The sequence below is a fragment of the Numida meleagris genome, chromosome 4 (genome assembly GCF_002078875.1).
Source record: "Numida meleagris isolate 19003 breed g44 Domestic line chromosome 4, NumMel1.0, whole genome shotgun sequence".
Lineage (NCBI taxonomy): Eukaryota > Metazoa > Chordata > Aves > Galliformes > Numididae > Numida > Numida meleagris.
In genome coordinates, this window is record NC_034412.1 from 46436003 (window position 1) to 46508091 (window position 72089).

The 72089-nt window shown below is 35.1% G+C and overlaps 1 long non-coding RNA gene across 1 annotated transcript; it reads right to left on the bottom strand.

The window, feature by feature from the left end:
* Positions 5404–50201, bottom strand: LOC110398461. Its single transcript, XR_002438389.1, has 3 exons — positions 50068–50201; positions 10804–10906; positions 5404–6255 (listed from the first exon to the last, which is right to left on the bottom strand). It is a non-coding gene; the product is annotated as an uncharacterized LOC110398461 (long non-coding RNA).

Consider the following 72089-nt stretch of genomic DNA (forward strand, 5'->3'; position numbering starts at 1 on the left):
ATTGGCTGTACTTCCACGTTATATAGATTTCAAATTAACATATTTCATTTTTAAAAAAATGTTATATACTTATTTATACGGTTTTATTAATGCAGGGAACAATTTAATCAATTTTAAGTAGGAAAGAGTAAGAGCACTAAATAGTGGAACTTTTTCTCTTGAAACAGTTTAGGATTCAACTTAACATGGATATTGATGAATGAGTCAAAGAGAAAATATCTAATCCTTTTCCCTTGTGACTCTACCCATACAAATTGCTGTTTTCTTGAAAGAAACTGGAAAGCTTGAAATATAATTTCATTTTTGCTAGTGCGTTCAGCAAAAACTCAAAGGAGGAACATATACATTTATTAGAGTGACTTGGGAAAAAACACGGCAGAGACTCCATAAAAAAATTTCCCTTTTGAGGTCTTATAAAACAAAGTGAATAAAATATGGAATTATCTGGAAGCTATATACTGCTAAATAAATAATACTTGGCTCTTGTTTCATATTTTGTTTCATATTTTGCCTTACTTAGTGTGTCATGTATTTGTTCTCTATTTTAATGCTAGACTCATCTATTTGAATTCTAGATAATTCTAAAAACAAAGCAGGAAAACCGTACCAAGCAAGTAATTTTAGAAAATGCGAAGAAAATATTTATTAACAAATATTTCAACATTCCCTATAAAGATTAGCATCTGTGAGGATGGATTTACACACTCTGGTAGAATGTGATTTTTACGTAGTTTATTGCAATGAGTTTAATTTGAGGTTTAAATGATAGCTGTCTTTGAGTTCAGTTGAAATAGAGTATTGTGTCCAGATATGGAGTCCTCAGTAGAGATGCGGACCTGCTGGAGCACACCCAGAAGAGGGCCACAAAAATGACCTAGAGGATAGAACACCTTCTACGAGGACAGGCTGAGAGAGCTGGAGCTGTGCAGCCTGGAGAAGAGGCGGCTCCAGGAAGACCTGAGAGCAGTCTTTAGTACTTAAAGGGAGGCTATAGGAAAGAAGGGGACAGACTCTTCAGGAGTCTGTGATTGGACAGGGGAAATGGTTTCACACTAGAAGACGGAAGATTTAAACTGCATATAAGGAAGTAGTTTCTAACAGTAAGGGTGGGAAAGCACACATTGCCCAGAGAGAGGGTGGTTGCCCTGTCCTTGGAGACTTTCAAGGTCAGGCTAGACCAGGCTCTGAGTACCTAATGGAGCTCTAAGTGCCCCTGATCATTGCAGAGGAGTTGGACCACATGGCATTTAAAGGTCCCTTCTAACTCAAAGTTCTATGAAAAATGGAGCACAAGAACAGGCAATAAGATAAAGAACACAAGAGCTGCTAAAGTCTTTGACAAAGCTCAGACTCTCTGATACAGTAACACAAATATGAATATGCTCAAAAAAGACTTTTGGTGCTAAAAATAATTTAAATAGAATATGGATATGTTTTACTTAATATTGCTGGGTCATCTAATTCCACTCATATTTGAGTGGTCTACATGAGAAGCAAAGTAGACAAGATAAAATAATTTTTTCATTCTAAAAAAAGAATGTTCATCTTGAAAGGTGCCATGTTACTACTTTCAAATGAAAAGGCTAGAGAAAAGACTGGCATGCACACTCAAGGAACTGTTATTATCCTGACTACCCAGACACAACTCCTGCTGAGAATATTAAGTGGTTGATGTATAAGAATTTACCTTTTGCTGGCTGTATTAGTGAGGATTACACTAAAACTTTGTTTTTATGTTGGTTTTTTTTCCCCAAGAAAGTTTAATTTTATTCTAATGTTTTTGTGGAATACATATCAAAATTATTTAATCAGTGCTAAAAAAATATGAATATCAAATATAGATCCCTATTTGAAAACATCAACTTACAGGACGAGACATTTAAATATGTTAGTGTTTCTTGTTAAGAAAACAAGTTTAGAAACAGACCATCTGAACACATCTCCAGTGTTAATCCTACCACCATTAGAAATCTACTGAACACCATGGAAAAATAAAACCAAAACAGTGCTACATGGATGAAGTTTCTGACAGAGCTAGGAATAGCATAAAATTACAGTTTAAAAGTTTTGGAATCAAAGTTAACAGTAGCTTATGACACTCCACGTCACTCTAAGGGAAACCAGGTTAATCACTCAAGACAAGGGAGGTTTTCCATTAACTTTCTTCACAGAATATTGCCTTATCACACAGTAAATACTGTGTTATCATTGCTTGTGACAGATCAAAGGCTTTGTATTAAGGGAACAACTCAAGCTTCAACAATTTCAAACTTGTTTTGGCCTTGATAAAGATTTTAGTTTGTTTACCTGTTGCAGCAATTATTTACAACCATTCTGCGTTGAATGAATGATCTATGATGATAGAAAAAAATGCAGCACAGAAGAGTACAGGCACAAGATGGCTCCATACCAGAGGCCCCAAGACTACAAGCAGCTCTTCAATGATCACTTACTCGCGAGGAGTACTACTTCGGGAGCCAGGTTAAGGTCAACAAAAAAAACCCAAAAAGCAAATATCCAGCTTGGATAAAGCATATAACACATGATGAATCTGCAAATAACCAGCAAGAACAGATGTGTATGGAAAGAATAAGTATGGAATTGGTGTTAGAAAGCATATCAAAAAGACCCCAAGCATACCCAAGAGTGAAAAGGGAGAAGACATGAACTTTATCAACAACAATCACAATAGAAGATATAGGATGCCTTCCCTCTCCACCTTCACAGGCCACTGACCTTGGGATTTAGAGGAGTGTCGAAAGGCCAAGCACAACAAAGAGCAAGGAGCAGATGCTAGAAACTTATTAGCTTTAACTATTATTCAGTATTATCAGGAATAAGCTCTAAAAAAAAAAAAAAGAGTAATTCGTACTGTGTTAACATCACTGTAACTAGATTAATAATACACTGATTAGACTGCTAAGATTGTAATTAGGCAAAATGTCTTAGATATAAAGGTTCAATTATTTGACCCACGTAAACTGCAAATTGTACTGCAACAGCAGCCAGGAGGTAATCTAGGTGCCAAAAGAAGAAAGGTAACTTTTGCAAGAGAAAACTGTTCAAGCTCAAATGGGAATCAAAGCTGTTTTCTGCTTTATTAATGAGAAATAATCCGGTGAAAATGGAACATAACTTCTGACTAAGGCTTACGCTGTATATACAAACACAAGCCTAGAAGATCTCAAAGAACATCTAACTCATACCAAACAGGAGAAATACCTACAAACATTTCAAGACCAAGCTGTAGTTTAAAATAATTCATAGGTCCCAGTTAGGATAGGGTTCCATTTACCCACTGTACATCGCACAGGCAGATACAACTGCACTTAACACAAATTCAGAAAAGAATGTGGTTACAGCTGGGGTTAAACAACAGACAACTTGAAAAGTGAGGCAATACTTTTCCAGAAACACTGCGTTCTCTCTTCAGTTTCACAGCTTAAAGGATTAAGTAGGCTTCCCTTGCTTAGAATTCAAATATTGCATTTTATTTGCATTTTATTTTCCATATTATGTATTGTTTCATCTAGGCAAATTATCACCTTAACTCAGTCCAGAAATAATTAAACCAGTATTACAGGAAATTTGTTATGTTTCTGTGTCATATTCAAAGTTTAAAAACATGATACTAGCACACACAACAAAGTGAGCTAGCAATACATATGGACGTGCATACACATTCAAGACACCTATGCTCACCTCTTAGAAATTAAGGGGTAAAATAAAACTATTTTCAGTTAACGGAGCTACATCAAGTCTACTTAATCCTTTTCACTGAATGGTATTAAAAATGGCAAACAACTTCATATCACTGATTTTAAGTTGCAGAGATACGTACACTAATTCTCAAATCTCCTTCTATACCACAGCACTGTATGAATTTAGAATTTTATTGCTTCTCCAGTTAAATTGCAACCACTTTTCACTTTCACATCCATATGCAGATTTGTACGTATACATGAGCTAGTATCAACATTAAGAAATTTGCTTTCCCATAACAACTCACAGTAAAAGCAAGAAACTAAGAATTCTATATAAATAATACATTTCTCTGAAACAGAAACAGTTTGACAGACTAGATAACCTGCAACTATGTTATTTGCTGAGCAAATACCAAAAAGACATCAGGATACAAGATGTTCTTGAAGGTATTTATTTATTAATAAATATATGACAATTTCAAAAAACAGACAGTAATACTTTATCCTATACCTAAGCAGCTTGCAAACCACTGGCTTTATTCTGAGATGTATTGTGGCCTGCAGCTGCTTATTTGTGCATGTCTGCAGGCTACAGCAGGCATTGTAGCCTATTATATACTACCTTGAAAAGTAATCTATATGCAACTTTTGTCTTCAGTGAGAGTAATTGGAATTTCTGGCTAACATTGAAGATAGGGTGGCTTTTGAGAAAAACAGCATATACAGCCTTACATTCCAGGCAGAAGGTACAATGCAGGAGATACAGATGGTGAGGAGAGAAACTGGGGCAGGGGATTGAGCAGCATGTACCCTTTGAATAAACCCTAAGTGTATACATACTTCGGAAATAAATACGCTCTGATAAGCGTGAAGGGGAAAAACCAAACAAGTTTCTCTCAGACACCTCAATCTCTCTTATTTAGAAAAAAAAATGTTAAGCAGAAATTACAGAACTTATAGAAGTTCAGCCAAAACTAAATCCAGGCATCTGACACAAAGACAGCTAACTCATCCTCAGTGAAGGAAAGCTTAATTCTATGCACTAATGATGAAGGGATGCCTTTGAACTCCTAAAAGCCTCAACTTAAACCAAGAAATGGTACTCTTTTTTCCCCCCACAATATGACTTACTGTCTTACGTCTTATCTTCTCCCCTACTTCTAGTAACTTTACAATGTTTGTAGCTACCATAGTTACATTACATTTCTAATTAGAAAATTACTAATTAAGTGCTAAATTCCTAAAAGAGCTATCAGTGCAGTCACTGGTGGCAGAGATCCTCTCTGGTTCTTAGGAATCTATGAGCTAGGCCATATACATAACTCAGCTATAATCAACTCAGTTATGTGAGTAACACTGAGACAAGACTCTCTGAAATGAACATTTCAGTGAAGGAAAAAGCCTTAAAATAAATCAAAAGTAAACCTACATTTTCCCAACCCCAATTTAGAATAAACACTAAGTTGTTAAGTTAAAGGTGAATTACAATGATCGAATATTTTACAGCTCATTGACACAGCAAGATTTACTGCTACATTCAGTCTTTAAGAAAATAAGATTAGTAGAATGATGAATGATATTTTGATCACAGAGATAAATATGCTGAGAAACTGGTATTATACATAGTAAAAAATATTATTGGAATACTTTCACTTCTAGTAATTTCTTTTTAAAAAAGTAGCCTTAAATTCTGGGAAAATTACTTCTAAGTGAAGAAGTGATACAGTTTGAATAGGCAAGTAATTCTTCATAATTATGTAATCAGTAGATGAGATCTTCATGGTTGGCTCTACTTAGGTACAGTTAAGATCAAAAATACCAGTCTAGTTAATGCATGCAAGCTAGTATACTTAGTTTTCTTCGGTAGTTGAGCAAAACTGCCTACTGCTTTTACTGATGATCAAATCAATATTTCATTTATGTTTATTTTTATAATTATATTTAGTTTACCATAGACATTTCTGAAAAACAGTCAATTATGTATAAAATTTACAGCAATTGGAATAAGGGTAATTTGATGTTCTTATCTTCCCACATAAATCACTAGATTGACTGCTCTTGCAAAGGCTATTCACTTAACAGTGTAGTATCATTAATCTAGTTGATGCTGGATTGTGTTTATCAATAGATAATACCATTCCAGACTAGACAGTTTTGTCTATCTCCAGACTTGTTGATGCCAATTCCTCTTCCTGAAAACTGACTGACAAATTTTGTGGAGACCATAAGCGCCACACATCACATCCCACTAACAGACTCAGTGGACAACAGCATCCAGGTTGACAGCTTACAAGTCATCAGTAGAATATAAAAGGAAAAATATACTCAAGGAAGCAGGGATGAAGCATGATACTTCTGGTTTGCACTTAAAGTTGTCAAAGAAAACACACACTTCCTATAGGAATGACATAATGAGCGGTAACAGATCATTTCAATCTGATGACATTCTATTATACACATATATCTTCAAGTTTATGTGTTATATGGAGTCACCATTCTACATTTCAAGACTGTTTACAACTGCTTACAACTTTGCTGGCTTTCAGTTTTCCTAAAAGAAATTATAAAACACTTGTATTATTCACAAAATTTAGTTCATACATGGTAAAATAATATTGCTCTCTAATGTCCAGAAACAAAAAAAAATAATCTGAGAAGGCCTAGTGCTATGGTGCATCTGTTGCATTGATACAGTTTACAAATGTTCCATATTTGCATAGCTGTAATTTGTTTAGCATCTTTACACATCTACATTCTTCAATGATTTTGTCTACACAGTCCAACTGTGGATGAAATACACATTCTTTCTAGATGAAAAAGATAAGCATGTCAATTCCCACATGTACAGTGGATGAACTAGCTTTTTCTGACACTTCTTGTGACTTTTAAAATACCATTAAAACCTCAAATTCTGTATGTTCTGGTACTTAAGCAGCGTATCACTGAATGGATAAGGCAAGGCAAAAAATCCCAGAGCAGTGGTATGACAAAGTTTTACCGGAATCATAGGATTTGAAGGATCAATCTCTGACAGGTTTGTCAGAGTACAAACAACAAAGAGCAGAAATAGATGGACTGAACCGGCACTGAGGAAGAAGAGTGGAATCTATAGAGATGCATTTAAAATATTTTTGGATTGTGAATTGTTTATGTTTTTTGACTATTCACAACTACAATCAAAACAGTGCTTTGTATAAGTAGTTCTATAAAAATAGAAGTAACTCTGAAAAGTAATGTTCTAAGTCTCTAGAGAGCTTCCAAATTTAATGAATACTTGCTAATTTTCACTGCAATGCCTATAACATTCGCATGTAATTTGGAAATAATATTACCATTGTAAAATTAATTAATAGAATCTGAGTCATTCATTTAATAGAGGCATCTTTAAATGGTCTATTTGAAAATTACTTTTTTTTATTAAAGATTTCTTAAAGTGTGTCTTACAGAAAGCCTGAAACCTTGCATTGCCTGAGGATCTAAAAGATGTTTTGAAAACTGAAGTGAATATCAACATTTATTTCTGTCCCTCACTCTTACTTCACATCTCCATAGTTTCACCTGGGATGATCTCAAATTGTTATGGGTGGCAGCTCTCACAGAGTTTCTATGACATATATGTCACCTTTACCCCATCATCCTCAATCTTCACTGAGTAGAGAATTTCCTATAATAAAAGATGCATCCTAGCAGATAAACACCAAAAGAAGCTGAAAATACAGTTGCTAAAACATCTCCAGCTTTAGTACTTTCTGATTTTGGAGTGCTTGACTTGAGGGTTTGATGTTCTTTTAACACTTCTAATGGATGTAATAACCTGTTTATGCTGCATTTCACAAAGACTAATACCCAAACATCTCTCTGATACTAATTATCCGCCAGAGTTTTGTAATGCTTTGCATTATGTTATACAGCAAATGACAAATAGGGCATTAGAGATGCCTTACATGATTAATGTAAGACATGTCTTGTTATGCCCCACTGTATCTAGTCAAGAAACCATTAACACAAAAGTGAATGTAAGCACGCAGGTTACATTCGCATATTATACATACGCATTTGCTGAGTTATTTAAAATGACACGAGACAAGTCAGACCACTTGTAATAGTTTTTGGGTTTTTTTTTTTACATATTTCAATCATCAAAACATTATTTTTACTGAAAGAAAAATTTTATTGATCACAAATTAGCCTTATTGCACAACATCTGAAATAAGCTTCATCTTCTGAAGTGTGAATTCAATCAATAATTTGATAAAAGACCTACAGCTTGTTGACTACTTACAGGAATGAGGCATTTAATGTTCCCAAATCATGGATTTTAAAAGTCACACAGATCTTTGTGCTATTTGCCTAATACAGTAGCATGAAATTTTATCCTCTTAGCTGCATTGTTAAAACCTGTGGTTTGGTCGCTCCCCTGTAGCTTACTTCATGCAATCCGTATCTGGATTGAAGTAGAATTACTACAAACGTCATAGTCACACATCAAGAATATGATTCTTTTCACTGTATCATCCACACTTTACAGTAACTAGCATTAATCTACACTTACAGTGCAATTCAGCTGTCAAGGAATTTGCATATCTCCCTAAATATTGTAAAATTTAAGCACCATTAGAATGGTTTCATCTCGTCTGACTTTCCTCTATAGCACTATGAATGCTTTAGCGTCAGATAGAGCAGATCACATAACTACTCTAGGCAAGTAAGAAAAAATACCGAGCTGGAATAAAGCACATATTAAGCACCACTCAGGGATTCCTTCATGCTATGACCCTCTGATATTTTACAGGGCATTATAAAAGTTGCATCAATAAAGGAAGAAAAATTAAGACATCCTAGTAGTTCTCTAATGATTAAAAACACAACAAAAGCCCAACACAATATCCTACAATATCCTTACCAAAACATACATACAGCATGTGAATTCTTGGTTTTGATTATACATGGGTTTTTCTTTGTTCATTTTGTGGTTTTTGTTTTTAATTTTGTATTTCAAGGAGAACAAACACTCTATTCTATCCGCTTGTGGTAGATCATTGTGTATCAAAGCATTCTACTGGCATTTTACAGATACTATTTTATATACCTTTGTTAAAACAAATTTGAGAAAATTCATTAGCATACTTATGCTTAAAGGGATACATGGACAGTCACATATATGGGAATATAAAAACCAGCAAACATATTTTTAATGCAATGCTTAAAAGGGAACATTTCATTTCTAAGCTAAGACAGAACATATAGTTCAATATTTTTAATTCAATACATGATCTCAGTTCAAAATTTAACCTACAGATTAGGTTCATGCTTAATATAAGCTGAAGTCTAGCGATCCCTTTCTGATGTACACTGCTGCATGGGTATAGGAAGAAATAATATTTAAGAATTCTCACTCTAAAGAATGTATAGGACATTCTAAGAATTCTGTTTCCAGGACAGTTTATGACAAGAACAGCAAGATTAAACCTGAGCTGCCTGGATTATCCCAAGACTTTTCAACAAATTTCTTGTTTCCAGGAGAATGCAGAAATACCATTGCACACTGTTTCAAGATGCACAATTCATAATTGTCGGTCATACTCAATTTTGAAAGAGTCCTCAGGTGCAAGTATTGAACTTTTAGAACTATGACTTATTATCTGCTTGTGACATCAGAACAATTAATAGTAGTTCAAGCCCTGTGCCAAATGGACAAATATGGCATCGATTAGAATAAGATAGAAATAGCTTTTAATCCTTTCAATGCATTAGCTACCAGAAAAATGAATGTTCAGTTCACGTTATGACTCCTATCAATAGAGGTCCATGACTGGAAAATAATTAGCAACAAAGTCTACAGTCATCTATCTTATCATGGGCACAGTTTGTACTTGGGAAGATTTAGTATCTTTTTTTTTTTATTATTACTCCCTGCCTTCAGGGCACAGCACATACAGTACCCTTCATACTTGGGATTTTGAGTTTTGAGAAACTGCAATGCAAGAGGAAGGCAAATGTAGTCAACAGAAGCTTCACTATGAACAAGTATAACCGTATACAGTGTTAGGCAATGTAAAAAAAAAAGCAAAATCCATAAAGTTCAAAATAATTAATTGACTTTAGAGAATGGTTCTGCATTTTATCTCCCTTTTCTCCACTCATTTATAGAATAGAACATTCTTTTAAGATGATGTGTTTATTAGTGTTTACTGCAGAGAAAGTAATGTTCATGAAGTATTCCAGCCCTTACATGATAACTGCCATGCTTACCCTATTAGGGATTAACTATTTTGTATTCAGACCAGTCTTTATATAATGTACAATAAATATGAAATGTTGCCATGGAATAAGCAGTAAGAGAAAGCAAAATCTGAATACAGAATGCTTTTTCCTGAAGTGACAATTGCAATTTTAGATATAAATCAATTTTTATACTATTTTAAAATGAACCAAAAGAACAAAAAAAAAACAAGAATGTATTTAAAAACTGTCCTATGTGCACAAGGGAGCTGAAATCAGATTGTATTTGTAATTATTTCTAAGTTTAATTCTAGTAATTTATCAGTCCAGCTATGTTACTTTAATGAAACTGTACAGAGGATAGTAATATTTCTGAAAGCAACTTCAATAGTGGAGCAATACATTTTAACTATCGTAATAAGCATCAGTAAGTCTTGGCAAAAACTTTTCTGGATTAAGTAACTACACTAACAAAGCTTTCTGCCGTGTTACTCTGCATAATATTGCCTAAGTAAAGAAAGAACATCTTTGTGCAAAATATATAATCATGGCTGTCATTTAGTAGCTCCAGTAATTTCAAGAAAGCATCTAATGTACCACTTAATGGCAATAATTAATAATTACTGATTCCCTTAACAATGATCATTAAGAAGAGCAGCGCGAGTCTTACTAAAAACATCGACGTTATTGTATGAAATAAACTTATAATAAATAAACCAACTTATAGAGGGAGTTGTTGATTGCAAAGCATAATGGAAGATCTTTACAAATTTAGTAATGGATACAGCTCTCTTCCATAGCTGTCATAGTCTCCAGAGATAAACAGTCTGGAAATATCAAATTCTTAAGAGGAAATAAAAAAAACAAGTTTTCTTACCTTGGCTTATCAATTGTTAAGTTGCTCGTTAATTGCTTCCTCTTCTGCATTTTGTTGTCAGAGGTGGTCTTTCCATATGCTCATTTTAAAGCTTGAAGCATTACTGTCAAAACAGTATTTGTCGAAAAAAAAATTACGAATGGAGAAAAGACTGCCCTTGAATAAGTTAAGCATTTTAGTTTTCCAGATGCCTAAGCATAGTTCAAGGAACCGAACCACCCTTTATCTAAAAGAAAGATAAGATACTGAGTATCTTCTAAAGCTCACAACTCTATCCTAAGGTCTACCTACTCAATTTATTTCAGAGTCACAGTTCCTGAGACTCTTCATCCTGTGCAGGAGTTCCTGCGGGACTGACTTATTAGGGCTATGACTGCATTGGTATTACAGTTCCATCCAATTGCTAATGAGCTGAGTGAGTTCTGTAAGTGTCTAAGTTTAAAACTTACGTGAGATTAAAAAACAGGTACTTACCCAAAAGTAACAAATAATTTAGTTCTATTTTTGGAAAACATTAAATATCTATCTATTCCTCCTTGTTTGACTATGCAATTTTCTCCTGAAGAAAAATAAAAGATTTGGCATTTCTTCTCAGAAGGACTTCTAATACTTTTGACTTCAAAGAACTGCCTGTGTATTTCCCTCACAATGAGACTTAGGATAGGGTCTTATGTCAAAACATTACTTCTAGAATATATGAATTAAATATATACCATTAACAAATGACGAGAAGATTAAATACATATGAAGTTACAGAGCAAAATTAAGCTTGTAGTTGACCATGTTCCAGTGAATGAAATAATACCAAATATAAATCTACATTTTCTTTTCATTATTATTAAAAATTTCCTCGCTTTTCTCTTAAGAATGATTGCACTAAGACCTTACACAGAAGTAGTTACATTGGCAAGGAGCTTTACATTAAGTGAGTGCTACAAGTCACTTATGATTTCTTTAGTTAAGCCCTCCTTAATAGGACAGCACACAAGCCATGATTCTCAAAATCAGTCAGTGAACTCTGAATAAACTTCCTTGAGTCATTATCTTCTAAGCTGAGTGCAAGAACATTATCAGCTAATATTAAGAACAAATTATGTTTAAAAGATACAGAATAATACAAATTCATTCAGTATAAAATGACTTTAATCACTTCAACAGAAAGATAATTTCATCCTTGTCTCGTATCATTGTCATCCATGCCTCTTTAGACTTCTCTTACAGATACATTATTTCAATTTTATTTTATGCTTTTTAAAATATTTGTGTTACTAAATTCTGTATATATTGTTTCATATGCACTGCTTTTAGATTAACTTACATTCCTTCAGTAGTTCTAATGTTTATCACATTTTTCAAATATTATGAGAACCATTTTAAGTCTTTATGCCATCACTTAATACTGTGTAGCGGATCATAAAGATCTTCTTATTTAAATCTTTAGTCTTCATTTGCTTCTGACTGTGAACTATTTTGACTTATACAATGCAACCTAATGGAATTAAAAATGAAACAGTTCCATCTCAGTAGAAAAAATATTTTAATACTTCATAATAAGATAAGTAACTGAAAAGACGCAATGCACTAACACTTTGACAAAACGTTTTTACTTGTGAGAAAATAAAACTGAGATGAGAATAATTTAAAAATTTTCTTCTGGAAATCTACTCTAATAAAACAGTTATATCTCTTGCTTTTATGATGTATTCCATATACATAAAAACCTTGCAGTGACGTACAGAAATATACAGCACATGGTCTAATTCATAGGAGAAAAGGACAGGTATTCAAAGATAGCTGAGGGAGGTCAGGGATGGAGGGGGGTTATGGAACAGTAATATGCAATACATTTATGTATGTGTAAGTTAGGAATAAAAAGGTATCAGTTTTTAACCATCAGCATGGACTTCAGAAAGCTGGTACTTCTCCATAGCACTTAAGTATATACTTAAAGTCAAACTCACGTTTATGTAGTTTACTTAAAGAAGGTAAAGGAAAGTTGAAAGCAATTTTCGAGAAGTTAAAACTGATAGCCAATTGAAATTCTATTATAAAATTGACTGCATTCTGTTAAATTCGTGTTTCATGATCATCGTGGAAATTGATTGATACCCCATGAATCTGTATCACTTGTGCCACCGTCATAGGGATTCTCAGGTGTTTCAGGGTGCCTAACATGACACCAGATTTCTAAATACAGAATTCTGAGATCACCTCATTTCTTTGTTTCATGGATATCTGTAAAAAAAAAAAAAATCAACTATGCCTGCAGAATCATGCCTTCCTGATGGGATAAGTTAACAGTACATATCTCACCAGTTGACAACAGATTTTTACAGCTGTAGCTATAAACCACTGAAGCACAAGTAAGCACAACTCACAGCAAGGCTACTTCAGTGGAGGCAAGCTTCTCTACCCTGAGGCCAGGTTGAGCCATGATAGGAATTAAAGGCAGGAGGCCCACAATGATATAGTGAAACTGTGCCACGCATGTCCCTCTGTGGATACGCGATCAGCTTATCTTCAGTCTTTGCTCACTGTCAGGTGATGCCTGCCCATACCTGTGATGCAGCTTGCCAGAATCAGGATGGCTTATGAAAGCCAGAAAGATGCTATGTGCTTTCTATGAATAGCCCCTGGGGGCTTATCCACTGCAGAGAGCAACATGCTAGCTGGTAGCAAAAAGGGAAAAGATAGCAGCAAGACACGTCAGCGACCACATCCACAATGCACACGCTCTATAACCAGGAGTACCCCCTTAGCCTCTACTTGTAATGAATTTTAAACTTCTTCCAACTCTCAAAGCCACCTTTTCCCAACAGGAATTTCTCTCACATTTATAAAATCTTCTTGTAGACATTTGATACTGGTACTTGAAGCATGCCACTGAAGCAGAATTGTATGAATCAGCTTTCAGAAATAAATTTATAAACTGATAAGTTGTTTATCCACTCAAGAAACTTTACCATGATACACAGTTCAGATCCTGTGAGAGCATTCAAATAAAGTGCTATCCTCACAGACATATGAAAATAAGCTTTCATTCCTGCAACTGTGACAGCATTATAGCTAAACAATGGTATTTGTTCTAAGGCTAAACCCTTAGGGATACAGCACTATAAAAATTAGCTTTCATTACAAATACTTCCCTCCATGGCATCAGTGTGCCTATTCTCAAAAGCAGGGTGCAAATTAAAATTAACATAACCTCAAGATACTCTGTCTCTTACACAGACACAAATACATACATAGAGAAAACATCTATATATTACAATAAATTTGAAGATTAAAATAAATTTAGGGTGGACTGGTGACTTTTCAGTGCCTCATAATAGCAACACTGCATTATTTTTCACATTATTTACAGCTAGTTTTGATTATTTCTTCAGGAGTTACAATTATTTCAGGTGCCGCCCTTCTCTCAAAAGAGCTTTCTAAAAGGAAATCCACTGAGAGTATCAGTAATTTCTTTTCATCACCGCTTTTCAATATTTATGAAATTACAGAAGGTAAGTGTTACTGCAGGGAACATGCCTATAATATGAAGGCCAGGAAGGTATCTTCAGAAGATGACTATATATAAGGCATTTTTTTGAGCACAGAATAGCAGAGCTATAAGTAATTCTTGAACAGAGAGATAGCTACAAATCAAAACAGTGTTAGAAATACAAAATTGAGGACATAGGGAAAAGAGTACAAAATAGCAATAGTACTATCAGATCCAAGTTTTAGATCTTTATAATAAATACGAGTACTAAAAGATTAAGAAAATATGTATATATATATATATATCACTTTTTAAAGAACCTTAACTGGAAAACTTGTTTTAAATAGTTTAGGGAAACAAATTTACTCAACAGCTGCTTAGACAGTTGTGGTAAAATAGTTCATAACATTTGGATGAGTGTATTGAAATTGCTCTGGAGATGGACAGTAGGTATAGATCACTTATTTCAAGTTATCTTGACAACCGTGTATCTTTCTTGTGAGGAAGAATGCTGCTCTAGTAAATTTTCTTCTCTGTTTTTCAATAAAATATTTTCTGCCATCAATCAAATATTATTCAATGGTATCAGTATAGGTTTGTGAATCTTTTGTGACAATTATTATCTGCTTTTCTTCCTTGAAGGGGAAAAGGCAATTTTTGAGTTGGTGGAATAAATGGAACAATTTAAAAATGAGTATGACTTCTAGAGTTTCCAGATTACAAGTGACTGATGCAAGTAGTAAAGATTGCAAGAGAAAATAACAGCAAAAAGCTCATGAAATTGGCACATATATAACTCAAAAGGCAGCGTGCTCACAAAATATGATCCAAGTAAGTTCATCCATGATGTTTCTATGCCCCTGTGCAATGTTCAAAATGGATATGAATGCAAAGTAATGCCATACTGGTTTTCTTTCTGTATGCTATTTCCTCACCAACTGACAGAAACAGTTTTGGACAGAGAAAGCTTTTAATCTGTAATCCTCTCACATGCAGCAAATTATAATTCATCAAAACAAAGCAATTCAGGATGTAGTTCATCCCTGTTTTTGGACTTTCACACAGAACAGATTTTTTAATGGTTCTGCTCAGATAAAACAAAATCCTACCCTTGCCAAGGCTTTTCAATCTTAGAATGTGATCTGAAAAAAAAAACAATTTTAACATACGAATTTTGAGTCTTTCATGAAAATCCAAGTGCATTTGGAGGAAGACTTTAAGACATGGTTTTAAGGAGGTACAGTAATTTATCTTTGAAATAAACCAGTTAAGAGGAGAGCAATGCCAACTTTTTTACGTCCTCTAGCAGAAGTAATTGCTATAAATGAAGCTACAATAATGGAAAGAGAATACATTGAGTCCCACTGCAATGACCCAGAAAGAAAGTAGCATAGTGCTTTTGAGCTATCAAGGTAATAAAATACAAGAATTTTTTTTTTGAATAAGAATTAAACTACGTAAAGAAGAAAGAATAAAATTTATAATCCTCTGAACATCAAACCATGACGTTAGATGTAGCATAGAGCCCTACCATTTATGAAACAGCAGAAAAAGATATTCAAAATGTGTCTTAGTTTATATATAAAACTATCTACTGTTGATATTCTAAAGCATTTCTAAATATCCATAGTATTAGTTCATGTCATCATGATCTTGTTTGTGCAATGTTCTCCAATGTTTAGGATAACTATAATTGCCCAAAGTGCTTGATTCTCATTCACCTAATCAGGTATTAATCATAGTGGCACTTTAATTTATGATAACAAATCTCTAAATCTGTAAAGAACAGACGAAAATCACACGAACAGAGAATAAATGAGAAATGCTGGCACAACAATCCAGGCAGGCAAACATTCACTACAATCACACTGAACGTTAATGAATATCAAGTTCAGCATCCCGGTTCTCTGATTTCCTAAACATTAAGCAAACAGCGCAATAGCACAACTGAGATTCTTGCTCCATTTCCTATATAACCCGAAGAGTTCTTTAGTCAAGTAAAATCAAGTAATTTGGAACTAAAGTCAGAAGTTTTTAGGTTTTTAAGTATCTGTCCTGGTCATTTTTTTTTTTTTTATTTAACATCACTGTGTCAGCAGAGTTACTCTGTGGGGGACTAAGTCTCATTTTTAAATAGGGAGCCATCGTTAACATAAGCAATGTAAACTAATTTGAATGAAACTACATTAATAAGTTTATTCCTTCAAGGTTTAAGTCATTTCACACTGCACAAATTCATTAATACTACTGATCAAAACTAACCTACTCAATATTTGAGTGATTACAAAAAAAAAAAAGAATGACAAAATAGTAATATACTCTATGTTAAATGCAATACTTATACATTAAATAACTATAAAATAACAAAACAATCATAGGTATAGAAATGCTTTTACTGAATAGAAGGTTTGTAAATAACCAGTGAGCTGTGACTCCAAAAAGTTTTGTATCCCTTCGCAAAGCTGGCAAAAATAGGTACTCACTGAAATCCCAATTTCAAGAGAACACCATTTTCTACCCCTAGAAAAAATTCCTCTGGACAAGGAAAAAAATGGGAGGAGAGACAAATGGATAGATTTACATACTGATGTTACAGATGTCTGAGGTCTGTGCAGGAATGCAAACAAACAAACAAGAAAAGACAAGCCAATGCAAAGAGATAATAACAACAAGAAACTAACGTGGAAAATAATGACTTTTTTGGAAGAAAGTTTAGCTTCAGTAACAGTTTGACAAATTCTGACTATTAAGTAACGTCCAGATTTTTCGTAGTGGCATCAGATAAATAAAGCAGTAGTATTTTCTAAAAGATAAATGTTGATGTACTTTTTCAATATTAAATTAAAATGATTTTATTCTGCCTCCAAACTTTCTTGTTTATCACCAGTATGCTACAAAACTAATTGACTTGTTTTTGAGTAATGTCAAAATCGCCTTAGATATATTCCAGTATGTATGTAAGAGAAAGAGGCAGTGTCTGTGCCAAAGAACATATTAGGGAAAGAGATGTGCAGCAGAGCAGTACCTCTGACAGGAAAAGCAAGAACACTGGTCTGGATAGAGGTCTCCTCAAATAATGGTATTTATTATCAAGGACTAAATATTAGAAAGAAGCTGTTCAAGTTGCAGTTTAAAAGAAATCTGTTACTTGAACAGGGGGACAACGACTTCCTTATTAACAACTAAATTTAAAAGGCCATTCAAATAGTTGGAGTATGCATGTCTATACATATCACTGAAGAGAATAAAAATGCAGAACAATAAATTTGATTGCCTGATATGTATTTTTTTCTTAAATTTGTGTAATTGATTAGTCATATCCATTGCAGCCATTACATTAAGAATATAATTGGCCTCCATAATTCTTGACTATTGCAGAGTAGGAAACTTGGGTCAACTGCCTAACTACAATAAATAATACCTTTTGTCTCTTGTAAGTAGACATTTTGTTCAGGCAAGTTCCTCTTGACTAAATGATAATGATGACAATAAAAAAAGTAACTAGGCAAATTGTTTAGATGCTGAAATTATCACAGAAAACTGTTTACTTAGACCTACTCCAGACAAAACTCACTACTCTACTGCATTGAAACAAGTGAAATCAAGATGGTCAAAACTACACAACAGTAGTCACTGTAATTCTAAAATACGGCTTTGAAGGATCAATATGTTAAGAATAAATGGGAGAAATTCCTTTTAAAAGGAATTTAAAAGCTTGATATTAAGAATGGAATTTTTCAGCTTTATACTGAAAATGAAGTGAATGTTCACCTGTTTCCAGGAAGCTCACTGGAGTGGATAGACAATGAAATTTCCTTGAAATTACAGAAATAACATAGCAGATGACATCGTGTGCAAATATAGTTAAAGTGAACTCTGTGTAAGTTACTTTGACAACAGCTTTACTTTTAAAGTGCAATAGTGGGCAAACAACACAGGAAAATAACCTAATGTTTTTCTACAGAAAAAAACAACAGGCTCAGAATCATCCATTCTCCCAAATTTCGATACCTTAAACTACACAAGGAACTGCAATCTAGAGGACAAGTCTGCAATTCAAGAAAGTTCAGAAGCCCTTACAAAAATTGCTGAGGTATCTGTTAAATATGTAACGAGTTTAACTAAACCTTGACAAGCTTCACATAAAATTGATGCTAACTGACATATCAAGGATGTTTTTCTGCTCTGCTTTGACAAATAAGATTGAAGAAACATCAGAAAGCAGCTGGAAGCTGGTAGCTGATAACAGGAGAGAACAGATGAGAGCGCAGGTTTTAAACATAAGAAGTGTTTTAAACTTTCATTTGAAGCTAAAGGAGTAAAAAGTAAAACAAAATGAATTACTGAAGACTGCATAGATCTAATTTAATTCATTAGGAAACTGAAGAAAGCAAGCCAGAAAGACCAAAAAGAAATAGTTTTGGGTGGAAAAAGTAAAGATCAACGGTCGCATTCAGGAAGCTACACTGCAAGGCTTCAGAGATAAAGGCAGAAAACAGCTGCAGAGGTGTTTTGGGTTTTTTTTTAAGGGTTTTTTTTTTTAACATTTTTTTAAAATTTGTAGATGGCTGAAGACTGTAATGCTGGAAGGACAAAGTAGTTTTGAAAGTAATTGTTTTAATAATAGATTTTCTTTAACTGCCTTCTATGATGTTTCTGTAAACTTGAACTTTATTTGTGGATTACATCAAAAACTCAGCAGTTTCATACAATGATTACCTGTCCTTACCATTTTCTCACCCCATATTGTCATACACTAGATTGAAAGTATTGAGCATTTTTTCTAGAAGTTTTTTTTTAAAGGAAGAAACTTTTTTCTTTTTGCAATTATTATTGTGCAAGTTGTAGCTAGAGTCTCCTACAGACTTAGTTTAGTAAGTAGAATAATTAAATTAGGTTAAATTACGTACGATTAAGTTCACAGAATCAGAGAATTGTAGGGGTTGGAAGGGACCTCAAGAGTTCATTGAGTTCAACCCTCCTGCTAAAGCAAGTTCCCTACAGTAGGTTGCAAGTTTGTTCTTGCATCCAAACCACAGCACTACAGCCAGAATGGGTGGAAAACCAGGTCATTACAATACTAGTATACGGCATTTTGCTTGTGTTACTGCAGGCCCTGCGCTGCCTAACATCTCCATTAATGACCTGGAGGAGCAGCAGAGTGCCCTCCTTGAAGGCTTGCACCCCAACCAGCCTAGCTTGAGGGCACAGCAGCCCTGCAGTGGAATCTACACAGACTACAGCAAAGGGCCAACTGCAACATTACAGATTACAGAACTTTCCTGCAGAATATTCTGAACCATGCAATTTTTTTTTTTTTTTGCCACAATCTGATTTCATGACCCTCCAGACTTCTCTGGTGCACAAAGGACAACATTTTTCCTTAAGACTCACGTACACAGAACTTTGCCTTTCTAACATGATTCTTTGTATAGAACATACAGATCTTTGGAGTCAATAAGCATGGATGCATGAGAGAAAAAACACCCTAATTTATACTATAACATCAATGTGATGGCTTTTCAAATCATGTTGGACTGCACTGTATGATGTAATACACAATAGATAGTTACTTTTTTCCCCAATTGATTAAATTTCACCTGATAGTCTACATGAATCTGTATCAATGTTCAAACTACATGGAGAAATACAGTTAGCATTTAATTTCCTTGAAAGCAAGAAGTTCTATTTGTTCCTCTTTGTTCTTGCTGTCAGCACACAATAATGAGGATTCCAACAGCAGTTAGTCTGCTGTACTTCGAGTGAAACCTGTCAAAATACAGAAATATTTCAGAGCTATTTAACATAAGCTACGAACACAAAGAACTTTTTTTCCAACAATATTCCTTTGCTATATGCGTTACAGGAATAATATAATGCATTTTAGTAATGAGGGAACACAGGCAACCAGTGTAGGAAACTATACAAAGAAGGATGAGGAAACATGATAAAGACGGACTTGAGTAGAACTACATACGAGGTAGATTTCCTACACACCTCTGCTTCATCATTCTCCTTTTGGCTGTACACTCTGGCATATTCTGCACCTTTAATAGTTCCCCATGACCTCTGGCAGTTTTGAATTGCTCGAGTTGCAAACATACCGAAACAAATTTGTTTTCCTTACATTTCCAAAGCTCCTATGCTTGTATGCTAATTAGAAATAAAATGCTTGACCCATAAAGGAATCGGCAGGAAACCTGAAATGAAGGCATTATCCAACATTTCATGCTCCTTAGTGATGCCATTTTAAATATTTTAGACAGTCTATAAATAATTAAAACCTCACCACAGCAAATTATGTCCTATTATGCAAATAAATAGCCTCCTCCCTGGTTTCATTAAAGATTCTAAATGACAAGCTGAGCAGCTTAAACATGGCACGGTATTGCAATGAGGTGAGAAATCTTCCAGTAATTTTTTTTAATTGTTAGTGCCAAGTTTCATGTGGATTTTTACTCTAACACTTTAATTTGCATGAACAAATAAACCTTTAATAAACCTTTTGTAAGTGGTGGAAATGCATCATTTAATTAAATTTGATTTGTTGTGAAACTACTGTGCTTCATGAATATTTAAGTTATGCAAACTGTATAACAGAAAAGAAGCAAGTCTATTCTTTATAGAAAGCTGTATTTATGTACTGTCATTCCTGTAAAATCTTTGTTCCTATAAACTACATATATTAATTATAGATCAAGTTTTCGTAATTAAACACTGTCTGTTAAACATCTGGTCTGGTTTTCACAGCAGAATTCAGATTTTTATTTCAGCAGAAACATAATCTTGTTGTGATCTACAGTACAGACCACAAGTCTGTGCCCATACATCCTCAAATAAGACAGAAAAGATACCAAAACATAGAATTTCAACTCACAAAATAAAGCTACGTTAAATTATTTCTGCAGAAGCACTTCATATGTACAGTAACAAACTTTTAAAGGTTCTCAAAACAATGAGTTTTGGAAAACATCAAAATAAACTCAGATTAAAAAACTGCGATGCTTTGAGTATTTTTTCATACAACTCATGAAAACATCTAAATAGTACAACTTACTTACTTCTGTTCATATTTCTGCCTGTTCTCTCGGATACATCCTGACTTTGGCCACACACTCCTTCTACTACTATGTTCCAACATAAAACCTGCTTTTCATTGCAGTTTATTGCCATCCAGCTGCTCTTAGTCCACCCATACGCATCACCTGCAACCTACAATGTTGTCTTTTGTTGTCACCTTTTCTGAGTAGTGAAATATATGGGAGTCAAAAATAAATGGAAATATAGATGCATAGCAGCAGTAAGACAACTGGCCATCAGTACATCAACGAGTATCTTAGAGGAGAAGATACCTCCTTCCAGTTATGAAAAAATTATCGAATTTGTCATCAATGTAACACTCTACAAGAAGCAAGGCAGCTGCATGAAGACCTAACTTTCTCACTATTATAATTTAAGAAGTTTAGCGGAACTATGATAAAATGCCCACTAGTGTTCCTAATGCCAAAGAAGGAAAAAGTGAATGCTACACTGTAACAATGATTCAGGGAACTAGCTGACCTAGCCCAGACCTCCTTTCAGAGGCTGCTCTACTCTAAAGCTATTTTTCTTTTCCAGCTCCTAGGAGAAAAGGTTAGGTTAGAGAAAAAGAACAGACAGAGCCAGTTGCTCAAGGGAAAAAAAAAAAAAAAAAAAAAGCTGTTCTCTGTCCTCATCTAAAAAGAGGGTCTCTACAGTCACAGTCATTTTGTTACAGATTTTTGCATTACATTAAACTAGGTAATTTGCTCTCTGGTTTTCTAATAGAGATACCAGGAGTAAGTTAAGCACACAAACTTGCTTTCTGTTAATGCATTTCAGTATGTGTATTGAGCCACATTACTGAGAATCAAGTTTGTTTTAGAAGTCCGCAAAGATCTGAACCTGTTTAACTGACTGTGTTTTATGCAGAACTTTGTTCACATGAACAACTGAAATCAACTGCAAAGCAGGATTTCTCAAGCAGAATAAATGAACTATGAAGTGTTGTTTCTGTTTAAACACATACAAGGAATACAACATCAATAGACTCTGGAATAAGAAGAACATCAGATTAGATTAAACTGGATGATGTAAATGATCTACAACTTGCAAACAAGCTTGCTTTTCTGAAGAATACTGGAAATAACCTTCTTGAGAAAGAAAACAGTTATATAAAAAAGGGAAAATTTTTTGAGATGAGACTTTTTTCAAAAAGTTCTGGTGAGAGAAAACCAAGACCTAACTACTGACAAGTGGAGAATATAAACTGTGCATAACCAACTATGAGTAACTCACAGATGAAGGTGCATTCTGAAGAAATCACTCTTAAGATACCAAATTCAATGAAAAAAATTATAGATAATCAAACATTAGAAAAAAATAGGCTATCCAGAGCACACTGTATGCCTGAAGAGCCAAGAGAAGTTTCCAGCATATTTTGTGCAAAAAAATACAAGCAACAAAAAAGTGAACATGCACGACCACCAAATGCATTGAAATGCATCAGAGTGAAAAAAGTGACTTACGCGATACACAAGTATTCAAGAGAATACAGCCTATCTGCATGTATTAAGGGCATAAAGAGACAGTGAAAATAAGTAGAAAATACTATTTGTGCTGCATAAAGTGGTGGCAGTACTGTTAATTAAAATCAGTTAAACATAGGAAAAGATCTTTATGAAGTGCAATAAAAAAACAACTTTATGTAATCAAGTTAAATAGAAGATTATAGAAATTAAGATGCAATTAACTATACAAGTGGAGATAATCTTCAAGGAGAAAAATTCAGAACAGCAGTATTTTTGGCTACAGTAAAGAATAACTCTTACTTTATTTGCATTAAGGTTTAGGATAAGGAGAGCATCCACTCCATAAAGTGGAGAAAAACATCACTACAAACAATAAGTGTCAGTATTAACATTCCTATGAAGTGCACACGGTACCATACACAGAAGTTAAAATAAACATTCTATGTTATTAAATTTAATAAGAAAAAGTACTTGCAGCCATACAACAGCATCTCACAGTATGACAGTTTAGGAAAGACCTTCTGGAGCATCTGAAAGCAAAGACTTAGGACACAGTCAAATCAGCTTGACCTGTAAGTGTAGTTTCAGTAAGCCATGCATTATAACTAACGCTTATTATTCTCCCGAGTGGATTAAAGTGCGTATTTTAAAAAATTGGTAGGAAAACCAAGTAAGTTTTGTTTACCACTTGTCACCTTGATATCTATTCCTAAAGCAAGACAATACGTGCCAAATTTTGAAAGCCTGCTTTGGCATTTGTGAGTCACTTCAGTGCGAGCATAGTTTTAGCATCATTAGGACATGTTGGAAAAGACTTGGCGCACCTTTATGGTTGTTCACTTTGTACTGCAGCTCATGAACAGTTCCTATCTATGTCAAATGTTTCAAACAGATGCATAAGATACATCAGTGGTGAACAAGCATGTCGCCATTCTAGCATTCTAGTGGTAGGTACTTCTCACAAAGTCTACAATGAAACATGGTAAACTCAGTGAGATTAATTTAGCATAGAAGTTTCAATCTGACACTTAAATTTGGTTTGGTAATGGGCAAACTACAGTTCTCCACTGAAGTGACCCAACCTGCCAACCCACGATCCAATTAGAATCTGCTCCACCAGCCAGAACAGAGCTGGTATACATCTTATGTACATTCACACACAGGGAAACCTCAGGTATCTACTCTCACTGGTGATGTTCCTGTAATGAAAATCTCATCCCTTACAAAGATTAAGCTGAGCCACTGGTACACAAAATTAGCTTCCTGGAATTTTTACTGAAATGAAAAGGACTCTCAAAAATTATTATTCAGTGACTTAAACTGTATATCTATAATAACTGTGTAGGACAGGTTTAAAGACATTTTTTTTTCCCTTAGTTTTAAAGCAAGTCTGAACCTACAGTTTCTCTGAAGATACTCTGTATAAGAGGTGCAACTTTCAAGAATTTCTTCAAAAATTTTTACATCAATATTGTCAAATCTAGTATCGCCAAATTACATTAAATTACTTGCCAAGTCTACTATTACCTTCCTTATTTGTGTTCAGGTAAAAAGGTGAATAGTTTAAATAAGCTATAAAGCAATATAGGCTATTTTGGTTTATGAACAAAACCAGAAAGTCTTTCTTTAAACAATAATACGATTTTTGAAAAAGAGCATAATAAACATAGCAATTAAAAGAATTCTATGAATCAAAATTGTCATGTTTAAAGAATACATGAATTAATATTAAAATGAATTAACAAGTATATTATTATGGTTAAAACTGGAACAATACCTTTCTATGTAAAAAAAAGTTTGTGCTTTTTTCTAAGTTCGACCTGTGTGAATGCTCAAAAAAAAAAAAACGTTCTTGTTAAGAGCTTCAAGCTCAACATCAAAATGCAAATGTTGTTTCTGTTCAAAAATTCAAATATCACTTATAGTACAGTAGTTGGTGCCTTCAGTTATTCCATTTCCTCATCGTTCACTCACTAATCTTTTTTAAGCCTGCATTTCTCCATTCCATATACAATAAAAGGATTATATACACCATACCTCTTACCCGTCTCTGGAGGATAACAGATTTAATTACTGTTCTTCCTTCCATGCCAGCTTTAAAGTCAGCAAATTCTGAATAACTCCATAGTGTAATTTTCAATACAGAAGTCTTATGTATCTGCATTCAGGTGATACAAAAGCACGTCCTTCAATGTAAAATGTAAAGCAGTTTGCTATTTGCCTCATAAATTTGTTTTTAAAAATGTGTCCCACCTAACAGTTTTCAAAATCTATTTAAAATACAAGTTCTGTCTTATCTTAGATTAAAAAAAAATCATTGAATGTTCTATTTCAATACTTCTTAAGATGAAAGTATTCTGTACATAAAACTGCATAGACTGAGCAGCTGTCCTGAGACAGAATGCTAGTCCTACTCATGTCCTACTCTCTGTAGCACAAAAATCCTCTATACTTTCAGATCTACTCCACAAAGAGCAAAAAGATTTCATTTCTTTCACAGGAATTCTGCTACATCCAGAAGTTTATGAAATTGGTTTGTTTCTTCAAGAAAAAAGACTGCAATAATGTAGATGTTCATGACGAACTTAGGCTACAAAGATGAAGTAGTATTTTCCATCTTTATAACTTCCCCTAACATATTGATATATACCAGCAACAGTAACTGCACTTTAGGCAAAAAAGTAAAGATTTTAAGCTAGAATTCTTTCAGGAAGAAAAATATTGATTGTACAATATTTTCCCTCTTTAGTTTTTCTGGAATTTGAAATAAGGAATTGGAAGTAATAAAAAGTAATGAAAAACTGTAGTTTTCTCCCTATATTTAGTATCAGATAATATACACATACAAGAGAATAGCAAATAAAAAGGAATCAATGAGAAGTACGTAAACAAAAAACTTGAGATATGCAGCGTCCTGAAATTTGATCACTAACAGAGACAGGGAATTGAGTTTTTGACTTTATAAAAGCATATTTCCATGCAACCACCATCATACTAGACTTTACACATCCTCTGCATTTGCATATGGGATGGGGGAATAGAGAGCCTTCCTACAATAAGGTGTGGAATGGCACAGCTTTATTAGGGGGACAAGGTGCTAGCAGGGGCCTTGAAGGACCTGCTGCCTTGAGAGGTGCTGGCAACACTGCAGCACATATGAAATCCTAAGATGATGAGGCAGTGACTGCTGTGGCAATAGGAGAAGGCAATAAGGAAAATAAAGGGAAATACTTAGAAGGAATTAAGGAGCTATCCTTTAAGAAGGACAAGTGACAAGACCAGCTGCCCAGCTGAAGTGCTTCTACACCAATGCGAGCATCTTGGGAAACAAACAAGAGGAGCCGGAAGCTACTGCGCTACTAGAAAACCACAATATAGTTGCCATAACTGAAACCCGGTGGGATGATTCCCATGACTGGAGCATGGCTATCAATGGCTACAAGCTGTTCAGAAGGGACAGGCAAGGAAGGAGGGGAGGGGATGTTGATATTTACATCCGGAAAGGAATTGAATGTGAAGAGCTGTCCTTAAAGAACAGTCACAAGCAAGTCAAAAGCCTATGGGTGACAGTTAGAGATTGAGGGAGCAACGAGTGTCTTGTGATTGGTGTCTACTACAGGCCACCTGATCAAAAAGAGCCTGCCAATGAGGCAATCAAGTAAAGTCCCTGGTAACTGGAAAATAGGCAACAACATATCCACTTTTAATAAAGGTAAAAAGGATGACCCTGGGAACTACCAACCTATTAGTTTCACCTCTGTGCCAGGAAAGATCATGGAGCAGATCCTCCTGGAAGCTATGCTAAGGCACATGGAAGACAGACAGGCAATACGGGAGAACCAGCATGGCTTCACCAAGGGCAAGTTTTGCTTGACCAACCCAGTGGCCTTTTATGATGGTGTCACTGCACCAATGGACAAGGGAAGAGCCACTGATGTCATCTATCTCAACTTCAATAAGGTCTTTGACACAGTACCCCACAACATCCTTCTCTCCAAATAGAAAAGATATGAATTTTATGGATGGACTGTTCAATAGATAAAGAACTGGCTGCAGGATTGAGTCTGGAGAGTGGCGGTCAATGGCTCAATGGATGGATGGAGAACAGTGATGAGTAGTATCCCACAGGGGTTGGTGTTGGGACCAACACACTTTAATGTCTTCATCAATGCCACTAACAGTGAGGTCAAGTGCACACTCAGCAAGTTTGCTGGTGATGCCAAGCCATGGGGTGTGGTCAACACACCCTAGGGACAGGATGCCATTCAGAGGGACCTAGACAGGCTTGAGCAGTTGGCCCAGTGAACCTCATGAGGATCAACAAATTGAAATGCAAGATCTTGCACCTGGGTCAAGGCAACCCTCACTACCATTACAAGCTGGGGGATGAAAGGATTGAGCACAGTCCTGCCAAAAAAGACCAGGGAGTACTGGTGGATGGGAAGCTGGACATGAACCAGCAATGTGCCATCACAGCCCAGAAAGCCAGTCATACCTTGGGCTGCATCAAAAGTAGTGTGGCCAGCAGGTCAAGGGAGGCAATCCTGTCCATCTACTCTGCTGGTTGGGGCCTCACCTGGGGTACTGTGTCCAGATGTGGAGTCCTCAGTACAAGAGAGACATGGACCTGTAGGAGTGTATCCAGAGGAGTGTCACAAATATGATTTCAGGGGTGGAACACCTCTCCTACAAGTACAGGCTGAAAGAGCTCGAGCTGTTCAGCCTCGAGAAGAGAAAGCTCCAAGGTGACCTGAGAGTGGTCTTTCAATATCTAAAGGGGAGCTACAGGAAAAAAGGGGACAGACTCTTTAGCAGGATCTGTGGTGACAGAACAAGGGGAAATGGCTTCAAGCTTAAAGAGGATAGATTTTGGTTGGATATAAGGAAAAAAGTCTTTTACTGTGATGGTGGTGAGGCACTGGAACAGGTTGCCTAACGATGTGGTTGATGCCCCATCCTTGGAGACCTTCAACAAGGCCAGGCTGGATCAGGTCCTGGGCAACCTGATCAAGCTGTGCATGTCCGTGTTCACTGCAGGGGAGTTGGACTAGATGACCTTTAAAGGTCCTTTCCAACACTAAGGATTCTATGATTCTGTATGTTGAACTGTTCTATTCCATTCCATGTTACTGGAAGCAAGATAAAGCTGTATTGTATGCCCTAATATCTGAATCAACCATAAATCCTCATAGTTCAGTGGTCAACTTAAAGATCAGAAGAGATCACTGCACTAAGCTGAATTGCTTATTATCTGAAACTGAAAAAACCTTTTCACCACAGTAGGAGTAAAAATAAGACTGCATACAACAGACTTGTAGATAAATCAGATCTTCTCTACAAATTAAAAGAACATAAATACAGCTCTCTAATTTTGAGCACTGTTTTAATGCAGTGTAAGAGAAAACGTTATTTCAAGAAGTAAGTATTTCTATTCTAACTTCATCTATTCCCTTGAGAATAGTAGTTCTAAACCAAATTAAGTAAATGCTTTGAGCCACTGGATGTGTTTATCAAAATTAACCAAATTCTATCAAAACACTGAATTAACATCTGGAAAGAAAATTAAATGTGCAAATTAGAGGGAGAACCCTGAAGATGTATGGATAGAAAGGTCAGTTTGCAGTTTTCATTTTGTTCATATAAAAAAATACAAGTAACATCCATGATAAAAAGAGCTGCATGATGGTCTCCATAGCTTAAATAAGTAACCAAAAGCTAACGGCACCTTCTTCATGAAGGAAAATACATAGCGTATATTAAATTCCCTGTGCTTTTAAACGGTCATTTCAGTTCAACAGCATAGAGCATGCAAACTAAATACAAATCCTGTGGCCAAATGTTTCCTTCAACACATAAAGAAGGAAGTAAAACACGTGTGTAATTTTTTTTTTTTAAATATATCTTCAACTTGCTATCTATTTTTTACCTGCAGTTAACCGAAACTTTATTATAATTACAGAGAAATAAAGAGTGAGGAAGATCACAGTCAATACTTGTTCTTTACAATATATATCATAATACTTCTCTACTAAATCTTCAAACTTCCATGTGAAAATTTGTTCTCTACTATGAAGCTTAACTGCACATTACTAAATCATTTTTCTTTGACAATTCTGTATTACACCGAAATTTGAAAGCATGACTGACCTACTATCTCAGCCTCCTCACACTTGAAACCTATGTACAAAGATTTAACTCATAGTGACATGTAAAATTAATTTAGCCTGGATTTTTCTACATTTAGCTACCTAAAAATGCATACTGCATTTCTCTAAAGTCTAAGCTGGTATTTGATCTCATTGGCTAAGACCGATGAACCAGCTTAAACTCCAAACACTGCTAAAATTTTAACCTGGTGAGAAAATACAGATATTTACATTCTTCTGTTCTGAAAATACACCTAAGTGCAAAAGCATTCAAAAGCATTTTTTTTTCTAATTTAGTTGCAAATTCTTCAGCTAAACCTCCTATCAACTAATTACGTTACCTCAATGCAATTTGGATTAAGCCCTAAACAATTGCATCAAGTTCTTCATAGAGTTTGCATATGTAAGAACTGGGTCTAAATGGGAAAACTGGTTAATATTTATGAAAAAAACTTCAAACTAGTATCTACAATGCAAAATCTCACATGATGTTGAGATGAGAATAGTTTGAGAACTAGAATTATATTGAGTTCCTAAAGCACATAATGAACTCAGATAATAGATGATTTTTCAGATTTAGTACACATTTCTGATTCAATTTCAGTATCAAATTAATGAACAAGAATGCTGAGCCATATTGCAAGTTTCAAAGACCTTTCAGAAAAATTACTTTCTCAACACAAATTCAAGCAATGTGTTACATGTTTTTATAACGTTGCCTACACTGAAAAAAACACAACATTCAATTATGTCACAGGAAAGATTGCAAAACAATCCCCGCAATTTGTACCTACAGAGATTCTCAAAATCTAACCTGAGATTTCCATCAGCATATCAAGTACGTATGTGCATAAGATCATTTATACACATCACCTCTAGACCATACCCTCTATCCTGGACACAGCTGTTTTTGAGACACTACCCAGGGCCACGACATCTTGTCAGTCTGTGCTGTGGACCTCCACCATTGCTTACATCACTTGTTTTTCTTGCTTAGCTGTAAAACTCTTAAAGAAGAGTTCTACACATGATTTAAGTGGCCAGACTGTTTTGGTATGCATCCAAACAGAAGAGAAATGCCTCTAATACAGCAATTTTTTTTTTCCTCCAACATTCATGCAGTTTACAGACTGTTCTGAGATGGAATGTATCATGAATTAAAAATATACATTAAACATATGTGGCCACAAGGAACAACAGTGACTGTTGTGTGAAAAACTTCATTTTCTTTCTTTACCCTGCCTGTCTATTATGACATTTCTGTTAGAACAGTAATTTCTGTAAATAACAAAGTAGAGGAGCATAAACATTTCAGCTCTGTCTCCGAACTTTTTCCTAAGGGTTTGCTATGGTGTGAAAGAGTAATACTGGTATTCCTTATTCAGAAGGACTGTTGAGACTTCCTGCTTCCTCTAGCACCAAGTTCCAATACTTCACTTATGTGAACAAAATTGGTAATGATTTTTTTTTACTTAATGTCATTTAGAAAGCACAAGACTCTCCATGTATATTAATATGGCATACCTTAAATACTTCATCAGGTACAAAATGTACATTACTGTGTAATGTCTTCAAAACCTTTCAGGATTGTACTTATGAAAATTGTTTTCTCAGTACATCAGAATTTTCTTTCCATAATATATTCAGTGTTCTGTGAAAGAGTATAATGTTTAGACTGTGCTGGACTTAAATGTGACATATTTTAAAATAGGATAGGAAACCTTTATTTCAATATAGCTACCTTACTCAAGTTCAGATGTTTGGTGCTCTTTTCCAGTGTCATACTTCCTTATCTGTTCAAGTTCTTTCAAGATAACAGAACCTCACTAAGATCATTTGAGAATAATGGAGCAAAACCACAATTTCAGTAAATGTTCCATGAAATAATTTTTGACTTCTCAATAAAAAAAAATTATAAAGAAATAGTTTACTGCTAAAGATTTCTGCAATGGCTTTTCTCTTAGATATTAGGTAACCTAGTGACACTGGAATGATTCTAGTTGTGTTGAAGCAAATGCAAGTGCACTGAAAAAGTTTACAGCACTTACTACGCTTTATACATACTACAGTTAACGCTCTTAGAAATAAATTGCCTCATAGATTGATGAAAGTGGCAGACTTTAGAACACACTACTGTTTGCAACCAACTGAGGTCATTATCATTCATTACAGTGTGTTTTTTTTTCCTTTTCTTAGCTAAGTAGCAATAATTTTCTCTAAACAATTAAAGCTTCTGTATATTTTTTTTTTACCCTTTAAATGACTTTCAGCATTAAAAGTGTCACAGGATCATTTATCCTCTCTTGAACAGTACTTACTTCAGTGACAGTTACCACTTTTCCTCACCTCCTTCAACTTGAAACTTCCTAGAAGTGAGTGAACAGCTTTCTATTGCCTATACACACAGTATGATGATGCTAAGCACCAATGCTAAACAGTCCTTGTGATGAATTAGTCTGGGAACAGGTATAACACTCCAAGCCAGTGCTTGCAGCTTTGCAGTCAAGTAAATATGGTGCTGCCACTATCTGTCGATTTGTGTTGTGTTCTCTATTCTTTTCCTCAATGATTTCTAACATTTTGCTTTTAAAATTAAACAGTTGAAAAAAGAGCAAGTCACCCAAAAATTCCAAGTGATAAAGAGTTTCTAAAACATCCACAGTACAGAAACATTAGCCTAGGCATTTCTCAAGTGAAACTGCACACAATTTTTAACAATCATATCGAAGACTCGAAGTTACAAATAAAAATCCTCTAATACAGCAATAATCAGTCACTAAAATTATAATAGGCTTACAGCACAAAACATGCGTGCCTTTCTCTGACTGCACAAGCTGGGGCTCCGTCTAAAACAATATTTTTCTTGGATAAACAGGCCACCATTCTCTTCTCTTTAATTTCCTTTTTTGTGCTTTGGATAACCATACAGTAACACCTTTGATACACTGAAGACATCTATATGTACAAGAAATAAATCTGACTGTATCTATGAAAATTCTCTACATATTATTTCAAAAATATTAATATGCAAGCAGAAAAATGTTTCTATATACTAACAGAATAACTGGAGAAGTATTTGTGATACATTATCATAGAAAACTCTTAAAAAATGCTTAATACATTGTGCAAACATTTGTACAGAATTCATACAAATCCTCACTTTTTTAATACATAGAATGTGCTGATACTGCATAAGGAAAGAGGCAAACTCTCAGTGACTGAAAGCAGAACTACAACGAAATGATAACCAAGTGACAACATCACATCAAAGCTCACTAATAATAGCGAAGACAGACAATACCCCAAGATTAAATAATCCATTCAACATGAATAAGCATTTAAAGTCCCTATGACACATCCTGGTACACATGTATATTAAAAAATGCTGCCTCATCATCAAATCACTCCAAAGAAGGCCACTGTTATGCAATCTGGATTGAAGCACTATTCATAAAATTGTGACTAATATGAAAATTATTACTCTTACAAGTATTATTTTGCATAAGGAAATCTTCTCTCCCTTCTATTTTTCTAATATTATTAGAAAAAGTACAAAGGATACTGTCTAAAGCATGTTCTTCCAGTTCTGGACAGTTTCTCACATCTTTTTCATTATACATCATTTAGTCCCTCACTCTTTAGAGCATAAGAACTATTCAGTTTTGAAATCCCTTCTACCGAAGTGCTCTGATCAGAAGCATCTTTGAGGAGAAAAGAGATTACCAGCAATGCAGCAAGTTGCAGCATTTGTCTTCATACTATCATAATGGCCAAGAGCAAATACTGATAAGATACTATTTAATTTAAAAAATGAAAAAATTTAAGTTCTGAAAAATTAGAAGTCTGGTTTGTGATAATTAAAAGCATTTTTTTATACCTCACACGACTCAGTCGTACGTATAGAAGTAATAGAATGACAACAAAAGATGTTGCAGCACTTTAGTATATAGAACATATAGAACATTACACTTAGGAACATAACTGAGCTTCAGACATGCTGCAAGCTTATGTAGTAGTAACGACACCTAAGTACATCTTGAGTTCTGTATAGCCTTAGATCTCTGAGCAAAGTTAAGGAGAGCAAGTCCAGGAGCAAACTAAAATCTAGCATTTTTTGTCGGACCATATCCCCACCTGCTTGTGGCATTTCTCTCCATTTCTCAACCTGAGGCTGCCTAGGGACACTAGACCTTTGATTTTTAGATCCTTTTAAAAGAGTCATCATTTATTACTGTCACTTACTAAAGACTAATTTCTTTCCATTGTTTGCTACGTTATACTTCTGCAAGGCATTATGAAACCTGGTTATGGATTCATATTTATTTATTAAAAATTAATTATAATGCGTTCCAAAGTAAACTTTCAATTTAAAAGTATTTCTATTTAATTGATTCCATTTTATTTTTTTCTGGAATAATTTATCAGAGAATTGTGATAAAAATCATGTAACTGTTTTAAAAGATGTGTATTTTCCTGCATTTAAATTTTAAGTAGTCGTAAGTATATCAAAAATGTGAAAGATTTTCATTTAAATCACTGCATCAGTAAGATATCTGTTACTACAAGTTTTAATTACTATAATTTTTAATAAATTATCTATGTCATGGCATATGATCTCCTACTAGTTGGAGTGAGTACATCAAGATTCACCTTTGGACATTTGGGAGACTAAATCCAGACACATTCCTCCAGGTAGAGCCTCAGAAATGCAGAATTGATGGGAATAATCACTTCCTTTGACCTCGTGGCTACACTCTCCAAAAGCAAATCAGCATGCAGCTAACTGCAAATGTGCCCTGCTGACTTACGTTCACGTGCCCACCAGGATACTCAAGGCCTGTTTTTGCAAACGTGTCAGCGCAACCTCAGCTAGTGCTGCTTCACAGAGTTGTTTAATTCCATGTGACTGATTCCCCATTTGTCCTTAGCAGACTTCAAAGACTTTTTAGCAGCTCACTTCTCTAGCTTACTGAACATTGGTTCAAATAGAAGTCCCCCGGTTTGTTGTCACCACTGCTGAGGTTGTGGCTCATCTCACTTGGATATTTATCGAGATATTTAATAACACTGGCTGCAGTAACAAGCTCTAAGCAACACCAGTAGAAAACAACCAGTTACTTGTGACACACTTTGTGGCAACACCCTGAATAGTTTACCACCCAGTACTTCTCTCTCCCATTTGACTAAAAGGGCATCACAGCTAAAGGATACCGAGACAAAAGCCCTACTAAGTCAAAGTAAGTGAAATTCATCACTCCCTCATCATCCACCCAGCCAATCATCTCATCACAAAACTATCAAATTCATGAAGCATAATTTGCCCTTGTTAGCTATTTCCAGTCATTTCTTTTCTTTTTTTTTTTTAATAAACGGATCTGGAAACATCTTCAAAGAGTATCCTCCTTGCGCCCTTCACGAGGATGGGCACATTTGCCACTTTCCAAGTACTGAAAACATTTCATACCCAACATGAACTTTCAAAAGTTACTGGTGCTAGATAACACTATATCTTTACACAATATATTCCCCTTTACTTCTGTGCATCAAAAGCTGTGCTCATATCTACTATACATGCATAAAAAAAAGCATACTGGAGACACATGAAGAGTTCTGCTTCAAAAATTTGCTATGTGAGTGTAATATGTATTTTATTATGCTTTATTAAAGCTGGATGCATATTAGGTAATTGAGCTCATGACAGGTAAATTACTTTATTGCAAGCTTAAGAAGACTGTGTTTTAGACCGGGATTCATTCATGTTTTCTCCAAACACCCAAAGGAAGAAAAATCCTTCACACCTTTCATTACAGAACTGGCCCAAGACTTGTGTCTGAATTTGCAGTCTTACTGAGGAATACTGACAAACATTGCTTTGGCCAGAAGTATCTGAGTAGGGTATTGTCAACTGTTTACAGGCAGGTTCAGCCTGGTTCCGTGATAAATGGGGTAGGGGACCCACAGACCCATGGCCCGGGAAAGGGCAAATGGGAAAAAGGGTAGGGAGATGGGCCTGAGAACAAAACAGTGGCAACAATCTGAGGAGAAACAAACCAATCTACCAAATAAGATATCGGAATGCAAAACAACACACTATAATTACAATTTAAGCTGATAAATCCAATATAATGAGAGAGAATGTCCAAAGTTAAGGTAGGCCTTACTCTGATACCGATGGTGAGATGGCTGGGGAGCAAGACGCTGCCAGGACGAGAGACAGGTGGAAAGAGAGAGCAGGTCTCGTGATCTGTGAGTTTTTATCTTTCCCTCTGACTGGAAAATGGCAACAGGGTCACAAAGTCCTCTAGGGAATGTAGTAGTCCTTCTCTTCGGAGAACCAGGTACATACACTACATGATGTTATGATGTGGAATACCGATAACCAAAAATCATAAAAGCATGACGGGTATTACAATCAGTTAAACAAATAGAAAAAATACAACCACAAAGAAGCATGTCTCAATTAAAAATGATTAAGAATTTGCTTTGGTAGTTTGGAACTTTATCTTTTTTAAATCAGCTAGAAAAATATCAATTTTATAACCATACTCAGTGTTCAACCTGAACCTTCTTACTTATTTAGCTCACTTCGATGCTTATTTCCATGCTGCTGGCTTCAGGATCTCTTTTTAAAAGATTTCTCCCTACATAGTTAGATTAATCAGCATGTTCCTTCGTATTGTCTCTAAGTGCGTGTTTAGTAATTGGATAATTTGTCTTTGTTTTCACAAGCAAACTGTATAGAATTAGTACCCTTTCCACTAAGACATTTCCTGATACAGATAGGAAAAGGCTTGATTCAGACTAAACCCATTTTCAGTAAGCTACAAGATACTGTAAAAATGTGAATTGGACCCTTTGTTGGGTCAATGAATCGATCCCATTTAATACACTTATGTCAGCAGAACACACACATGGCTATCATTAGCTTTTTAACATTAGTAATTTGTTGCTTAGACATGCATGTAATGAAATGGAAAGCACAATTAAATCCCATGCCCTAGGTGTTTTAAACTGTTCTTACTTTGCAAGACAATTCAGAAACTGGCTTTTTTTTTCCCCCCACTCTGGGATTTCCCTCGTATAAGGATACCCCTGCAGAGCATAGGACTGAATAGTAATTGTTGTCCCATATTGCTGACCATCAACATAAGTGATATCGAAAAAGCTATTCTTTTCTGTTATTCCCTGGCTGTTCCCAAGTGACAAGTAGTTCTACAGATTCCCAACAGCTAAAAGAGCAGGTAACAGACCTCTCCAGAACTGTGTCATTCAGTCAGTCAATAATTTACTATCTCTGTTATAAAAACCAATACACTGTTCCCAGCCTCAAAAAAAAAAACAACTTTACTTCCCCAGACATTCAATAACCAATCTTTTTTCAAAAAAGATACACAAAAAACCGTTTTTCCTGGCTTAACCTTTTTGATAGTATTTATCCATGAGATATATACGCATATTCATAAAGCAAACAAAAGTCAGCTTTCCCATGAGATGTGAGGTTCTAACATTCACTTTGTTGTCACAGATGCAATATTCACTAATACAATGGCTCATATAGAAAAGTGTCATCACTTTCCCACTGTTTCCTCCATCTTCTGTCTCTTTGACTTCAGCAAGAAATTTCCAGCTGAGCTGTCAGTAGGCATAGCTTCATAGTTTGTTTGTTTTTGTGATGCAAGCATCACGTAATTCCCACAGACAAATCAGGAATTCAGTCTTGTTTGGTCCAGTAGTAACAGCACTCTCTCTGCAGGGAATTTTTTTAAAAACTTCCACCACATCCACTCATAGAAGTGACAAGACCAAATGAGACATCTGTTTAGAAACTGTAATGAGGCACTTTAATATAACCTTGATGTTCTGTATTCTTGAAGAAATGAATTCTTTATACACATTCAAGACAATCTGTTCTAGTCTTTCAAACTCCACAAAATATAGTATCTTAAAAGGGTGTTCTGAAATTTTTGACACTACCATGTCTTCACTGTTAAGTGCTATTTTTCTTCTATACGCACTTAATGGACCAAAGTGTTTTGTTCTTCCCAAAGGAAAAGAATTAATTGTACTAAGTAGGAGATGTCATAGAATCATAGATAGAATTGTAGAATCATCAAGGTTGGAAAAGACCTACAAGATCATCCAGTCCAACCGTCCACCTATCACCAATAGTTCTCACTAGACCATGTCCCTCAACACAACATCCAAACGTTCCTTGAACACCTCCAGGGTCAGTGACTCTACCACCTCCCTGGGCAGCTCATTCCAGCGCCTGACCGCCCTTTCAGAAAAGTGGTAATTCCTAACATCCAGCCTGAATCTCCCCAGCTATGTTGATACAGTTTTTAATCAAATGACAAAACTAATGCACAAATTTTAATAAGTATATTTGGCATCAATCAGAAAACTTTTGAGATAATCTGTAGAAGAACACTGCTAATAGAAAAAAATTACTTACATGGATTACTTTGTTAGTTTTTGAAAAACAAAATTAAAAATTGTGAAGTAAAATTTCAAAGTGAGAAGTCTCAGTGAGGCTTATAGATGGCCAAACCTCATGTGAAGTAGGCAAAGAAAAGCAAAAAGGGGACAATAAAGTGTCTACCAGTAGGCCCGTCCTAATCACCTGTTGTAGCATTCGCAAAATCCACATTAGCTCCCTTAAACTGCTATACTAGTCTATTTTTACATTCTACCGTAAGATAAATAAAATACGCTCCAGATAATCAACTCCATGAACATAAGAATATTTACTTTCATCACAAATTTTGGGAAAAATAAGCATACCAAGTGAGAAAATTATTATGAATATTGACCTTTTATGATACCATTTGTCATCTTAGCCTCAATATTTTGAGTTATGATATATCTCAACATATTATGTATTTGATACGCCATCTTCCATAAAATTAAACATAGGAAAAATATACAATCATATGCTTGCAGAATCATCTATTTCAAATTTTGTAGCAATGAAACTAATCATGTATTACATCAAGAATTACACAGGCATAAAATGCATGCTTAGTGGAAAAGTTTTGTTTCTCATGACTAGTTTTTAAATAGACAAATGAACTTCAGAATCTGGCAGATTCAAAAGATGCCATTATACAAATTCAGTGTCATTGGAGCCTTTCAGTGTTATACTTCACATCCCAAATACCTCTCCCATTATATCAAATACACGTTTTTGGAAATATGGAATACTCTTTCCACATGTATTCCTTTCAATAAAGACTAATAAGCTATTGACTTTTAGTATAAAATCCTTGCTTCTTCCACTAACTCAAACACGCACACAAAAAGGCATTCTGCCAAAGTGATATACACATGACTGCTATTTGATCTGTATATTCTACAGATTCTCAAAGCCTGTAGGTTCTTCCTAATGTAGCCTATATAATTTAGACCTCTTGTAAAGATGCTAGGATCTCTGTAGTTCTGTTAAGATTTTGTATATGAGATACAAAAAGATAATACTTTGTCAACTTACAGAACTGATTCAAGTGTATTTTCAACTTAGTGTTTCCCAGCTATCTTTCCTAGTTACAGTTCCCAGGATGCGACGTTTAGCAAATACTGCTAAACATTTGTTCCATTCAGACTGGTCTGGAATAATCTTTCTCCATCCTCAGTCTTTATTGAGGGAAGAAAGACCATACTTTTCACAGCAACACTACTTCTGCATCAAAGAGTTCGAGTAAAGCAAAAACCACATTCATGAATAGCTGAAGACTGTCCAACCAGTAAGGAAAAAAAACCAAGATTCTAGGAATATCACATGAAACTAATTAATGAATAAAAGGTTTTCTTCCCCTAGTTTTAAAACAAAAATATGTCACATCGCATTTTAACAACTGCTGACATTATTGTCAGCATAGAGGGAAATAAGAAAGCAGAAAATTACGACAATCAAGCATGGAATTCAGTTCGTACACTTTAGGAGAAACAGAAAGTATCTGAAACCCATATTAAAAACAGTGTATTCTACACTGAACACTCATTTAAACCTTGAAAGAATGCAACACAAATGTCTATTCTTTCTTCAAAACAATTTCCCAAAGTCTCTAATGGAAATGAGACATGTATTACCATGACATATGGTCACTTTTACACAAGGAAGACAGGTTATGCTTTACATCAGTGCCTCAAGGAATGCAGACTGCTAATACTGCTATTATCAAGCAATTTAAATCATAGTATAATTACACAGACAGATGGATTGCAAACCCTTTTAGTTTCTTTTCAACATTCAAATTGGAGAGAAAGATAACCTGAGACCTTCTCAGTTATAAAATGCCTAAGAACTAAAAGAAGAAGTTGACAAGATCTCCAAACTAAGCTTACTGGAGACAGCTTAAGGAAATCAAAATACAGTATTTTTATCTGGGTATAAAGTATCACAACTTTCAGGAAGTAACTCATGCACGTTCAGAAAAATCAGGAAAATAAAATGTAAGCATAGAGCTTAGCTGCTTTATTATGTATTTACAAATTATATTTTCAAACAGTCCAAGCTAATTTAACTATTTTTCCCACAGCTTTGTGATTACTTTCTATAATGCATAACACACTCCTTCAAAGTGGCTCAAGAGTACATTCTTGAAATTAATTACGGAGGAGTTAAAGAGACCTTAAGAGAAAAAAAACTAATTATTCCTGAGCAATACACAGGACTTCCATTAAAATCTGAGTCAAAGGGTTGTTCTACAGCCACAAATAGAATATACTCAGATCCAATAACAATGGCAAGAAGTGGTGTCATAACCTTATTACATTTTTGTTTTGATAGATTTAATTTCCCATCTAAGTTTTTATTATGTGTTTTTTTTGTTTTTGTAACTGCCTTCATTTAGTTACATATTTGTTAAACAACAGAGCCAGTAAAATGTATTGGATTTATTTTTGACTTGATCTTTCTTAAAAAAACCTTGAGAATAAAAGTCGTCTGATAACCCACCTAGGTTTTGTTATAGATCACTTTTTAGTCTCTGCAGAATTTCAACTAATTTGAAAGCAAGAAATTGCAAAAATCCACATTCCTTAAGCTTTTATCATTCTGTATCATGTTATTTCATGTTTACCTCTATTATCATTTTCTTAACATTAATCAGAAACTATGGCTACAGCTCCTTTATTTTAGAAATATTCAACCGTTAATAATATTCAAGTTATAAAAATTTAGCTAGTCAAAACACAGTAGCTATGTTCAAATATAGTAATTATTACTAATATTATTCATCTTTACTGGTAATAAAATACTAGTATTACTATTAATCATATTTACCAATAAAAATTAGAAAATATTACTTTCAGCAGGCTTTATCTCCTGAAACAGCTTCCAGACATTCTTGGTAGCACGTGACAAAGCACTATATTGATAAACAATATTGAGCATGTCCTGTTGCACTATGTTCTTCAGAAGGCAAGCTCTCGCCAGTGCATGGCAACTTTCTACTGCTTTGCCTTAGGGTGACAAATCTGTGCTGAAAATCTTAAGCACTGTACTTACAGCCAGAGGCCAAGTTCTCTCTGTAGCACCTCCACAATATTGGCTCACAGCATGGCACTGGCTAAGAATGTTGCCAGTATTTTTTTGCTGTGACGTCAGGAATGGAGCAAGGAATAGGAAATGGCGTGTCCTGAGATTCCTGTGCCAACATAGGTTCAGGATTATTCCCCAGAAGTACTTCTACATTCCTTTATATTGATATACTCAAAACAGATTATCTCAGCCTACAATCAAATGGTGTTTCAATGTTATTTATCAAAGAACAGCAAGCTATTCCTGTACATGTAAGTGCAAACACAGAAATGAACTCTAGAGAGAGCTTGTGAATGAATCACCTTAGGACTGTCACAACAGGCAGAAAAGTTGATTTGTGGTGGTGTTGAACTACAGATAAATGACTGGCTAGAACTGCAGCGGAAATGAACTCCAGCATTGTCTCCATGGAAACATTCTTGCATGAATAAAATAAACAGGAAAATTTGTGTTGAACACACTTCAGAAAGTACCCACAACTCTTACGGGAAAAAAAAAATGAGAATCCCATCAATTAAGAAAATATCTCGTGATATGATACAACAAGAAACAAAAGTCACCATGTCTGGAAAAAAACATGAGCGTATTAGTCACTCTTGACAATAACTCAATATTGTTGCAAAAATGAAGAATTCACCTACTACTCAACTATCCTAAAACCTATTCCTAAAATTGGTGGCAATATTCCCTGATGTCAACATATCTGAAATGATACCATCTTCATTCTGTAATCAATACACCCACAATCAAAAAAAGTTAAGGGCTAGGAAAGCCACAGGCTTTATTTGAAGGACTTAAAACTTCTTTTGAAAGGTTTATAAGAAACAACATCTTACACAAAAGCTGATAGCCTTAGTCATCATTCATGCTTGTATTTCCAAACAAACACGGATATGAATCCACATAAATAGTGAAAGCACCATACATTCACAGATTTAGGAATCTGTGAATCACAATATTACGATTTTCAGACTTAAAGGAAAATGTAATAGATCTGCTACTTTTCTAATTCTACTGGTTAATACTGCTGTGGATTGCCTGACTGAAACAATACACAATTAAGACAAATACAAGTAAAACTTGAACATGCACACACAAGAAATTACCATCAAGAAACATGTATGTATGTCTTAAATTGCTTATTTATTACTCATTCTTAACTTGGAAACTTCAGGCTTACCATACATCACAGTTTAAAAAAAAAAAATCAACTAGAAAACAGTTCTGTTTCATCCATGTTTAACAAAACAGAAACTGCAAGTTATTCAGCACTGTCTACAAATAAAACTAATCAGGGAAGAAAAACTTCTGCAGTTACTGGTCCTGTGAAGTTGCCACAACATACCCACAATAACAAGAAAAGGCCACCTTCAAGTTTTACCACCTTCCTCACAATGGTAAGGAGATGGAAGTATCAGCCTTACTATAATAGACCAAACACTGACAAAAAAATACAGGCTAAGGTAGAACGAATGTGTCTAAAGAAAAAAAAGCAGGGACACTCAGGATAACAGTGAGTATGGCTACAAATGAGCAAGAACCTGCTTGGAAAAACAGATTGCATACAGATGAGCTAAGGAAAGTTACTTGTAACCAAAAAAAAAGTACAAACGAAAACGTCATGACAGCCTCTCTTAGAGGATCACTTTTCATCACTTGCTCTATGAATTCATATATTCTGCATTTCAAGCACTCTTTGCTGCTATCTTAATGCTCCCTTCTCTCCTTCAGGAGAGGCACAATATACTCAGAGGTCCTCCAGATTCCCTCAGTAACCCCAGAATCTATCAGCTATGACTTGTAACTTGTTTTCCCCTTTTCACTGACCCTTCAATTTTTTAATGCACACATAAATTGCCTCACAGGTATCTAGCACTTTTAAGATACATCTATACTGGCATTTTAATTTTGATCACTAATGCATTTCCTAACCACAGCTACTTACTACACTAGAGTTTTTTCTAGAAAAGCCTTGGAGCATAGAAACTCCTCTAGCATGTGTTCTGCTCACAAAGAAGCAAAATTGCTTCTGGCAGGTTCTTGACGATACTAAGCAAAATATTCACTATAGGCCAATAGTCACATACAAAAAAAAAAAAAAAAAGAGAGAGAGAGAGTCAAACTCACCTAACTAAAGGGGCTCTCTGGCTGTACAGCACTTCTCAGCAAGCAGACCAAATCCCAGAGATGCTCTCCCTTCAGTGGCTGGCCCTTATATGAGCTCAGAGGGGCTCTACCCTGGGTCCACCCCTTCTGGTCACCTAGGGAGCACAGGTGCAAACAATTTGCCTGTGCTCCCTGGGCCAGCCACACCCCTTCACCAGGTGTTCAACCACAACTTCAAGTCAGGACCTAACAGCTCCCCAACCTGTATCTGAAAGAGCTGCACCACACAGTCCTTTCAGGATTAGTTTTAAATAACCTTTAAAGCACCAAAATACTTGGATTTGCAGTGATAAAGAGATAATGAAAAGCCTGAATAGTAGAATCATAAGTAACCCCTCGTTTATGGACTAAATTTAAACAAACTGATATAAGAAAACTACGTTCCTTTGATAGTTTTAAAACACAATTGGAAATGAATTATTAGCCAAACATTTTAACGCCAAATGCATCTCCTGTATACTTTAACACGTATTCAAAACCAACAGAAGCAGTAGAATGATTTGGAAGCTTAAAATGACAAATTATACTTTAAAAAATAATTCCTGTCTATAATTATTCTAGCACAAACCCCCACATTTTAGTATCATAAGCAAAAACATCTGGAACACATCTAAAAGCCAAAAAAGCATTTATAACAAAACAGAGATCAGTTCCGTATTGAAGACATACTGTTTCCCCATGCTCTCTGTGGCTAGAAAATCCTTTATGGTATTTGGGAGCACGTTCTACAACATACAACATTGCATGATGCAAAGAAAAGGTTGTAAGACTCAGGAATGAGGACATGAAGAGGATGGAGCCAGCCTATTTTTGGTGGTGCCCAGTGCCACAGGAGACAATGGATGCACACAAACTAGATAACAGGAGGCTCCCTCTGAACATCAGGCAGCACTTCTGTGTTGTACAGGTAGCAGAGTATTGGCACAGGCTGTCCACAGGCTGCAGAATCTCCTCCTGTAAGACCTCTCAAAGACGCCTGGATGCCCTTCTGTGGGTGTCCAAGCCTGAGCAGGGGCTGGAGCAGAGAGATCTGGAGGTCCTGCCAACCTCAGCCATTCATTCATTCTGTAAATCAGCAAGGGAAGCATTTCTAACTGAGAAAGATGGGACCTAAAAAAACCTTGCTAATTTGTGACTAAAGCAAGTATTGGGCTACAAGTTGGTATTTAGAGGAGACATTGAATTACATAAGGAAATATACTAGTTTAAGTACTTTATTCAGCTCAACTAAAAATGCTCTAGAATACAACTAAAATATTGTGAAATATTCCAAACTCCCAAACATAAGTAGCAAGAATAAATATCCACTGATCCTTCAAATAAATTGGTTCATGTTAATACTCACAGATGATGGATACATATTTTAAAAGTTTCTGTCAACAGGTTATTATCCAGCTGGGCTTTGAATTACCTTATTAATATTATTGTTTGCTGTTTATCCTTGGAGCTAAGGGACCTGCATTCTTCAAAATAATTTTTAAATTGGAACTTCATTAATCATTACAAAATAGTGTTATTCTGTTAAAAAAAAAAAAAGGCAAAAGAAACTTGAGTGAATTGGAATTGCTACAGGCAAAATGATTGAGCAAATCTCAGATTTCCTGTTTTAAATCAAAATAATCTTTCTTATGTAATAGATCTATCTTCCTAACAGTATAGGATTATAAAGCTACTGAGATAAGTAACTGATATACACAGTAATCGGTGAATCCATCACTTTTAGTGGGTTTTCCTTCTTGTTTTTTTCCTCTTTTTTTTTTCCCCCCATTCTTCTTTTGGAGTTGTTGATATTATATTTTCTGGTATTTATGGTTCTCTTTTAGATTTTTCTGGATTATTAAACTTCAAATTTCTTACGTGTATCTGTTAACACGTGTTTCTTCACTAGGCAGTAGTTAGTTTAAGATCACCAGGCAGAATTTTTATCTTACAGAAACACAAAGCATCTACATATATTGCATCTGTCATATTTTCTGCTCCTAGACATAGTTTCTTAAAATTTTACGTAGTATTATCTCTGAACAACTTTCATGGCAGGACAATAAAAGTTCACTACTGGGAACCTTTCTATTCTATAATCATTTCTGGTAGCTAAATAGTAAGAAACATTGTAGAGTATGACATTAAATGAAGACATTTGAGCCATCTTGAAACTTCAGTACAGTGAACAGCCTCTGCAGGACAAAGAAATGAACAGGGCAATTTCTTCTCCTGACAATACAGTCTGTGCCTAACTAAACCAGCTGTCTTAGAATAGCACCGTAGCTGTGGATACTTTTACTGGCCAGTCTTTATTTCTAGAATTCTGGTTAGAGCTCACAGGGCTAACTAGGTGTACATCAGAAGCACATTCACTGACTGTCAAAGTAGGAATTAAGTTGCGGTCTGAATCTCAAGATAGGTGGTGTTGCCTGAAGAGTAACTGTTACGTGCTGAATCACGAATTATAAAATATTATCCTGCCCCTAAACATCAGGCAAGGCATCCATTCCTTCTGAGAATAAGCAGAAAAGCTCTGCAGATTCTTGATCAGTGGAGGATGGTTATTATTCTGAGCTCACAGATCTTGTCCATACTCTAGCCAATGTTGCAAACCAGCACATTCAGAGGCAAACATTGCTGGAAGCCAGTGTACAACCAGAACCCAAACGCTGCCAACTAACTTCTCTCTGCCTACAGTAGCTGCCCTGGAATTTTTAGTGGATATGGGCCCAACGGCATAACTGAGCAAAAATATCAGAACATTTTTCTCATAACGAGAAGAATATCAAGATTATTCAAGAACTTTAAATATAAAAGTAATTTATTCCTTAGAGCTGTAAGGAATAGCCAAATTTTTTTAACATTAGTAAAAGAACATGTTAGAAGGCTTACACAGTTGGAAAAATAGATGAAGATGTTAAAACATTAGTTTATGTAAACAAGTATTGTTAGATATATCTTAAAACTGGTGTATAATATGTAGTACAGTGCATCAAAAAGAGTGATTTTTTTTTTTAATTGAAATTAAAGAGGTACACTGAAAACACAAATTATTAAGGATATTATGTAGTTTATACTTAAATGGGTTGGTAAATGGTTTATTATCTGTTGCATTCAGGATAACTAGATTACAAACACATTTTCTTCATAACTTTTATTAAAAGACAGATCAAGAAAATGTTTCTTACAATTCCATTACATGGACAAGAGTGGTCAGAGATTTAAGACACAACATGAATCAGTGATACTTTCACAAAAGGAATCCTACTTACTGAAGTTTCTTTTAACCAAATTTAGGCTGCGCAAATCTCATGGAAACTTAAAATTGATCCCCCAGAACAAACAAGTTTCTGCTCAATTTCAAAGTAAGGGAATTTACAGTTTAATCTGATGAAATTTTAGTGAGAAATATACTGCTTTAATCCACTACTTTTTTTTCTGACCAAGATGTAAGACCTTAAAAAACAAAACAAAACCAAAAAGCATCTAAGAGCACTACAGAGAAATGAACCATAAGACAACTAGTTACTTCTTGATTTCCATTGTCTTCTCACACCTTCACTCAATGTGATAAACCTATTGTTTAGTATCCCTTTAACCTACTGACATAATGCTTGTTTCTTCTCCCTCCCTTTGTCTCCTCACACACTATTAGTGTCACGTCCCTCACTCGTTCTGATGCCAAAACCACTGGCAGTCATTACAAGAGTTCACTGGTCACAACTGTGCGTGTGTTGATTGACAGACAAAAGAAGAAAGATGACAGTTTAGATAATCTTCCTTCTTGAACCTGTAACATAAATATGTCTTTAAACAAGATGTTCCATCTATAATCATCTAGCAGATAATAGTGGTGCTATGTTTTATATTGTAATGAAAATAGTTCTGATAGTACACTGTCGTTTTTGTTGTTGCTGAGATTACACACAGGATCAAAGTTTTTCTGTTCTTCACACTGCCTCACTGCATGGGAAGTTAGGAGAAATAGTCAGGAAAACTGACCCCAGCAGACCAAAGGGATATTCCGTACCACACGACCTGAGGCACAGCAACAAAATCTGGTGGAAAAGAGGAAGAAGGGAGGACATTTGGAACCATAGCATTTGCCTGTCCAAGAAATCATTATTTGTGATGAAGAAAATCCCCCAGAAATGGCTAAGTATCTGAGCACTGATGAGAAGTAATAAATGAATTCCTTACTTTGATTTTCTTGCATGTGCAACTCTTACTTTATCTATTAAAATGTCTTCATCTCTATCCATGAGTTTTCTTGCTTTTAGCTTTCTGATTCTCTTCCCTACCCACAGCAGATAACAATCAAGTAGTTTGTGTGGTGCTTAGTTGTCTACCAGGGTTATACCACAACACTATCTCAGATCCCTCACCTGAGGAACCATGGTAATGGTGCCTGTACGGATGCTCCACAGGTAAGACTTCACTAATGTTGATCTGCTAAATATCTTGTACTAAAGAACCCAAAGGAAACAATACTTAGTTAAAGAAGGGATAACAAAAGCTTATTGAATAGCAAGTAAGCACGCAGATTTTAACTGACAGCGTTTTAAAGAATATAGAACGATTAGCATTGGAAAAGACCTTAAGTCCTTAAGTGCCACGTCTACACATTCAACACCTCCAAGGATGGTGACTCCAGTACTTCCTTGGGCAACATGTTCCAGTGCTGGACCACTCTTTCACAGAATAAATTTTTCCTAACATTCAAATTGAACCTCCCCTGGCATCACTTGAGACCATTTCCTCTCATTCTACAACCGTTACCCACGAGCAGAGGCCAACCCCCACTTCACCACAAACTCCTTTCAGGCATTTGTAGAGAACAGTAAGTTTTTCCAAAGCCTTCCATTCTCTAGGAAGGAACAATCCCCATTCCCTCAGACACTCCTCATAAAACTTATGCTCAGTCCTTTCATTGCCCTTCTCTGGATATGCTCCAGGGCCTTGACATCTTTCTAGTAGTGAGTGGCTCAAAACTGAACACAGAACTCGAGGTGCAGTCTCACTAGCACCAAGCACAGAGGGACAACCACCTCCCTGCTCCTGCCAGCTACACTATTTCTGATACAAGTCAGGATACCATTGGTCTTCTTGGCCACCTGGGCACACTGCTGGCTTATGTTCAATTGGCTGTTGAGTAATACACCCAGATCCTTTTTTAGTCCGAAGGTTTACAGCCACTCTTCCCCAAGCCTGTATCTTTGTATGGGGTTATTCCTGAAACTCCTCTATGATTTGGTCAACATCATCTGATCTATCATAGTTCTGCTCACACAGGACCTAATGCACCTGGTGAGGTTCAGTTTATGCTTGTGTACCATTTTAACCAGCAGAAACAATACAGTTTATATCATGATAATAGTTCAGCGCATGTCTAGCTTCCTAGCTGCAATGCAGCCTAAAATATATTCAGAAAAACTGAGGTAGACTGTAAACTTCTTGCTTCTGGCAGCTGTCTAATGAAAAAAAGGAAAAAAACAAGAATACATTTAAAATAACACTAAACTATTGTCAACGGTTTACGGGCGTTCGGCCCGGTTCCGTGACAAAGGGGACGGGGGATCCACAGGTCCACGCCCCGGGAAAAGGGAAAAGGGGAAAAGGATAAGGAGATGGCCCTGAGAGCAAAGAACAGCGGCAACAATCTGAGGAGAAACAAACTAATTTACTAAATAAGATATCGGAATGCAAAACAACACACTATAATACAATATAATTACAACTGAAGTTGATAAATCCAATACAGAGAGAGAGAATGTCCCAAAATCAAGGTAGGCCTTACTCTACTACCGACGATAAGACGGCTGGAGAGCGAGGTGCTGCCAAGACGAGAGACGGCGGAAAAAGGGACGAGGTCTCGTGATCTGCAAGTTTTTATACTGCGAGCTTTTATCTTTTCCCTCTGGCTGGAAATGGTAACAGAGGAGCAAAGTGCCGTGGGGACTGTAGTAGTCCTCTTCTGAGAACCAGGTATATCCACTACATGATGTTATGATGTGGAATACCAATAACCGAAAATCACAAAACCATGACAACTATGTTATGTCACAGAGCTTGCAAAATATACTGGATAGTTTTCCATAAACACTCATATTGTGTCATTAATATCATATATTTCAAGGCACTCAGTGTGCAGTATTTTCTAGCAGTGTGCTTCTTACAATTTGGTAAGCTAATCATGACATTCTTTCTACTCTACACACACACTAGGAGGAAAAAACCTTACAATTTTAGCCTTCAGAGGATACCAATTCAATACGTAGTTCTTGCACTCAGATTGTAACAGTTCTGTGCTAAAGGTCTATATAAGGGAAAAGAAATATCTTCCCTGGAAACACTACATTTTAATGAAATAAGACAAAATGATTCATCAGTTAAAAGACAAAATATAATAAAATAAGACAATGTGCTGAAGTACACTAAATACGTATTACACAACCATGATTTATTTCACTGTTTTAGATATCTGGTTCTGCTGAAAGGAGATTAATTTATTTGACAGTTAAGTCTGATTGGAAGACTTTTTTCAAGATAGCAACATGAGCATTATATTTGTAGATTTTCATTTTCATTTTTTTTCTTAAGAAAGTACTCTTCTGATACTTGAGCTACTGATAGTTGCTGAAAGAAGAAAAACTGAACTGATATTTAACATATAAACGTGTATCAATGTTGTACAAGCAGGATGCAGCAACAATCATAGACGCACTGAAAAGAGCCAGTAGTTCATGTGAGCCTTCTACCTCTCACATAAGAGTTGAGGATTAACAATAGGAATTTAATTTCTCACTCAAGACTCCACATGCACTGATTAATCTTGAGTGCATCGTACAAGTAAAATACCCATAGAAATAACATATTTCCACGAACACTTACAGTTCCAGAAAAACAAAGAAAAATATAAGCAGCTTCTTTAGAGACAAGGATGAGTTTGACCTCTGATGAAGTGAGATAGATAAACTGAATGTGAATGTACATAAGCTACTATATCAGAAAGATCTTTCATGAGCTAATGTCCTAATTAGTCGTATACACACTGGTCAACTAATGTGCCGTTTTTAAAGAAGCAGTGTCTAGACTTTACAAATTACGTATATAATCCTACTTTTGAAAAACAGGCCAACATTTCAAGTTATACAACTTGCACATACATACCATAGAAAAATATGAAGTGCTTTCCATGATTAAAGTATCATAAAGAGAACAGTTGGTCCAGTTTTAAGCATTAGACACTACCCTATTATCTCTCATTTAATTGACATCAAATACCACTATTCTGCTCACAAAAAGCAAAATTCCTTCTGACAAGTTCTTAGCAATACCAAATAAAGTATTCACAATAAGCTGATAGTCAAATACAGAAAGAAGAGCTGAACTCACACAACTGGTGAAAAAGCTCTCTGGTTATACAGCACTCCTCAGGAAGCAGAGCAGGTCCCAGAAGTGCTCTCCCTGCAGTGGCTGGCCCTTGTATGAGCCCAGGTGCAAACAATTTGTGCTCCCTAGGCCAGCCACACCCCTTCACAAGATGCTTAATCACCAGTTCAAGCAGGGACCTAACAGCTCCCCTACAACTACGAATAAAAACAGATGACCAGTTGGGAACATCTCACATATTATTTCTCTTCTCAGAGCCATCAAATTGTAAATAAGCATAAACTAAGTATTATGTAAATACATAGTAAGTTCAAAACAAGAACTTATCAAGAACAAAACAAGATTCCCTTTTTTCATCTTAGAGATCAAAGAAATTATATATTTTGATCTAACAGTATCAAAGATGGGGTCATCTCACAAGAAAATCACAATCTCTTAAGAAAAAGGTGCTGCGGTGTATTTCTTTGATTAATATCAAATAATGATTTGACTTGATTAATGTCAAATATCAAACATGCTCCCCGAGAAACTCCTTGTAAAACAGAGTAACGGCCCTGAACCTAAACCCTGTCATCATTCAACACAAAATGACAAGGAAGTGACATATAAAAAAGAACAACCTGGAGATGCAATCACTCAACATTAAACTTGCATTTCCTCTGTAGACATGCTCAAAGCTCCATTCTGCAGGAAGAAGCTCCTTAAAAAGCCAGTTACCTAGGCTCATACACAAAGGCACAGATATGTGATGTGCTTCAGCTACAAAATGGAGTTTGATCATTCAGGTAGCAGGATCTCCTTTCAGAAGGGCAGGGCTTACAAAAGCCTGGTGAATTTGTCAGTGAGGGTAACTTTGTTTTTTTTGCTCCTTACTATCATGATGTATTAGGAGCCACCCTGGACAGGCCACAAATCCTAACTGATATGCAACATGCCACTGAAAATAAAATATCAGTTTGGGAAATGCTTTACAATGTAGAGCTGTTAAAAACTATTTCTACACTTAAGCAGAAGGCAATCCCAGCTTTGGCAGCAGCATCATACGGGTCCAAAACAAACTTGATTCTAACTTCGAAATAAGAGCTGTGTGTGGATTATTTGTAATGAAATTGAAATAGTTCAGATTGATTTCAGCTATTCCCTCTTCCAATAACTTTTACCAAATTTACTGGCGCCATCACTGCAATAAATTAATATCGCAAAATTATGGAAATTCTACATCTCAGTATAGATTACAGACAGGAGAGTGCTTGAAAAGGACAATGGACAAACTCCTTTGTTTACACTATGCATTTAAATCTTTTTTCCTGCTTAATTCTGTCAACATTCTCCAAAACATAGACTCCATGACTTAATTCTGACTGATTAGAAATCACAACATATTTCATCCCATTGGTTATTAAAGTTAGTATTACAGAAGGGTAAAGAAAATGTCAATTTGCTTTATTTTACAGAATTGTGTTAATACTGCAAATCTGATTAAATCAGTCCCACTCACTCAAATTATTTGAAAGTTTATTTCTACTGATAAAATATTTACTTAGAAAATTTAAAACAAAAAAGTGCAGATAATTTTATTTAAACTCTTGCTCATTTCCAAGAAAACATCATTTTAGGAAGAAAATAGAAAATAAATATTTGAAGAAATCATAAATGAAAAGTAACTTGAACTTTCATGAATAGCTCATGAAAAAGTGAGAATGTGTATCTGGTCAACAAAATTAGATTTGATTTCTATGAACAGCAAGTAAACAAAAAGTAATAAGTCAACAACTTTCATTATCATGCCTTTGGTTTTGCACAGTAAATTACTTCATCTGATGATTAATTTTTAAAATTTGACACCACACACACTGTGGTGTTTTAGTCTGTTGGTTTTTTTTGATTGATCTGAATCTTCAAGATACCATGAAAATGAATTAAACACTCACTGCCTTATACAAACACATTTTGGAAGAGAGGTGATTTATAAATATGTCAAAAAGGAATCACTATAAATGGCTGGTAACTATCTTTTCCCCTCAATTTTGTAAGGGTTACAACCACAGAGAATGTATATTTAGATTTGTACAACTATATTCTATACTTCTGTATAGAGTAGTTCTGAATGTGGATGAGGTTGTGCTTGACTTATTTTGTCAAAATAAGTCAATGAAGAAAAAAGCATATATATCAATATATTACATGGGTATGAAAAGATTGTGTGTACATGAGAACTACATACAGCCTTTCTAATCTCCCCATTTCAAATGTTGTAAATACATGCTATCAGATTAATAATGACCGATGGCAAATGAATATATAATAACTTCTATTATAAGAAACAATTTATCCTCAAATGGAAAGAAGTGATTGAAAACTTCAGATTTCTAAGTGTTCAGAGAATCACAGAATGGCTTGGGTTGGAAGAGACCTCAAGTACCAACAAGTTCCAACCACCCTGCCACAGGCAGGGTTGACAACCTCCAGGTCAAGTACTAGATCGGGCCGTCTGGCTGCCTGAGGCTGCCAGGGCCCCATCCAGCCCAGCCTTGAACACCTCCGGGTACAGAGCATAGACAACTTCTCTGGGCAACCTGTTCCAGCACCTCCCACTCTCTCAATGAAACCTTCCCCCTGATATCAAATCTAAATCTCCCTTCCTTTATTTTAAAACCATTCTCCCTTGTCCTGTCACTATGTACCAGCATAAAAAGTTGATTTCCCTCATGTTTATAAGCTCCCTTTAAATATTGGAAGGCCACAATGAGGTCTCCCCACAGCCTTCTCCAGGCTGAACAAGCCCAGTTCCTTCAGCCTGTCCTCATTGGCAAGGTGTTCCAGCCCTTGGATCACGTTCATGGCCCTCCTCTGGACGCTCTCCAAAAGCTCCACATCTTTCCTGTGTTGAGGGCCCAAGTTTTTCATCAACCACAACCCCTAAGTCCTTCTCAGCAGGGCTACTCTCAAGGAATTCTACCAGTTTGTATACAGATCTGGGATTACCTCAACCCGAGTGCAAAACTTTGCACTTTGCTTTGTTGAATCTCATTATGTTCACAAGGGCCCACCTTTCAAGTTTATCAAGGTCCCTCTATCAACTCCCCCTCCTCTATCAACTGCACCGCTCATCTTCGTGTCATCAACAAACTTTCTGAGAGTGTACTCAATACCATCATCTATGTCATTGATAAAGACATGGACGAGTACCGAACACAAGATGGACCACTGGGGGATGCCACTTCTTACCGGCCTCCACCTGGATATAGAGCCATTTGTTGTTCGTATATAATTGATACACCATCAAAACAAAGGCTGACAGTGCCATCTTACCACCAGTTTATCACTTACAAACTCTCTATTACCCTTTACTTTACTGATACTTCCAAATAACTTATTAGGAAAAAAAATGTTATCCTGTTCCCCATACTTGTTACTTCAAGTTAGTTAATATAATATGTGTAGCAATATATACTGTACAAAACAATTTTAACTATAGCAGTTCAAATAGGAAAGTATTTATTCCTTAATAAAATGCAAATGCCCGATCTACTTAAATTAATTCAATTTTATAGTCAGAATGTCCCACTTAGTTGCAGAAATCTAAAACGTAATGTTATACGTGCACTTGAAAAGAACATGAAAATGAACCACAGAAAATAGGCCTCAGGGAATCTGAGTAATTAATTTGGTCCATTCTCCCGCCTTGACAACTGTCAGGCAGAAAAGAAAGTTATGTATTTCATTCCTGTATGTCACCACTAATCCAAGAATTATGCAGTACCTATCACTTAGATTTTGTTATTTAAATAAATGTGAAGATTATTGCTAGATTACGCATTTACTTGAAGTCTTCTGTTATTATTTGAAATAGGTGAAATTTAAAGATATTTTAATAATTTAATATTTGATAAAAGAAGATCTTAAAATGATTCTAAATACCACAAAATCAAAGAATGGGAGAAAGGAGAAAAGGAGGAATTTTGAAGAACTAAATTTTGAAATTAAAATCCACTGAATTTTGAACTAAAAATCCACAGGATATAAAAAGTGACCATATTATATACACTAATTACATAATTCCTTAATTGCAAATCACAGAGGGAAGGAGAAGAAAGAAACTTTCATTCTGCCTGCATTGGTGAAATATTCTGAAGAAATGAGGTCTGAATTTACAGAAACAGATTTAAAAAAAAAAGTAAATTGGAAGACTTTGTCTTGGTGGAGACTTCACCAAGAGCAGTTACCATCGTTCCAAGAGGAACGATGAAGAGAAAGCACTGAGTGACATAGATCTGACCCTTATGATACACTATAAAAATCTACAAAATTTATATAAAACTTTAAGGGTACTACAAGAAGTGTAATGAAAAAGTGCGGTATTATTTCTTATGATAAGCTAATATTTGATAAACGTTCTAGAGCTGTTATTTGATTATTGTTCAAGAGAATGGTCCAACTGAATTCTACTTTATTGTGTACTTTATTCTGGAAAAATAGAAATTTCTGTGATTTACACTTTCAAAGTATCCTAATATCAGAATTATATTTTAAATATCTGCCGTAAAAGTGCAGTAAAATTCAAACAAGACAAAATGGAAACAAGTAAGAATGGGTTTCAATCACTTATGGGATTATCAGCTGGAGTTGTAATATTATGCTGGGTATTCATGTCTTCTTTGTTCTACAAGAAAAGTATAATTGAAAATGTCTCGATATACAGGAAACAGAATCTGTATGTACATACATTCATATACATAGTGTTCTGTCTCAGCGTGTATGTGTATATATCTATATATATATGTATGTGTATGCATTTGTTTATTCTTACTGAGATCATCAGAAAAAAATAAGAAAAAAAAAACAACTGCCCTTCTAGTGAGAAATACAGGATTATACAAAAGTAGTACTTAGCCTGTTTATTAAGCACCTTTGCAATAACAAGAGAGCTCCTATCCTTGCTGTAATTGGAAAAATTGAGAAGACGTAGAGTGTAAGAGGTGTCAAAGTAGTTTGTATGAAACAATTATAATACAAAATAAAATAACAAGTATTCATAGTTTCTATGACCCTACATGACTGTGGGACTGAAGTTAACAGTCTTTCTTAAAGATGACAGGCACATATGGAAATACATTACTGTTTTTTTTTTGTTTCTTTAGTGTCAATTTCTGAATATTTTAAAATTTGTAAGATTTATCTTTAAGAAATCAAAATAGAAGGATGTGGGGCTAAACTATTTCTGCTTTTGTTTGTTGTGCTAGCAGTAATATAACTGACTACATCAATATCTGCTCACATCATTATGTTATTTCCTACCCACAAAACAAATCCCAACAAGAAGAATTTAAATTTAAATATATACACACAGATACAGTATTTACAGAATGAAACTCACTTTTATATTAGTGTTTAGCCAACAGCATGTTAAAAAACAGACTTCTTAACCTTGACATCCATAAAACTCTACTTTTCTAAAATAGGTTTTTACATGTTTGTTTGATTTATAAACTTCAAGTTTTTCATTATTACGATGTTGCCTCTTTTACTTTATTTACGTAACATGCTGGTGATTCATGTGTACACATGTTTTCCATAAACTAAAACACATATCTTCAAGGCCAGGCCTGACCGGGCCCTGGGCAAATCTAGTGGGTGGCAACTCTGCTCACGAAGGGGGTTGGAATTAGATGGCCTTTAAGGCCCCTTCCAAACAAAGCCATTTCATGATTCTGCATATTAGTATCATTGATAATCTAGAACTCTAGAGATGGATAAATAACAAGAGCTTGAAGCAGTATTCATTGTTGGTGAGTACTGAGTTTGAATTTCCATTCTTACTCCCTCTTATTTGCTCACTACTTTTTTAAGACTACTGTAGGGAGCTGAGATACTCCACTCCTGACAATAGGTTTAGAATCTACTTTAATTTTTAGAATTTATTTAATCAGTTTTTGTGTGTATGTTCAAGAGTAGACTTAACTTCTGCTCTTATATTAAAAATTATTATAAATGTAAATAATTTATTAATATAATTATTATTATTTGTTGTGAGTGGATTATGCATTTCTTGTTCAAGCAGCATATAGTATTCACAAATGGGAAATAAAGTGCTTTGGATAAAACTTCTTTACTTTCTACAGTGAGCTCCAGAATGGGACATAAAATATGTATCCAACTCAGTTAAAAAAAGTAAATTTGCTCTTAAAATGGGTCACGAAAATATGTTAGTCATATTAACTGCCTTCTCATTCCTCCCTTCCAGACTTTTAATGGTATGAAGTCTTTACTGGAATCCAGGTGACAGACATCATCAGAGCTGTCATACAGTACTATTATACTGAATTCTTCATTTGAATCTTTACACAGCAGACTGTAGATTGTAGCAATTTTTGACAGATAGCTGTACAAGCCATTAGGACCATGATGTCTTTGGCCATGAAGCAGAAATTAGGATTTCTATTTTCTACTAGCTTCCCTATAAACAAATATATTTAGGAGCAGGAAAATAATTTTTAAGAAAGCAAGATCTACAAATGAACTTGAGAAATGGAGCAAGTAATAATGGTTAAAACCTGTCTGTAAGGAAGGACTAATGAACTTTCATCATAGCTAGAAATACTCATTTCTGTGTTTCTCGTCAGCAGGTCTTATATACTATCAGTTCAGCAATACGACACAACAGTGATCTGATACCGATAAAGAATTTCATGGACAGAAAGAAATTTCATCTAGGATTATTGTCACCCCTGGAAGGTCATCAGTAAACAGGCGAGTTAATTTTCAAGAGCTTGAAAGAATGACATAGAGTTCACAGGACTGAAAGGAAATTACATTCTTTCAGTCTTTTCTTTCCAGTTACTTATGATGCTGATTGGGTTCTTCATTCTGTTTTGTTTTGCTCTTCAGAGCAGAGGGAGAGCAATCCATAAATTCTTACAGCCCTAGCAGGAGTCAATCCAGAGAGAGTCAGAAATAAGTCTTTCATTTAAAGCAATGGTAATCCCAGGAAAGTTATGTCAGAGCCCTTTCATTCCCAGGTTTGTGTCTTCACTTTCAAAAATAGACAGATATTAATTTTGATGATATATACTACACGGACACTAGTATTAGCATTAATATATAGTTAAGGTTTCTAACCTGTCCCCAAAACAATAGGAAAATACAGGATTTAAGAAAATTACTACAACATTCACCTGCCCAGAAAAATGTGCAGCCTCACCATTACTCTTGAGGAAAATTTAGACTCAAATTCTCTCAGACAGAAAAGGAAAGCCTGTTCTCCTCAGCCACTTGCTATAGAAATAAGTCTACTAAAATAGAAACTGGCTATCGGGAATATCAGGTAAATTAACTACTCCAGAATCTTGTAAAGCTAAAACTACAATTCTTAAAAGAATTTGTGCAAACCATATCAGTTGTAATAAGTAAAATATAACTTATTAGACTACAAAAGGGCTAATTTTATTCTTTTCAGAACTTAAAGGCTGTATTTTTCATTTTAATCTAAGCTATTTTTTATTCTTTCATACTTCCACCCTCCCAAGTCAATTTAAAAGAAAAAACCCTACATTTTTATTCAACATAGCTTTACCTCGTGCAGTAGATAAAAGGGGAAAAAAGGTGAGCTATTCTAGGCTACACTGCAAAGGGACTATTACGGATTTACTGCTCAAATGTAATGTCAAACTGCAATTGTTATTGAGGAAAACTGTATAAAAATTTTGGCAGAGAAAGTTCACCTAGAAAGTTCACCTGAAATGTAGGCAATGGAACTCAGTTATCAATTATGTGTACAATACCTGATATACCCATCTACAGAAATAAATTTATATAGAGATACATATAAATGGGCACAAAAATACATACATCTATATGTTTAATTATATTATGTATGCAACTGATGCTACAAAATGATGCATCATCTGGATATACTAGACTTTAAATAAGTACTCTATAGTACAGTATTTCTAAGTCAGATTTTCCATCTTTCCATTTTCTAATTTCCATCTCCTTCAGGTGGAAATCATTTTGGTAAAATAGATAATTGCTTCTGCTTTGCAATGTCAAACAGTTTGCCTCAGGTTATGGCAGTCTCAAAAGTTAAGATGGAAAAAACCTCTAATTATCTTTCTTTCTTTCAAGTATTCTTTCATCTCACTCTATTCAGTGGTGTCCAACATCATATTTTTCCATTGCTTGTTCTTTTCTACTGCATTCCTGTATTTAGTACCAAATTTACTTCCCATCTTCTCTATAATCCAGCTTCCATTTTGAATATAAAAATTTTACTATGGAAGAGGAGGAAACTTAGAACACATGGCAATCTAATTGCCCAGTCCACAACATTTTCAATGTCGGTAATAAATCTGTTTTTGACTATTTTCACTTCCAGAATGACAATCTGGCAAAAATTCTGCCATATCTCAAATTAGAAAACAAAGGATTATTTGAGATTACTAATCATATATATACTTATATATCCTGAAATCTCTTAAGATAATGTCATCATTTATTTCCATATCTATATTTTCCATAGTCTTGCCTTGACTTTCATTCCTTACTTGACAACGAAGTTCTAAAATTTTAGCCCGCTTCTGAAAATGACAAAGCGCAGACTAACAAATGGGTGAGAATGAAAAGCAATGGTAGCTCCTGCTGCTATCAAATTTTGAAAGCATCAGTAGAGTAACCAATCTTTATGAGTCTCCTTTCATTGTTATCATAAAATTATACTTGTATATTGGAAGGACTGAAGAACAGTTTTCAGCCTTCTGTTCAAGGACAGATCTCTTCCATACCAATGTGTAAATTTTAGGACATCTTCAGCTGCATAAAGCAATGCATGAGTGGGATCTTTTGCCAATTCTGTATGTTTTTTTCTTCATTTTAATCTAAAAATAAGATCTAAAACCTAGATTCTAAAAACCACACACACACAATGCAAAACCAGACAGATACATAGAGTCATATTCGTGGATCCCACCAATAATTAATGCTAATAATCAAATAATTATGTTATACAATAACTTTTTTTTACAGGTTGCCTAAATATATAGCTTTCCTCCCCCCTTCTTTTTATCCATTTTTTATGGATACTTATGAAGATTGGGTTTTTGGTTCAGTTTGAATGCTTTGGTTGAAGTAAAATTCTAAACATTTTTTGTAAAAGCTGAAGAGAGGCCAAATCTCTTGGAACTGGCTTTTAAGGCTTCTCTAAATTTTTATACTTGAAAAAATCCACGAGCAGTTTGGTCTTGCTTAACAGTTTGGTCAATATAAATTATTATTTGTGTAAAATTTTGTCACTGCAATAAATAACAACTCAACTCCTTTCATTATTTGATTACAGAAAATATACATTAATAAAACTTTACTCTATAATGTAAAGCACTACTAGATGATGTACTCTCCTGGCACATTCACACAGCAGAACTCAGCTCATACTACCATCACTGAATACTGTTTATACATGATTTGCATATTTAAAAAAAAATAGCTGAAATAGTTAGATAAGTCCTACAGCATCTCCTTATTGCATGATGCAAAGGGATTTTTAAATGAAAGAGACACAACATTCAAGAGATTTTAACTTTTTTGCAATTGATGATGTTGTAAATTCTGTTAGAGGCTCAAAATCAGACTTCTAAATTTTTGTAGTCAGCTTTAAGTCAAAAATAAATTTAAAAAAAGGAAAGCCGATGATGTCTAATATAAAGCTTTGAAAGAAATTACTCAGATACTCTAGTAAAACCAAGGAATTCATTGATTTTAAAATGTATTGACAGAATGGTAAAAATCTCAACTTAACATATACAGGCATTGCCATTTTAATTTTCGTTAGTATGATGCTCCTTTAATGATTTGACTTAAAAAATTTGAAAGAAATAATTTCTTGTTTATACAGATGTCAGTGTACTTAATTTATTATTTACACTAAGTAGAGGTAATGAGGCAATGAAATATTTATATTTCAGTAGACTTTCTGATGAGCCAAAGAAGTTCAGTAAGTTATTTCAAAGGAATTTCTTCAAAGTACTACAGGCAATTACATTACATTGTAAATTATTAACCTGTGGTTGTTTTCATACAAATAAAAATTAGTAAGTGTTAATGTATATTGTGTATGTTTGGTCAGTATTTATAGACATGCATATACAGTGGACACCTACTGCACGTTTAGGTACAATATTTATATAGTCTATACCATGTATAATGATATAAGTTTATAAAGTGTATACTTAGAATAAGAGAATAACTTATAAGCGTTAAAGCATCTTGTAAATTTATTCTTCTGAAATATAAATAAAATGTAATGTACTTAGTTGTATTTAAATCTGAAATATGAACTTGATTCCTTATTTCCAAAAAGTGCCTTGTAATCTGAAAATTCTCTTAGAGTTGTAATGAATTAAGCATAAAAAATGGAAAATTTCTAACTTCCTTTTTTTTTTTTTTCCCAGTAACTTGTAATCCTAAAGAAGACACACATCATTCCACCTCAGACTCTTAAATTGCTTATTGTCTGTTCAGACAATATCATAGAATAATTATGCAATATAATTTTTATCTTTCTTCTGGGAGGTGTGGCTCAATACCTACTAACTACACAATTAAGTCCACTACCTGATGCAGATTTATTCCACTTCAGAAATTTTCATACAGTTATCTTTTTTTAAACACAGTCTTTGTGCTTTAAAAACGCACACTAAAAAAAATCTGAAATAATACTGAAACAAATTCTGATTTCTAATTCAACTGTTTGAATGGATTATGGTTAATAATCATAAAAATATAGACATAAGTAAAAGTCTGTTTTATATTGATTTTTTGGAGCATCATATTGGAACATAGAGGATCATCTTATAGAAGTGACCTCAGAAGAACAGACTCAATTTAATTTCAGATGCAGTCATCTCAGTTACTCTGCTTGGTATCATGGAAGCTCTAAGTGGTTGAAGGGAAAAAGCTAGTCTGGTTCTCCCATTGTGAGGAATACAAATGTCCAATAGAGATATATTTTTAGGAGGTTTGTATAGAACACAATGAACAGATTATTATTATTACTATTTTTTAAGGTATAGCACAAACTCATTTTTTTCCATCTGTCATGGAAACAGCAAATCACCTTCCTGAAATCATGGTAGGAATCTGACAAATAGAATCTGGTGACAAAGCATTATATTGCTATCCTGTCTTACAATTTTTTTTTCCAATTGCATTCTGTGAAGAGGTAGAATTACTTCTTCATAAACTTCCTTAACTGCTCTAAAATCCATCTTTAAGCAGGTATTGTACTTTGCAAAATTGCAATGAGCTTAGAGGAAATGAAAGGAAGTGTACTCAGTACTGGCTGTGCTGATACAGCACCATAAGGCCTTCCCAGCAAAGGCACTCTATTTAGTTACAATGAAAACATAAAATAGAAAAGGAAAATGCTTTTCCAGGATCTGTCTGCTATCCTAGGCCAAAGAATTCATCTTCACTGCACCTTTTTTCTTTGGGAAATGCAACTCTTTGAAACTCTTCCCAGTTCACAAATACTAGCCTATTCATTCACTTTTGTGAACACCCGAATATCACCTGGATAATTCTTTACTACTTTGCACGCATAGTAAAGACAGTGCTTTCTTCTTCCTTCTTTCCATCTGCTTTTAGTGTCAAACACAGCTTTGGGTGTTTTCACTTTCTTCAAAACATTTCAGGTCAACCAGATATGCAACACATTTTTTAAAAAACCTTGTGGCATCTGGTGTAAGAGAGATTGTAGAACATCTAAGAACAGAAGATGAAGCAAAGGAACTGTTCAATCTTCTGTAACTACCTCCCTCTTGTTTGCAATTCTGTTGTACTGCAGAGAAGGAGATAAAACTGTGCAATAGTTTTAAGCCTTGTATTCATTTGAGGAGGCTTATTTAACAGAATCCAAATACATTTCCTGGACTTATGAACCCCTTATTACATCCAAACAAAGTCCAGTTATGTGAAAGGGGTGCTATGGTCATGGAATACTGCTTAAATACTCACTTAAAATTTGTCTTTACTCTCCTTCAACCACTGACATTTTATTCACATTCTACATTCTTGAACCTGCTGCTCTTCTATGTGAACATAAATCAGGAACTACAGAAGAGTAACCTCTCAGTAAAATAGGTTGCTAAACTAGTAGTACATTTGAATTGCAACAGTGAGAAGTTATGGCAAAAAGTACAGAGGAGCAAACTTAGCTATTCTTTTAAGAATTCAGAAAACCGGGGGTGAATGTTCCTTAACTCTAGGCAAAGCAATAAAGAAACAAATTAGTAAGCGCAATAGCCAGGGGAACAATAAATACATCCAGTAAGTCAGACACAGTGCATATGTGGCTGATAATTTAACACCATGAAAGGAGATTACAAACTGCAGTGGTGCAGTGAAACTCAAACCTCCTAAGAGATTTAGTGCAAGCAACACAAGGTAGCTTTAACAGTTGACAAAAGATAACAAAGAGAAAGCACAAATAGTGTCACAGGTTTTAGAATTCTAAGAGACATGAGGCAGTATGTAAACTAACCATGCAGACATAACATTGCTTTTAGTTGCTTAATCTCTACCCTTTCCAGCAGTAGTTTGGCTGGCAGATAGGAAAAAAAAAATCATTATGGACAGGCTACTTAAAAAATAAAAAGAAAAAAAGAAAAAAGCTTTAAAGTATGCTTTGGCAATTTGAAAAAAATCAATTCTTGTGTCTCGATTTATGATTTAAAGTATATAAATTCTAAATCCCTAAGCAAATCTATTACAAAGTAAGGTAAGAGATAAATCAAGTGTTTTTGATAGCCTCCTGAACTACTTGAAAGATCATCTCTCTAGAAGAGTTGTATTATTATTAAATGTGAATCTCATACACATTAATATTGTCTCCTTCTAGGAGTAGCATCTCAGGATAGGCCTGAGACAAACGGCCTAGAGATAAAAACATAAGATGGCCTAAAAATTATTTGCCATTGCATACTTCGATTCATTAACTTCTGCCCTTTTAGTACAAAAGTTATAGATCTGAAGGATAACAGTCTTCTACTCTATCATAGGAATAAAAGAAAAGATTGAAACAACAACTGAAACTTAGTAAATTATGTAATGGCAGCAAATAAACACAATACTGATATATCAAAAATAATCATGATTTGGTAAATGTTTACAAATGTTTTTTAAAAAGTGTTTATTCATGAAAGGAGACATATGTTTGTTTTCTATCAAGTGTTCCCATCACAGCTACTGAATTTCCTTAAATGTTTCTAATGACAATTTTCTACATTCCAAAAGGCTCTCTTATATACCTAATCTTTGTCAATGAAAACAAACAAGAAAACAACCTCACATTGACAATAAAGCTTTGCAAGAACAAAGTTATTTAAATAGCATTATCTGCTATTTGTCTTATTCTATATTGCCATTTTTTCCCCACTGAGTGCTAATAAGTGCTTGCTGTTGAAGAGGTTTACGTTCAACATCTGTCACTTGTATCCAGAAGTAGCACCTACAGGGAACTGTCAAATAGATTGTTATTCTCCTCTGTAGCACCAGCAAATCTGTCTCACATCATTTACATACAGATAGTTATAGGCATTCATCATTTCATTATGCTGACTGCCTCACTGTTCTAATGTATAATGTCTCTTTAATGAGCCTCAAAAAATACAATATTCCTTGATTTATGACTGCTTAACTGAAAAATTATACAGATTGACAAAACTCATCATAAAGCATTTTTTTTTGTTCCAACTACCTTGCACTTTAAGTTTAACAATGACTCTTCAGATAATCTCATTATTTGATTCTTTGACAAAAGAAATGATCAAATTTTAACACCAGACTTCACAGTCATTGCTGTTTTAATACGTATACTTTCAGTACAATGAGAGAACAGCATAGAATTTGACAAATTAAAATTGATCACTTTTTGTCAAAGAAATAAATGTATTGGACAATCTGTTTCAATATTATTATATGTCAATTACTTTAAGTTTCCTAACTTATCATGTGGAATACCACTGTACCAGTCATGCATAAGTGACTCATAAATGAGCCAGTTTACATGTTCATGTAAATTGAACTATGCTTTATTGTGTGAACTTGAATTATTTCATATACACAAACGGTTACTACTAAAAATATCTTTGTCATTAAAAACTACTGCATGCTAAAGTATTATAAACATATCTAGGACAATAAGCAGAAAGTTGGGAATGAAAGAGGTAAACACTTTGTTCACTTGACTGCACTCAACTATTATATGGAGTTCAGATCCATCTCCATATATTTATAAAAAATATCAGCATTCAGCCAGGTCATCAGTTTTTGACTATCTAAGCTGAAAGGGTATGCAAACAGTGCTTATCCAAACACTGACACTAGCCACTAGAAGCAACAATTTTCACTAAGCGTGATGCTTTGTTTCCAACAAATATACAGCTGGTGTTTTAATGCTTTTAGTATCTAAGAAAGTGTTAAGATTCAAAAGCTTTTCCCATAATAGAGGCAAATGAAACACTTTACTCCCCTGTGCATTCTCCACTGTCTAATATAGTTTGAACTTACACTGTACACATTACATGTAGGCCATGTAAGATCGTCTCTCTCCTTCATCCAACCATTCATTTTCATAAAAGCCTTAGAAACTACAGAGAACTTCCTTTCTATTTCAAAATCTCCCCCTTTCCACAGAGTTCAAATAAACAAGTGCAGATACAAACAAATTAACACTGATATATATCCTTATACTGTCTGATCTCATATGTAAGCATTGTTTTCTAGTTCCAAATTGTGAAGCCAGGCTGAAGTTTATCCATTAAATATATGGTAAAAATGAATTGAGTGTTAAACAACAGATGGCAAACAGAAATCCCTAGATTCCTCTGAAAAGTCAACTTTAAGAAAAAAAAAATACAAAATGACTAAAGACATATTTAAAAGCTTTTCCAGTAGATGCAGACATATTATGTAGCAGAAAATTAAGTGCAAAAATAACACAGATCTATTTGACTCTAAATTTCAAATGCTCAATACAATAAGAATTCTTCTTCCTTTTCTGCCCATATTTTAGTAGTGAATATTTCAGTTGACATCAATGTCCACTTTTTAATGATTTCAAGAAGTCAAACATCTAAAGAACATAGCTATATTGTCCCCTAATCAATTTGTACATCTACACATTTCAACCACATAAAAATGACATTCTAACAAATAAACAAGTAAAAATGTTTTTTAGTCAATAAATAAAAAAAATTCCACGGTGTTATTTTATACATGAAATTTAAAACTCTGAAACCAGAAAACTAGGTACATCAACTCACATACCTCTTACAAATAACTGAAAACTCAAAATTATATGCCTGGATGCTTTGTGAATTCAAAGTATTTAAAAATATCAATTTATTTCACGATAACAACAAGGTTTATGTCTCAGCTCGTACTAGAGGGATAAAGTTCAATTTTAAGAATATGTAATAGTCACTTTACTAGTCACAACCAATTCTCTGACTGTCCTGACCATCACTGAATTATCTTTCTATATCTGTTGTAATAGGCGGTTGCGAGGATACGAGATGTAACGAGAAAGGCCCCCTCCCTGAAGGAACAAGGACTAGTTGACCAAAGAATGTACCCGTGACACAGGAAAAATGGCAAACTAAGATGATCCGATAAGCTACCTTTTGATATGTCAATAGATGGAAAATACTGCTTCATGCTTCACTGCTACATGCCTCAGCAAAAATACCCAATCGGTATTAAGGGTGTAAGCTTTAGATGGCAATAGTGGATAACAAGTATTATAAAAGGAGTGCTACACCTTTGAATAAAAAAAAGCTTTTCTTGCTGCTATTGTGTGTGTGTGTGTGTGTGAGTGTGTTTTCAAGTGGTGCCGAAACCCGGGAACGTGTGTATGTGTTTTCATATATCCCTTGATAGAACTGTCAGGAATATAACTAAGAGTAATGTTTGATAATAAGAGGTTTCCTACATCTGTTAGTGTTGATGTTGTAAAGCAGTGCTATCTAATAATAATATAAAACATGGAAGAGATTATAACTGGTTGTTATTGGAGAGAGAGTATAACAAAGTAAATATTGTTCTCCATATAGCTCATCAATGTCATAATTCTACTTTTTCCTTTTTTTGCCTTGTGATTTCATCGATACAGCTCCCATATACTGTGTACAGAGTTACCATTTCTGAAAACTGGCTAATAGTGAATTAAGTGAAATTAAGAAAAGGCAGTGGGGAAAGATCTGTCAGAAGATCTGCCTGCTTCTATCCTTCCGTTTTTTCAATATTTCATGCACACAAAATATATGGCAGTGTTTCTTATATCAGTTACTGAATTAGCCATTTTCTTCACTGAGTACTGAATAACACACTGATAGAGTCTGCTTACACACTGATAGAATCTACTTACAAAAAGGCGTTAAGTGGATTCAAGACTTCAGTTGGTGTAGTCTGCACATGGGAAGACAATCCAGAGTGTATTCTGATCCTGTGATGAATGTTCTGCTTTTCTAGAGATAAACCTAGGGAATAACAAGTACAGAATAAGTACAATCATATGTGGAAAACACTATAAGCCAAATCAATTCCAACAAAAAAGTTGAGTGATAACGTACTGCAAAGTTCACACCATTATTTATCCATATGCAAAACTTTAACACTTTAAACTTTGTCCTCTTATAGTACTCAAATGACCCCAGAGTCCTTCAATCTTACAGCTGGCAAGTAGAGCATTTTCGTTTTATTACATCTAAACAACCATCTGGTGGCCTAAGAAGAGAAACATAATGACTACAAAGTGAAATGACACAGCCTTCCAAGAGAGTGGAACTGGATTTTCATTGAACGTGAAGAAAAACTGTAATATTTAGAACATGTAAAATCAACAGTCATCTTTATTTTAACAGTAGAGCTCATTCATAATTCTTACATGTTCTTTCAGTAGAAACAGAAGCAGCAGCTTCTATTCCTTCTTCTGGCTCCTATTCACATAGTTGGCAGAATTCTACAGAGAATGACTTAAGAAGTAATAGGAGTAAGGCATAAACAGGGCATGTTTACACCTCCTAGCATTTCTTACAGGAAGTAGGGTTCAGCAGGATATTGCTTCAGACCTAAACCAGTACGACAAATGCTTGTTCAACCTCTCTTTCAACATATGTAGCCAAAGCCTGAGGTTTCTAAGCTGAAATATATTTCAGATGAACAACTCAGTCCTGGAGTTAATCATTCTTACTTTTCTTTTTCTCATCTCTTGCATCCAAGCTTTGCTGCACATTAAACCCACTACTTCTTGTCATGTCTAAATTGGAGGTAACAGTTTATGCTGATCTCCTTGGTAACAATATTATACGTACCTACCATCATTCTGATTTTACAGGCTGAACAAATCTGGTTACATGTCTTCTTTCTATGCCTTTAATAATTTTATGAACTATCAATACGTACGTATATATTTTTTTTCTTTTTTGCTGTTCTGTTTGTTAAAAAAAATGGACAGATCTATAACTGGGTAACTGGATGCTTGCATATCAGGCTCGTAAAGATTTGTGGATATTGGTTCAGCAGTTTCAGACAGTATCCTTTGTGCATCTGCTACAGATTATCAACCCTGTAAGTGGTTAGGTAGAAATTAACATGCTATGCCTCAATTCATGAAGGGTGATAGAGGCATGAAATGTTTTCAGATTTGCCAGAGGATGTCTGCCAGGCATTTTAACACCTCCTGAGCACTACTACAGATGATATGAAAGGAGGGCAAACATTTATGTAAGATAGCAAAAAGTCTGTAACTGGCTACACGTGTAACAGTATGGCATGGCAAATATACTGTCCCCTTATTCCTTCCTGAAGTGTTAGAGGTGATTCTCCATCTTGTATTTGTCCAGTTGAGTACTCCTACTTAGTGCTTGCACTCATTCATATCTCTATTATATGTCTAATATTTTCCACTGTATCTAGAATTTACTAGAATCATTTTCAACTTAAATACTCTCTTCTGATTGCAGCAAGAGTAGCGTCTACTCTGTTGTATAAACTATTGGTTAAATTATTGTATATGCCTACACCTAGTATAGACTCTTATGGAATTCCACTTTATTTTTTACCCAGTGTCATGATTTGGCCTGGCTTCACGACAAGAAATGGAAATGAAGTCTTCTGGGAGTTGTAATTCATTCTTCTCTTCTCAGACCAGGAAACCGGAAATATTGACAATCCATGGAACTGCAGCATTAGCTCTTTAACTCCCAGTGCACTGCATGATGTTATGATGTGGAATACCAATGAAAAACTATCAAACCATGACACATAGTTACTGGAAAAAGAGTGAAAAAAGCAACCATGATGGGCACAAACTGGAACATGGGACATTCCACCTGAACATGAGAAAAATACTTCTTTACTGTGAGGGTGACAGAGCACAGGAATAGGCTGCCCAGAGAGGTTGTGGAGCCTCCTCTGGAGATATTCAAAACCCACCTGAACATTTTTGTGTGTAACCTACTCTACAGAACTTATTTCAGCATGGAGTTGGACTTGACAGCTTCCAGGGGTCCCTTCCAACCGCTATGATTCTGCAGTTCTGTGATACTGTGAGTAAATAATGAGCCTGCTTTTTTTCTCAGAACTTGTACGCTAAATTTAAACCAGTCTTATTTAGACCACTGTTTCCTAACCTGTCTAAAATAAAATTATCTGAGATTATAAAAAATGCAGTTTACTAAATTCAAGTTTTATCATCTCTCTACTATATCTTCAGTCTTGCTGCAATATTTTTAGAGAGCATGAATTTTATTTGTTCCTTTAAGATCTATGCTTGTTGTTCATTCTCATCATCTTTTACAGGGTCTTAAATAGAGCAGCCTGACAGTTTAAGGTCCCTCATGGAAATTCACTTAAGAGAAATATGTACAATTCTTGTAATATTTCTTCACAGCACTCTGTCAATCCCTTTCTATGCTTTTGAAATTTCACAATCCTTTAAGCTCTCAAATATGCTGTTACTATACATCTTATAAAGATTTATGTGGTTTTTTTTTCCATGAATGCGTAACTTCTGAGTTACGCATAATTCACTGAGACAATTGCCTCTGCACAAAATCAAGACCTGAACAATGACTATTCTTTGTTTCTAGTTGATATATCCTTGCAGTTAGAGGATTGTACTGATTTTCCTACAAAAAATGTGATTTTCTGAATAATTAGTTTTGATAGTTAAAGTTGAGTAAAGTCCTTATGTATTGATCATCCTAGATTCCAGTGTCAGGATCTAAATTTTCCACTGCTTTCTATAAAGTATTTATACAAAAAAGACTAATGGAACATTGAATAGGTTAATAAATGCTATGTTTTATTTTTAAGATCTGATGCAATTGCACATGGATTTGACCCACCATTTCCTCTGACCTTTCAGTTATAATTTCTTTTATGAGTAAAAATATCCTTAGTTCTTTAACTTGCAGTAATTTTCATGCATATAATGGGTTTTCTTATTTTTTTCAGTACGCTTAAAAAAGAAAATGTTGTCTGCTGTTTTGTTTGTTTATTTGAAACACAGAGTATTTTCAAAGTAGATGCTCCTGTTTTGGGAAATCTGCCAACAGTTAGTGGGCTAAAATCTTTAAACAGAGAGGCAAGGTACATTCATCCCATTGCTGGAAATCTTCTATTTGAAGGCAGGAACACAGAAGGCAAAACCAGATGAATCTAAGACCACACTGTGCGAGCATCACATCTGCCTGGGTTCAGCTGTGCCTCCTCACTGGGGAAATAACTGAAACAGGTCCCACCTAACAAGAAGTGTATGTGCGCACGTGTGCAAAGCCCTTCCTCACTAGATCACATAAACTGAGCTTCCTAGTATCATGTTGATTGGTATTTCTTTACCTTGTCATAGAAATTGATGGAGGATATGAGAATGATCTGGCTACCTCTTGTCAGTAAATGAATTAAAATGTCCATAGTAACAAGGGGTTTTGCATGCCTTAGTCTTCTTTATTCTTCCAGCTAGTTTGGTACTCCAGCTCATCTTTGCCTTCTTTTTCTTCTTCTTACTCTTTGATTTATCAGCTTGATTTGCTTTCTTTAATATTAGAATGAAAGTTAGGGACTACAACTTACCAAAGATTGTATACTTAGTGTGTACTGTACACTTCTAGCAAGTGGTAGAGGATTATGAGTAAAATTATAGTTCACTGCACAAGGGAAATTTACTACAAGAAGATAAGTCTAAAACAAATGCGAAGAAGTCAATTTGTCCCCCACACAGTCTTCTGCTTAAAAGAGGTCTTGGTATAGTACTTTTTTTGGCATATAAAAACAGTGAGAAAAACCCTGCCAAGAAGACTCTATTAACATGCATAGAATACTTTTTTTCTTAAGACATTCGTTGCCATCTCTACTTTTTTATACCCCATCCATAGCATATATAATATGAATGATCCTAAGAAAAGTAGTTCAGCCTTGTAATTCTACTACTTTTATAATAATAGCATACTAGATAAGGTCTATCAATCAAAATTCTGTCAGAAAATAATCTATTCATTGTGGTCTCCCTTTTTGCTTTATTTTTCTTATCTTCCAGCAGCATATCCTTCAGTTTCTACCCAAAATACCTCTCAAAGCTCACTCTTAAAATAAACAAATAATGAAGAATTTGAGGGGAAAAAAAAATTCTTCTCTTCCTAAACCCAGACTTTTAAAAACTCTCCTTTATTTCCCTTTCCACATAAAAATGTTAAGCTATTTTTTTACCTGCCTATCCTTTACTATTTCCTAAACTATCTCAGTGAGAGGCTGAAGACTCACCTCACACTTCTTCCATGCACACAGGATTTTTTTTCTTCAGTCCGGATACTCTTCCCCCAGGCCTGCATGGGCTCTTACAAGCCTTTCCCACCAATGCCCTTGGCCTTCCTACCTGCCCCTTGGGACTGGGCCACATTGCACAGCCACAGCAAGGATGGGGAGATTGTCATTATGGGGGCCCAGTGGTGAGAGATAGGCAAAAAAGCTGAGGTACTCCATGTACTTTTCCCCTCTGTTTTCATTGAGAGTTCGTGACAAACTGCTGTGCTCTCTGTGATGAGGTGACAGGTGTAGCTGACATGGGGAAGGCAGCAGATGTGGTGTATCTTCATTTAATTAAGTCCTTTGGCACACTCTCCCACAGTCTCCTTATCACCTAACTGGTGAGAAAAGAGCTGGACAAGTGGATGGAAAGATGAATAGAAAATTAGCCAGACTGTCAGGCTCAAAGACTAGTGATCAGTGGTGCAAATTCTGGCTGGCAGCCAGTACTTTAACGTCTTCATTAACAACCTGGATGACAGAGAGCACTCAGCAAGTTTGCAGGTGTCACCAAATTGGAGGGGTGGTCAGTACACTGGATGGCAGGGATGCTGTTCAGAGGAACCTGAACAAACCAGAGAAATGCACTGTATTCGTGGAGTATAACAAGTGCAACCACAAGGATATGCATCTGCGATGGAAACACAATGAGGGGAGAAGGCCAGGGGCCAACTGTCAGGAGAGCAGCTCTGCAGAAAAGGCCCCCAGGGCTCCCAGTGAACAAGTTGAACACAAGCCAGTAGCCATAACATATGCAGCGTAGGCCAACTGCAGCCTGGTCTGTATTACTAAAATCAAAATCATCCTATTCATCCATTTGGCACCTTTAAGATAACTTAGAGTCATAAAATATCCCAAGTGCAAAGGATCCACAAGGAGCATCAAGTCCAACTCCACATAGGACCACCCAAATCCTAACCGTTTGTCTGAGAGCATTGTCCAAATGCTCCTTGAGCAGCTTACTAGAATATTATGATCAATTATGGAACTCCTAGGACATGAAGGGTATTGACAAACTAAGTGTTTCCACAAGAATGCCAACAAGATGATCAGGAGACTGGAAAGTAAGAAGTATCAGGAGAGGCTGAGAGAACAAGGCCTGTGCAGCTTGCAGAAAAGGAAGCTAATTGCTACATGCAACTGCTTGGCCATAAGACACTGAGAAGATG